Source organism: Nicotiana attenuata, unplaced genomic scaffold (assembly GCF_001879085.1).
Source record: "Nicotiana attenuata strain UT unplaced genomic scaffold, NIATTr2, whole genome shotgun sequence".
NCBI classification, from domain to species: domain Eukaryota; kingdom Viridiplantae; phylum Streptophyta; class Magnoliopsida; order Solanales; family Solanaceae; genus Nicotiana; species Nicotiana attenuata.
Window position 1 is genome coordinate 350,604 of NW_017670505.1, and position 72,089 is coordinate 422,692.

The following is a 72,089-nucleotide window of genomic DNA, read 5'->3' on the forward strand; positions in this document are numbered from 1 at the left end:
GGCAGTGATTTCCCCAATTGCTAGTTTAGGTCTTGACTCCTTCGCTATAATCTCGCCGTAATACTCTATGAGGATTAAGAGCTATGGGTTATTATAATTATCTCTCGATCAACTACGATAATTTACTAGAGCATTCTCTCTAACTACTCTAGCTAACAATATGTGTAGCTCTAATTTATCCCACCAAAGCTTCGTTATCTCTAAACCCACTTTTAAGTTCAAGTAATGAATCTCTTCAATTACCCAAAAGTGATGTTGTTCAACAGCATTCTAACCTAATATCCTTTCTCAAGCAATAAAAGGTAATTAGACACGATTAATCAAGGGCCCATTCAATCAATCACTATACAAAACGTAGTTGAACAATCATATAATAAATCTGGCTCGATTATAACAAGTTGAGTTAAAACTTCAACCAACAATTGGTTCCATCAACCCTACGATAATTGTTTAGTCTACTCATAACAAAGTAAGATAAAACTAACAAAGTTAGTTCGTAATGTATAATTGCAAGAACTAAAAGGAAATAGAAAAACTACTAATGTTTGCTTGATCTTCTCACACTTGTTCTTGCCTCCAAAGTAGTCTAAAAACAAGCTTTAATTCTGTCTTGAGCGAGCTTCTAAAGTTTATAAGGGTTTGGTAACAAGTTTTCCCCGAATTACACTTCGGTCCCCAATTTTTCTGGCAATTGAACAGTTCACCGCGGTCGCGGCAAGACCGCGGCGCGACCGCGGTGAAGGCTGAACATTCTGCCTCGCGTAATTGTCTGCCGCGGTCACGGTGGATTTTACCTCAGTCCATTTTTTGCTTCTTTATGCTCGGGTGCTTCTTGATTGGGCGTTTTCTTCACATTATTGACTCCAAAACACTCCGTAGTGCTTCCTCACTTAGATTATTCCCTGCAAAGCAAAAGAACACCAATTAGAGCATTTTGTTATCAATTCGCCTATAAAACAACAATAAAGCATGGTAATATTAAGGTGTAAATATTATCTATATAGCCTAATATGAACACCCCACACATAAATCATTGCTAGTCCTCGAGCAATCCACCACACTCTATCAAAGTTCCTTCCCTAAGCTTTTCCCTTAACGAATCACACCTTGAACAATTTACCAAAGTTGCACCTAGTAGTGAACAACCTTTGCCTCAGAAGTCGAATCTCTCGTACCATGCAATATTCGCACTTACTCAAACTACTCTATACAGAAGTCAAGACTTATCTTTCCTTTGTGAATCACATGCCCTCACATCACACAAGAGAGTAGTTCCACAATTAATATGATTAAAAACAATTAGGAACTCATATGGACAAAATTCGCTCACTCTCCAAAAGAGCATTCACATGCCATAAAGATGCACCATAGGCTTGTCCGTAGTGTAATACTCTACTAATCGAGCCTATCCAGTCTAAGATCAATTAGGACTTTATTTGGTTGTAATGTAGGCTAAGGGATGGGTAGGATATATTTGGATATAGTGACTAACCTCCCTAAGCACTTTTAATACAAACACATTAACCTTCCATATCATTCTATGTCAACCAGACATTCCCCACATTTATTTNTAAATATATAATCACCTTTAAGATTTATACAACTAAAATTAGAACAGGGAGAGATAAGTTGTCACGCCCCAAACCTGAAGAGGCGTGGCCGGCACCCGGTGCCATACTCGGCCCTGTAACTGTGAACTCTAGAGGGGTAACCCTCAACTTAGGCCGCTGAGGCCAGATTCTGAATCATCTGAAAATATCATCTCTCATCTGAGGGGTAAACATACCCAAAAGCTCATTTATATATAACTGTGCAGGTTGGCGAGCCCGCCATGAACATCTACTGATATACAAACTATACAGGATGCGTCTACAAGCCTCTAGAGATAACTGAACTGTAACATGATCGGGACAGGGCCACGACCTACCCATCAAACCTGTATATATATAAAATGGACTCCAAGGTTTAGACCTGGTAACTCCGAGGAAGTGGAGCTTACCAACCAAGCTGATGTTTGACTCTGTATGCTGGGAAGGTCTATCCAACTGTCTATCAGGACCTGCAGGCATGAAATGCAGCGTCCCCAGCAAAAGCGACGTTAGTATGAAATAATGTACCGAGTATGTAAGGCAACAGAATAACTGAAAGCTGAAACTGAACTGATAATATAATACCTGAAAGTAAACTAGGAGTCAAAGATGATCTGAAGATATGCTTACCTGTTGATACTGACTCAACTCTCTCAATATAGTAAGTAAAATAGCTGTCTGGCCATATAAGGCTCGGTACATATAACTGCTCTGTCGTACTAGGCTCGCTCATAGGAGCTCGACCATACTAGGCTCTGTATCTCGGCCATTCTGGGCTCGCTCATAAGCGTCCGGCCACAGTAGGCTCGGTATATAACTTACCATCTGATCAGAGGTTGCCCAATAGGGGCTTGCCCACCGATTATAGCTCGATGATAGTGAAAATACTGTAATACTCTGTGTGTGTGTGTGTGTGTGTGTGTGTATATATATATATACCCCCTACTCTTTTGCCTCGAAGAAGACAATACTCAATTGAATATAAAGTCCCGATAAGGGAGAATACTCGTAACTTATGATACTAAGATAATGTACATAAATTCGGGAGTATGAAGTTCTCTTTATGCCTTGTTATCAAACACATGCAGTTACGAGATTATGCCAAAATAAAGGAAGGGTTTAGCCTTAACATACCTTAACCTCGTTAAGTCCTTAATAGCTTCCAAGTACCTCTTCAAACAACTCAACTCAATCTACCATAGCATAAGGAGACTCAAAATCAGTGCTGAGTAAAGACTAAGTTTGTAACTTAAGCTAGTAGCTCGTTTTATGTAAATTTGGGCAAAATCTCTCTTGTAAAAAGGGCCTCCTCCAATACCATAAACCAACAATAAAAACAACATCAACAATAAGGTACAAAATATTTTATTAACAAGTCCATCAACATATCACGACGAGCGGCAAGCTCGGATTGAATTCCTTTAGCACCCTTCAACCCCATTATCATTCATTCTTGAACTTAGTGATATATTCAGTATAATAACCAATACCGTTTAAAGGATTTCCAAGTTTGTACTCATTTTTAAAGTTACACGAAATAGCGCAACACAAGATAATATCACTGTCGACAACTTCCAAGTGCTTTATAGCCATTTCCTTTTCTAGTTACCAATTTCCTCAACAAGATTGACATGTAAACCAACATAATAATACTAACAATATCATAGCCAACTTATTTTCCATAGTTTCCAGCCACTTAAAGTTCATAAGAGCAACTTTCAAATCAATCCATCAAGAACTACAACATCTCAAGCTAATCCAAGTATTATCTTGTTGTTTATCATCCAAACAACTTAACCAACATACACGAAGGCTTAAGTACAATTAGTTGGCTGTTATACTCACCTTAGACAATAGCAAAAACTTTAAATTTCAGCCAAACACAGCCCACAATTATCCTCAATGACACCACAACGCTATATGTGTTGTATTCTCTTCTTGAATAAACTTTAGGTGTTCAAGTTGGTGTGTAAACACTTGTAGTTTTCCTTGAATATCTAATATATATGAAGGAGGGACTTATTATTACCTTAATCAAAAAAAAAAACGAGACCTGAGGTTGCTTCACTTCGAAGAACCCTCCAAAACGGCCACAAGATGAAGAACTACGATGTAGCAAGCACCACGAGGTTTCTAGCATTGGATTCATATTTTTTTCTTAGTTTTTCACCCTAGAATCATGGAGGAATCCTTGGAGAGAATTTAGGAGGGTTTAGGAACTGTTTTGTACGAGAAAAATGAGTGAAAACGATTTAGAATGAACTTAAGTACAAGCTGGAGTTTTACACCGACTTTATGGGTCCCATGGGAGCTGCTTGCGCAGTCTCGTATAAATGCGAATATCTCTCAAGTCCGATGTCGTATCGACAAACGGTTAAATGCATTAGAAACTAGACTCATAGGTATTCAATTTGGTAGGTTGATCATCTCCTAATTTCAAGTATATTGGGAGAAAAGCTCAGCTATATTTGACCTAAGTTTCAATACCTTTATGAATGGAACTTGTGATGACCTTTTCCAACTTTTGTTCCACAACTCGCTTGACTTCAAAACGTAACACATGACTATCATAATACTAAAATAACTCATAACATAACCTCTTTATCATGTTAAGCACCCTAGTCTTACCCCAAAAGTATATGTTATAACATTCCAAACTTGTCGACTTTCGACAAAACTTATTTTCTTCAATTCGTTTAGTGTCTAAGCTTTCCAACCCTCTTGGTACTTGTTATTCATGATCATAAAGATTTTGAGCCTCCAAGGTAACATGATTAACTTACTTTATGTACTTTCAAAGACGATTTCATTTCTGAGCTTACATCCGTTGACTTACGATGTACTTTTTCGTACGAAAACACGGGGTGTAACATCATTCCCCCTTTAGAACATTCGTCCTCGAATGTTGACTGATGCGCTTATTAGTCTCATAACTTATAGCTCTTACGAATACTTTAATATTGCCCTTGACATCTAGGCAACTGTTATGTGAATAAATCCACAGGCCAGGGTATTCCCCCTTTTAGGCCTCTTTCTCATACCTGGACCTGTGGTCGGAATTCTTCCAATCTCGTGAATGTTGCTACCTTCTGTCATGCAGCCTCTACAATTTTGTCCTTGTTTGTGCGCCCATGCGACTCTTCTATCCTTTTCCTCCATCCTTTATCCAATCTCTAGGCCTCACCTTAGGAACATATACAGAACAATGACAAGCTATCTCTCGGGGCATCTGTAGGTGTACTAAAGTTGTTCGCTCGGTACTTTGTACGGCTATTGCTATATTTTGTTTCATAGCCTCGGTTAGCTATGCTTATGGATTTACTATATCTAGGTAGCTTATACTATACCACAACACTTACTTTGACTTATTATGACCAAGGTCTGCTACCCAACTCTAGGTTACTCTCTCACGGCTTATCCTATGTGTATAAATTTAAGCCCCTTAATGCTTCCTCATTACTATTCATCTTAAGAATGACAGCCTAATCCCATCTCACACTTGTAACATTCATCCATCTATTGTTGATTCACCTTAATGTTGATCTATAATCTACCACTGATCACTTGAAATCTCTTATGTAATAAATTGTCACTAGGGCTCACGTCTCATCGGGGAACATCTAGAGTTATATGCCTGATCCACTTAGGGACGATACAATACTACATTGACTGTATTTCATAGCATCCCAACGTGGTTCATCTTATGGGGGTATTCTCAATTCATGAAATCCCTTTTTCTCTAAATCATTACTCAATCGAAGGCCTAAATGTCATCCACTTATCATTTATCACAATTACACCTTATTCTACTACGAGGGCAGCATTCCCTCTTTTTTAAATACTCATAGTCTTAAACTCCTCCGAGTTTATTCAGGCTGTACTGAGTTTTTTTTTATAACTTACGGAAACCATCAGCTCTATTGTTTAGATGGGTTTAATTCCGAGGACTTACCTATTCTCGTCACCTTCTCACTTACATTTTCTTATCCTTACTCTCGTCTACCTAAAACATTATCGCTCTACAATACTTTAGCTTGCGACCTACACATATCTATTTATACTGCTCACAACCTTCCTTTGACTTGATAGCTCCACATATTTCCTTATGTTATTCTGGAACCTCAAGCGAGACATCACGTCGTATCTAACTCTTCTTTACTCTCTTAACTAGACCTCTCGGTACCTAGAAACCATAGGGTGGAAGATATGCTACTGATGACACCACTATCATTTTTGGATACTGAATCATAGCGCTTCTATCCCTCTATCTGAGGTATGGACTATTCATAACCTTCTGCACTTGAGTACCTCGTACCTTGTTCACCTTTACCTTACTTACCTTTAAATCTAGCATCGTATTTTTTGTCTCTTTCATAACTACCCTTCCACATAGGTGGAATTCACATCCACAACTTGAAGCTCTACTATAGTACTTTCACCTCTAGAGCATATATAATCCAGTGGGAGCTTCATACTTACTCTTTATGAGGCTGGTACTTTTTAACTGGCTTTATCGTAGAGCCGTTATAGAATATGACGAATGTACTATCTCTCATGTACCTCTGATATTAAGAGTGATTTTGTAGTGTTTTGAATCATGATTTCTATATTTAGTTGGGTCTAATAATAAGATCCTGATTCACTTAGCTGATGTAACTCTTTATTTCCTCTTCTCTCTCATCCTTTAAGTAGGCTTACGCTATCTTCCGATCTGCGGCTCAGGGTATTAGTTATTACTTTCGCCTTTGGTGAACAATATGGAACATCCACAATATAATCTTCTAACAATTCGAGCCTTTGTCTGTGAGGTGGACTCAATTCTTCCTTTTAACTTATAACAGAGTCTCTTATAGCTGTAGGAATGTCAACATATATGTTGCATGGATAATACTCCAAAATCTTACGTGTGTTCATAACGTAACTAACTCTGGGTCATAGATCAAATAATTCCTCTCATGCCTTCTCAGCTTTCGTTAAAAGTGAGTGATCACGCCCAACTATGCCTTCTAAAAGACAAAGCGATCGTTGCAAATATAATCCGGTTTTAAGTCCGGAGTCGAATCCACAGGGAACTAACCTATCTATTACAGCTCTTTAGCAATGCTATTATCAACTCAACCAATTTCTAGATGCAAGAGTTTTATCAATCAATCTTGGGTTTTTATGTTTAACTACTTCAAATAATATTAGAAATAACAATATGCTAGATTAAAGATAATTCAATGGTAAAAAGGTCTAGGGCAGTGATTTCCCCAATTGCTAGTTTAGGTCTTGACTCCTTCGCTATAATCTCGCCGTAATACTCTATGAGGATTAAGANGTCCAACCTCCCCTTTGCAAAAAAAAAAAGCCAAAAAATAGCCAGAATTTTTGTATTTCGTCATGAATAAGTCGGGTGACGACATTCTTGTTAAGACTAAGCCAAATGCCCCCAAAACGGGCGCCGGAAGGCCGTTTTTGCAAGAACGGCCACCTTGGGTCAGTTTCAACGGTTAGTGGGCACAGCCTTAAAATCTTCTTTACGAAGTGCTGAAAGGCCGTATCCACAAAACCGGTTGCTTGTTTTAAATTGGAAATTTGAACAAAATAGTGTCATTTTTTATTTTTTCCTTTTGGGTCAAAATAAGTGATTAAATCACCTTAATAAATGTGCAGGATGAGCACGATCCAAAATGAACCTTTCTCAATCATGACTAAAATCCCTCCGGAGTTGCGTTTATGGTGGAACGATCTGGGTAAAGAAGGACAGGACGAGGTCCATATCGGGTTTTGAGACAGCTGAACATTCTGCCTCATGTAATTGTCTGCCGCGGTCGCGGTGGATTTCACCTCAGTCCATTTTTTGCTTCTTTATGCTCGGGTGCTTCTTGATTGGGCGTTTTCTTCACATTATTGACTCCAAAACACTCCGTAGTGCTTCCTCACTTAGATTATTCCCTGCAAAAGCAAAAGAACACCAATTAGAGCATTTTGTTATCAATTCGNTTATTGTCCGTCCATGAGGCACTGAATTAGTATTTGGCCTTAATTCTAGTAATTAGTTTAGTTCTACATGTTCAACAGATGTTTTAGTTCAGTAGTATACAATTTTAAATCCCTTTTAAATCTGTTTTAATAAGATTTTAGTTTGTTCACATTGGCTTTTATCTGTTCTGTTTTTCTGGAATTAATTTGGGTTGATTGCAATTCATGAGTTTGTTTGTTAGCTGTTAATCCAATAATAGTGTAATTTGATATTGGTTTTGAGTTGGCTTAGTGATTGGTTATACCTGCTGAAGGATTAATGGGGATAGTAATTTCAGAGGGTTTCAGGGGTAGTTTAGGCATTGAAAAGGGTAGTTTAATCAGATTTGGTAATTGTTGAAATGAAGTAAGGATAGAATAGGAATTGTAATGGGTATAGACCCTTCTAGAGTGGGCTTTAGTATAGATTTCAATAAAATAGGTGTAGTTACTTGGGTAACAAGTTAAAAAATAAGGGACTAAAAGCTGAAAATGAGTAAGGACTAAAAAGAAAGCTGAAAATCTGATAAGGCCTCATGTGTGCCTATAAAAGGGCATGCCCTTGCCTTCATTTGCAAGTTTTTTGGGAAAAAGGTCCAGAGATCTGAAATTTGAGATTCAAAGTTTAGAGTCTAGAAATCTGAAAATTAGAAATCTAAATTTAGAAGTTCAAAAATTTCAAAATCCGAAAGCTTGAAGCCTCGAAAGCTTACTGTTCCATTGAGATATTTAGTTTGATTTTGAGGTTCCCAAATTCTAAATCAAATCTCTATCCCACCCGAGGTTGAAAAATGGCATGAGTTTCCTTGTGCTGCTAGTATTTGAGGTTCTAGAGGTCCTAGGGCTATTTCGAGTTAATTTGGGTCACTCAAGCTTGGTTTGGTGCTTGCTAGAGTTATTTGATTGAAACTAATTTCTGGATTGCTTGATACCGTTTCTGGGTTTGAAATTGGCCTTAAACTGTTGTTCGCTGCTGTGAACTGTTGCTGGCTAAGCTGACCTCGATTTTCCCTTTTGCTTTGTCCAAATTCCAGGTACAAGCTCTAAACTATGGTGATGTTCATGTGATCTGGGAAACGAAAAATGGAAATTCTATCTCTGTTGAAGTGATATCATGTTAGCTTAGTTTAATTCCAGTTTTAGTAATTAATGTTGTAATTGGACTGGACTATATTAACTTTCTAATGTGAGGTGGTGAGAGCCATGTTAGTTTTGCATTGAGATTACAATTTGTAGCCTGTTTATTGCTGATGTTAATTTCACAAGTCATTATGGTATTTTGAGGTCAATCACATGAGTGTTAATGTGCAGTATCTCACAGGTTATTTAGGTTGTTTTGTCATTTCAGAAATGTTTCATGTGTTAATGGTAATCAATCAGGATGTTAAAACAGATGAATGAACAAGCGTGAGTTTAGCTGTAATTGATTAAATACTAATTGAATTGTGAAATTAAGTCCAAGTCCATCTCCTAATTGCTTCAGGTTCGTACATATGTCGTTAATGATATAGGAATTTTATAGGAGTGATTATGTAGTTTAGGGCCAATTCACGTTTCGGTTGAGCAGGCAGTAAATTTGTAATTCAACATGTTTAATTACTTGTTTATTCAAATATTAGTAAGGCTGGACTGATCCATCACATATTTCTATTAATTGTTAATGGGCCAAACCGGACTCTACCTGGTAAATTCCCTTCAGCACAATTCGTTGATGGCTTGGGCCTTGTTGGCCCTAAAGTCTGGCCCAGTAATTCCCCTTTTGCCTCAGCTCCCCTGTACACAAGTTGGGGTCAGTACTGAAACCCAGTTGCCGGACAGTGACATTTACAAATTCTGGGCTAACGTTCAAAGCCCAAAATTGTTATAAATCCAAAACCCTTTAAACTATATTAAGAATATGGAGATTGATTTGCAAATATAAATTTAGGTTCTCGAGTTAAGTAGCGGGTTCAAATTAAGAGGGTCCTCCCTTTTGTTTGAATTCGGACTTGAACTCAAGGCCCGAATGTACAAATGCAAATTAATTAGGCCCTTTTAGAGACAAAAGAAATAGAAAATCATAGTTTCTTTAGGATGGCCTTTAAATAAAATGAGACGAGCCTCGCCTCACAAAACATATAAATTGCGGGGCCCTCATTAAATACTTTATTAAAATATTTTAGAAATTCGGGACATGCCATTTAGCGAATTTTCATGGCTTCCCGCAAAGTTAATTAGACGCTAGCCACTCTAGGCGCGCTTTTAATAATATTATTTTCCTAAATTCGGGAGTGCATTTCATGCAACCCAAATCTAAATCCCAAAATGTTGAATAAGAGGTGTTGAGGATCCGGGTGCATTTCATGTGACGTGATCCAGAAACACGCTCTTAAACGGCGTTCACTTTCGTAAAAAATAACTAAAAGCGGTAAATAATCTTTAAATTGCACTACAGGTTGGAGCATGTACCAAAAATTATATTTTAGCCATTTATGATAATTTAAGCGACCGTGCTAGAACCACGGGATCCGGGGGTGCGTAACACCTTCCCTCGGGTCAACAGAATTCCTTACACAGAATTTCTGGTTCGCAGACTACAATCGGGAAGTCGAAATTTTCCTCGATTTGGGACACCAAAAGCCAATCCTATCCCAAGTGGCGACTCTAAAAATAAATAAATAATCCCATTTCGAATAATGTCACTTTAAATGGAAAAACTCCCTTATACATTATCCTTCGGGGTAGGTGTGTAACAAAGGAGGTGTGACACAACCCACTTGGCCTTCGCCTCCTTAAGCTCTTAATGTAATTGAGCGGCTTTTTGGTTGTGGGCCTTTTTATCTTGCTCGGATTGCTCTAATCGAGCCTTGAGCTCGCACATTTGATCAACATTTGCTTCCAAAATTGGGAGGCGCTCGGCAAGCTAGTTTTGTTCGGTAGCAAGCTGGTTTCGCTCATCAGTAAGGTCCTCTTTGTCCAAGATCAACTTTTGTAGACCCTTGGAGGCAAGAATATTAGCCTATAAAATTTGAACGTTAATGTAACAAGAATAAAGTTTAGAAAGAAAGAAGGGAAGCAAAGAAGACTAAATTGATACTTGAGCCACACAGTCCATATTGTTATTGATTAGACATTCAGGAGAAAGAGAATCCATCTTTCTTTAATCTCTGTCCACGGCCAGGGGCTTCAAGTAATTGGCAACCTCCACCGGCTTGGAGACTTGGTGGCACTCATTCGAACTTGTAAGAATGATACTGCATTTTCGACTAGGGTTTTGAATGGGTGCCAGGTAAGTGTGTTACAACCATATTTTTGTACGTTGTACGTCAATTGATGTAAGCTCAAAAAATGAGATAATCTTTGAAAGTACATAAAGTAAGTTAATCATGTTAACTTGGAGGTTACAAATATTTTATATCATAAACTGCAAGTACCAAGAGGGTTGGAAAGCTTAGAAGCTAAACAAATTGAAGAAAACAAGTTTCGTTGAATGTCGACAAGTTGGGAATGTTATAACATGTACTTTTGGGGTGAGGCTAGGGTGCTCAAAATGATAAGGAGGTTATTTTATGAGTTATTTTAGTCTTATGATAGTCATGTGTTATGTTCTGAAGTCAAGCGAGTTGTGGAACAAAAGTTGGCAAAGATCATCACAAGTTATGGACTTAGCCTTTACCCAGCACTGAATTTGAATCTCCTTATGCTATGGTAGATTGAGTTGTGTTGTTTGAAGAGTTGCTTGGATGCTATTAAGAACCCAACGAGGTTAAGGTATGTTAAGGCTAAACCCTTTCTTTCTTTTGGCATGATCTCGTAACTACATGCGTTTGATAACGAGACATAAAGAGAAGTCTGTACTCCTAAATTTATGTACATTATCCTAGTCTCATAAGTTACATTACTCTCCCTTATCGGGACTTTATATTCAGTTAATTATTGTCTTCTTCCAGTCAAGAGAGCAGAAGATCTATATATATACATATATTTACAGAGTATTACAGTATTTTCACCACCACCGAGCTATAATCGATGGGCGGGCCCCTATTGGGCAACCTCTGATAAGATGGTAAGTTATATACCGAGCCTACTGTGGCTGAGCGCCTATGAGAGAGCCCAGAATGGCTAAAATACAGAGCCTAGTATGGCCGAGCGCCTATGAGCGAGCCTACTACGGCAGAGCAGTTACACATACCAAGCCTTATAGGGCCGGACACCTATTTTACTTACTATATTTAGAGAGTTGAGTCAGTATTAGCAAGTAAGCATATCTTCAGATTATCTTAGACTCCCAATTACTTTCAGTTATTATATTATTAGTTCAGTTTCAGCTTTCAGTTATTTTGTTGTCTTACATACTCGGTACATTATTCCGTACTAACGTCTCTTTTGCTGGGGACGCTGCATTTTATGCCCGCAGGTCCTGATAGACAGCTGGATAGACCTTCCTAGTAGAGAGAGTCAAACATCAACTCAGTTGGTAAGCTCCACTTCCTCAGAGTTACCAGGTCTAGACCTTGGAGTCCATTTTCTATATACGGGTTTGATGGGTAGGTCGAAGCCCTGTCCCTTCCATGATACAGTTCAGCTATCTCTAGAGGCTTGTAGACGAGTCCTGTATATTTTGTATGTTAGTATTGTGGCCTTGATAGCCCTGGGTGCATGTTCAGTTTGGTATGCTGGTTGTAGACGTTCATGGCGGCCTCGTCGGCCTGCACAGTTATGTATATGAACTTTTGGGTATGTTTACCCCTCAGATGAGAGAGACGTTATTTTCAGATGATTCAGAATATGGCCTCATTGGCCTAAGTTGAGGGTTACCCTTCCAGAGTTCACAATTGCAGAGTGGTACGCTCGGGCCAAGTATTGCATCGGGTTCCGGCCACGCCTCTTCAGGTTTGGGGCATGACAAAGTGTTCCCTATATACGCATGGTCAGGTGACCGCGGGGAAGGAACATCTTTTGTCTGTTCGGTTGGGGCTAGTGGAGAGGTAGCAGTTAGTGTAGAAGGTGTTGCGATTGCGGTTGGTGTAGAAGTATATGGGGGAGGAATGTTTGTGGTAGAACTCCTCTGACCGGAAGCGACAATAGGGATTCGAAAACGAGATTCAGTGTTTTCAACTGTATCTATTTCCGTAAGGAGCGCTTGAAGTTCTCCCAGGTGAGGTGCCTGAAGTTCTCCTAGATGAACATCCGGTTAAGCTGATGAAGATCTTTTTCTTCTTTGAAGAGGAATCGCTTCATCATCAGTTCCTTCTTCATCAAGTACCACTGTGTTTAATCCAGTTGGAGATTCTTTTGTTAAGGTCTTATCCCGAGTCCCAGCAGTATAGGTATGTCTTCTCTTTGGTTTCTTGTCCTTGGGCTAGGGAATCAGGGAGGAGGCACCTTCATCGGAAGCAAGAGCGGCTTCATGAGCCCTCATCCAGTTAAGGACATCTTGAAATTGTCGTTGATCGTCCTCTGGGTCATTAGAGATGTCAATAATAAGTAAGCAACAGATCCCTTCGGAAGACCTTTGTATTGCGAAAGGGGAGTCACAAATTGATTCCAAAATATTTTAAAGGTTGAAACAGAAAAAGGAAAACTTTTACCATGGTTTTTGGATTTCTAATTAAATCTGGGAGAAATTTCCTACCACCTTCAAGAATCCGATGTGGAAACGTCTAAGATTTTATGTACCCAGTAGGCCAGGTTCTTAACCGATGATGGTTCCCAATTAGTAGCTGGAATATAAAAAACAAAAGTTAGCAAAGAAAGAAATTCTCTTTAAACACGGTAAGGAAAGGATGTTCGAATACTCACGAGAATTCCAAGATTCAGGAACGGAAGGGGATGTTGCCAGGAGAATGTCCCTGGTGGCAATGACAACAAACCATTCCATCCAGCCACGGTCGTTATAATCATCGACGGTAGTAACAACGGCATGGTAGCCGCGCTTGCTGCATTAAGCACACCCACACAGAAGTTCTTCGGGGAGTAGAGATTGAATAAATTTGCGAGTGTGAGGGTTCCCCAGCCTCGGAATACATTTTTGGAAGGCAAGCCACAGTACGCCATATTAATTGACTCACCTGAGCCAAGCAGATTTGGGAGCGGTGGGCAAATTATAAATTATAGGATCAATTTCTTTGCCCAATTTTAGAGTACAAGAGTATTTATAAATATACATGAACCCTGGCTTGCTAAAGGTGATCCTTTCCACTTCGTTGGGGGAATATATTTCGATGTTATTCCAGTCGCAATTCTTCTTTACGACGGGAATGCTAACAGGGCAAATGAAAGAGGGATACCTGCAGACAGGCCAATTTCGGTCATTTCTGGGGTTGATAGTTTCCTTTTGAACTTGAAGGTCCAACTGGGAGTTAAGTTGAAGAGGTATGATGGTGTTAACGGAGAAGGCTCGAATTCAATATCGACTTCTTTCGTTTTGTTCTTTTTAGGGCTACTACCGCTGAGAAGGCCAGAGTTTCTGTCAGTAGTGAAAAACCTGGTAAAAAGTTTGAGTAATAAGATTTTACTGAGAAAGAGGGGTTTTGCAGTAGGGTTCTAAGGAAATTCAGAGAAGAAGAGGAGTTTGTAAAAATGAAAGATAAAAAGTGATGAATAGTGGAGAAGTTTATAGACGGCAAAATTCATCATCATGATTACCTTGAAATCTAGCGAAAATACTTGTCGAATCAAAGGGTAACATGTGTTCGATTCATTAAATGGAAGGAGACATGCGTCCTTTCAAGTTTAGAAACTGTTTCAAAACTTTTCCGCCAGGAAAAGGGGTCTTATATACTTCTCGGTAACACAGAGTTTTGTCACCGAAAAGTAGGAGGGCTATCTGTATGGGGTAAAATTGATTTGCGACAGGTGGACGAATGACAATATGACACATGGAGCTGGAGCCAAGTAAGATATGAGCCGGGAAATAGTTGACACTGGATACAAACATGTGATCGGTGCTGAATAAATTCTGAAGGCATGGGAACCAAGAACGAAGATTTGAAAGGGAGATATTGGTTGGAAAAGATAACATCCAATGAGCAACTGTTACGAAGAATCTTTGTATTAATGGTCAACCGTTATACAGTCATCAAGAGGGGTTTTATTCTCATTAAAGAATAGCTTGATTTGGAGATCTTATCTCTCTGAATAGAGCTATAAATAGGAGAATTTGTATTCATAGTTGGACACAAAAAATTATTTGTACCGAAAGACTAAAATTTTCTCTTACTATATCAGATTACTCTCTTTCTTTTTTATCTTAGCAGTACTTTTATTACCGCTTCCGAAAAAGCTAAGCCCACAGCCAGACTTGTAATTCTTCAAGTTATTATAATAATCTTATTTCTGTTCTCATGCTTTTTATATTTGATCAAATTAATTCACATACCTATAAACCATGTTATAAATTCAATTGTACCATTTTACGGGTACAATTTTACGGGTATCTATAAACCATGTTATCAATTTCGATTGATAGTTTTATTTTTTAACAAAATCGACCGAAATCGATCAGTTATTTTGCACGAAAATGCGATTAGAGAGAATAAATAAAATAAAATAAAGTATTAAACTAAAAAACACCAACGATCTAGTTGCGGAGTAAGTGATTTTGCTGGAACTTGGTTAAAAAGGAAGAAATGACTTGCCTTATTCGTGGGCAGAGATCATTTTTCTTTGCAACTCTTAACCTCATGATCATACCACTAACTCTAACCAACGATTAGATATTATTATCAATCTTTAATGCTAAAATATCTTATCAAACACCATCTGGTTTGCCAAAAAGATATTTTTTACTGGACAATCAAACACCGGAAACCAATTGTTTTAAAATAAAACAAAAAACATATTTTACAGAAAATTACTTATTTTCCTGAAATTGTTTTCCAGATCATACCAAATACACAACCAAAGGAGATGCTTGAACGAACAAAGTTGCCAGACTGGTGAACACGAAAATAGCCAGGAAAACCAAGGTCCCAAGTTCTAAAAAACTTGATATAGATTCATATATCAGATCTCAGCAGCGTGCCAATTACCCCAATACAGTACTCGTCAAATCATCATATGTTATCTCCGCATGTAACTCATCACATTCAAAATCACAGGCAGACATTAATTTCATAATGCAAGTTTCAAATGAACATCAATGTTGGCTGTCGAGGGAAGGAGAAAAAATTTAATTTGGTGATGTGCTACATAACAGGATCAACAATCATTTCAAAGAAGCAAACCAGGTAGCCAGAAAAGAGAAGTGATCATAAAATTGTCCACAGAACGACAAGTAGAGCCAACGCCATCCTTGTATAGCCAAGTTGTCGGTCTGCACCTCCGTAGTATTGCTCTATCATGAGCCCAAACCGGCAAGTACCAGTTGATGGATCTGACTTTGTGACAGTTCCAAGCCCTTGGAACTTGCAAGCATCGTCAAGCTGATTGTTTATCTGGTAGTAGCTGTTGAACGCATATGAAATATTTCCACGTGCATCCAAACCTCCACAAGATGTTCCATACCCGAGACTCGTGCAGTCAGCAAGTCCACAAGCATAGCTCATGCTAGGCGCAATCTGGGGGTCATCCACCTTAGCATTGGGTTTAAACACACACCACTTCCTCTCCAAATACTTCACATTTTTAGCTTGAACTAAAGCCCCTGAATTTGTAGTGCCAAGATTTAGGGAGTATTTGGGTAGGCCATCATATGTAAATATTCCCCAGTGACGTTCAAAATTTCCAGGTTGAATGCTCTTAGCATCCTCATCAATTAAACTAAACAGATAGGCATCAATAGGCCCAGGCCTCATAGGGGTGCCTTTTCCTTCTGATATATGCTGCATGAATCCTTGGTTGAATCGTTGTGCAAGTTGTGCATTAGCATTGCGGTCACCATCAGTGGGCCAACCAATTTCTCCGATTATTATAGGGACGTTCCCAAAACCATTCTTCTGTAAAGCCCACACAAGAGTATCGTGATTTGCATCAAACATGTTGGTGTAGGTTGTCCCACCATCATTTAGAGGTGTTGCATTTCCATCAAAGAAAGCATATTCAACTGGGAAGTTGGGGTCAATATAAAGGCTTATGAATGGATAGATATTGATTGTAAAGGGACAACCGTTGTCGCTTAAGAACTTGACAAGTTGGCTCACAAAGCCATGGATTTCAGCTCGAAAATCACCACCTGATGGCAAGCCACTGGAGCTCTCATAAACATCAGCATTGAGGGGGCAAGTAACCTTTACTTTATTACCGAGGCCAGCTTTCACGAGTGCAGTTTGGACATTTTGCATAGCAGGAAGAGTTGTTCGAAGGTAAGTTCCATTGTAGGTTGTCAAGTAAGGTTCATTTCCAACTGCAACATACCTACAACAAAGTCAAAAGCTATGTGTAAACATTCAAGCCTAGTTTACTAAATGAACCAAATTTAACATTTATTCTATATCAAGCTCCTGATAACAGACATCACATACAAGAAGAATATAGAGCAAAAAGGCAGAGAAAGAAAATGAAGACAGAAAAATAATCAATTCCGCTAAAATAAGTTCAATGCAATCGTAGTAACAAACTCAGCTCAGATGATTCAAACAAGGTAAGACTACTTTGGACATGAAACGATGCATAACGCGCAAAAAAATGAATGCAGGGAACACTCAAATTGACAAAGATAGTTGTAGCTGCACATCTGATGTTTTCGCTGATGGGTAATACTGCCCCATCAAACAAATACAAAAGAATGACATTGCAGAAATGACAAAAGACGAATCACATTATAGATCTGACAGATCACTAGGTCATGTTAGAGCAGCAAAATCAAGCTGGATTATTCTTTCAACTACCAACTAGAAAATCTGATAGGGAATGCTGATTCGCTTCACAGTGGTGGATAACTGGTAAAAACTAGAGCTATGGACCATTGTTACTCGTGCACATTGCGAATAGCACATCATGAAGTGATGTACAGACCCCTCCTTATAGCTAAAGTTTTACACTGCCATTTGATCATGGACTGAACAAGAGTGTTTATAAGATTGCATAAACTGAAAATGATTAGAACCTTAGCGACAACACTCAATGCAGTGTGGTAGAAAACTGAGTAAGAGGGTCAACTCCTGCTGGCAATAGAAAACCTTAAGTTTTCTCATTGTGAGTTGAGGTCAACCCTGCTGGGTACAAAAGCTTCATGTATTCTCATTCTGAGAAAAGTCACGTCTACAGCAAGCGGATCAGGCATTGACACTTCCCATCATGTTTGAACCCCAAAAGCAACGCTTGATTGACATTTCATTCTTCATTACAAACAAACGTATTAATGTCTTAACAAATTTCAAGCATCTTCTCCACTTTGAATATGTAAACAATGTTTACTCATGATGTTAAATAAATGAAGATTTGTGTAGCTTCTTTAATGAGTTTTAGATGAAGCGGAACCAATCATTCAATTTAACAGTAGAAATCTAAAGATGGTTCTATAGGCTATTCCAGCAATGATGGTTATTGACCTTGTAAATTTCACAAAGCTTTTAGTTTGGTAGTTGTCGTTTTCCAAATTTGTCTTGTTGAAGACATCATCAACAACAAATAACCAAGTGTATTCCCACAGGTGGTGGGGTCTAGGGAGGGTAGTGTGTACGCAGACCTTACCTCTACCTAGTGAAGGTAGAGACGCTGTTGAAGATATAATTAAGTAAATAAAATGTACTCCACCTAACAACTTTAATTTCAAGATGAGATGGTCACACACTTCTATCAGACAGGCATAAAGGGCCATGTTGAACACATAATTAAGTAAATAGAATTGTGCTTTCTCACAGATTAAACTTGTAGATGATGTGGTCACTATAACATCCCATACATACATACATATACATATATATATATATATATATATATATATATATATATATATATATATGTATATATATATATATACCCCCTTCTCCCTTGATTGGAAGAAGATAATAATCAATTGAATATAAAGTCTCGATAAGGGAGAATAGTGGTAACTTATGAAACTAGGATAATGTACATAAATTCGGGAGTATGAACTTCTCTTTATGCCTCGTTATCAAACACATGTAGTTACGAGATCATGCATAAATGAAGGAAGGGTTAGACTTAACATACCTTAACCTCGTTGAGTCCTTAATAGCTTCCAAGCAACTCTTCAAACAACTCAACCCAATCTACCATAGCATAAGGAGATTCAAAATCAGTGTTGAGTAAAGGCTAAGTTTGTAACTTAAGCTAGTAGCTCGTTTTATGTAAATTTGGGCAGCATCTCCCTTGTAAAAAGGGCCTCCTCCAATACCATATACCAACAATAACAACTAGAGCAATACAATAGGAAACAAAATTAACAATAGGGTACAAAATATTTCATTTACAAGTCATCAACATATCACGACGAGCGGCAAGCTCGAATTGAATCTCTTTAGCACTCTTCAACCCCATTATCATTCATTCTTGAACTTAGTAATATGTTCAGTATAATAACCAATACCTTTTAAAGGATTTCCAATCTTGTACTCAATTTTTAAGTTACACGAAATAGCCCAACACCAGATTATATCACTGTCGATAACTTCCAAGTGCTTTATAGCCATTTCCTTTTCTAGTTACCAATTTCCTCAAGAAGATTGACATGTAAACCAACATAATTATACTAACAATATCATAGACAACTTATTTTCCATAATTCAGCCACTTAAAGTTCATAACAGCAACTTTCAAATCAATCCATCAAGAACTACAATATCTCAAGCTAATGCAAGCATTATCTTGTTGTTTATCATCCTAACAACTTAACCAACATACAAGAAAGCTTAAGCACAATTAGTAGGATGTTATACTCACCTTATACAGTAGAAACAACTTGAAATGTCAGCCAAACACAGCCCACAATTATCCTCAATGACACCACAACACTATAGGTGTTGTATTCTCTTCTTGAATCAACTTTAAGTGTTCAAGTTGGTGTGTAAACACTTGTAGTTTGACTTGAAAATCTAATATATATGAAGGAGTGACTGATTATTACCTTAATCAACAAGAAAAACATGAAACTTGAGGTTACTTTACTTTGAAGAACCCTCCAAAACGGCCACAAGATGAAGAACTACGATGTAGCAAGCACCACGAGGTTTCTAACATTGGATTCATATTTTTATCTTAGGTTTTTACCCTAGAATCATGGAGGAATACTTGGAGAGCACTTAGGAGTGTTTAGGAACTATTTTCGACGAGAAAAATGAGTGAAAACGATTTAGAATGAATTTAAATACAAGCTGGAGTTTTACACCAACTTTGTGGGTCCCATGGGAGCTGCTTGCGCAGTCTCGTAAATATGCGAATATCTCTCTACTCCGATGTATTATCGACGAACAGTTAAATGCGTTAGAAATGAGACTCGTAGATCTTCAATTTGGTAGGTAGATCATCCCCTAATTCCAAGTATATTGGGAGAAAAGCTCAGCTACATTTGTCCTAAGTTTCAACACATTTATGAATGGAACTTGTGATGACCTTTTTCAACTTTTGTTCCACAACTCGCTTGACTTCAAAACATAACACTTGACTATCATAAGACTAAAATAACTCATAACATAAACTCTTTATCATGTTAAGCACCCTAGTCTCACCCCAAAAGTACATGTTATAACATTCCAAACTTGTCGTCTTTCGACGAAACTTATTTTCTTCAATTCGTTTAGTGTCTAAGCTTTCCAACCCTCTTGGTATTTGTTATTCATGATCATGAAGATTTGGAGATTCCAAGGTAACATGATTAACTTATTTTATGTACTTTCAAAGACGATTTCATTTCTGAGCTTACATCAGTTGACTTACGACGTACTTACGACGTACTTTTTCGTACGAAAACATGGGGTGTAACATAAGTTTGGCTATGAAATAACATTAAAATCCAAGGAGTGGTGAAGTAGTTCGAGAACAGACCTCTTTTCTTATCCTCCCGTTGTGATTCTCTTTGAACATTATTAACGTGAATGTTAAATCATTGTAATCTGTCTTAAAATGGCCAATATTCGAATCACATTTTCGTTACTACTTATTTGGAAATCCTTACTCCTTACTAACTATGCGAGGAATGAAAACAAAGTTACAAAACTTAATATGATTCGTTTAAAGATAATATTTCATATATAATCCACAAATTATTTTTTTTACTTAACTATGTATTTAACGAATCGCTGCTTGTTCCATCATGCAGCAATATTAACTACATTAGTAATGTCTTATATATGAATGTAAATAATATATAATCACCTTTAAGATTTATACAATTGAAAATAGAACAGGGAGAGATAAGTTTGGCAACGCAATAACATTAATAACGAAGAAGTGGTGAGATAGCATGAGAACGAACCTCCTCTTTTCTTATCTTCTCACCATATTTCTCTTTGAACATTATTGACTTGAATGTTACATTTTATTATGACGTAATCTGCCTTGAAATGGTCAATATTATTTGTCTTGTAATTAATTATAATCAGATAAGTATTATATGTCTTGACTTTTGAAGATTCCAATATTCGAATCACATTTCCGCTACTACTTATTTGGACAATCCTTACTCCTTACCAACTATACAAGAAAAGAAAACATAGTTAATGAAACTTAGATATGATTCATTTAAAGATAATATTTCATATATAATCCATAATTATTTTTTTTACTTAACTATGTGTTTAACGAACCGCCATTTGTTCGATCATGCAGCAATATTAGTTACATTAGTAATGTCTTATATATCAATGCAAATATATAATCACCTTAAAGATTTATACAATTGAAAATAGAACATGGATAGATAAGTTTGGCTATGCAATAATACTAAAATCCAAAGAGTGGTAAAGTAGTTCGAGAACTGACCTCGTCTTTTCTTATCCTCCCATTGTGATTCTCTTTGAACATTATTGACATGAATGATAAATCATCGTAATCTAAAGTAATCTGCTTTGAAATGGCCAATATCAAGAATCAATTTGTGAGTTTGAAATTTAATGATTATTTATTTCGTCGTTCACTACTAGCTTCTTGTCATGCCAGGAGAAGAAGTTAGTTAAAGAAATTTCAAATAACTCTCTTATATATATATATATATATCCCGTTTAGCCAAGCTGCAAAAATCAACTTATTTTGAGAAGTACTTTTTTTCAAAAGTACTTTTGGTGAGAAGCAGTTTGTGTTTGGTTAATTAGTTTGAAAAACACTTCTGAGTGCTTCTGCTTCTCCTCAAAAGTATTTTTTTTCCTTCCAAAAGCTTGACCAAACACCTCAATTTTTGACCAAAAGTACTTTTGGCAAAAAGAAAAGCACTTTTGGCCAAAAAGAAACTTGAACAAACAGGCTAATAATCAAGTTTAATTAGGTAAAAAAGTAGTATGTATTAATAACGAAAATCTCAATTTTGACATTTTTTGGCAGGGTGCTAGGTGGCCCCACCTACCCACGGACTTCCCACCCCAACTCTCCATCGTAAAAGCCTCCATAGACGCCTTCTAAATAAATACCAAACGTAAACCTCTCCTCCAAACCCCAAAATCTCTCTCTCTATCTAACGCCTTGTTTGTTTGTGCTCATTTTCATCTTTCTCTAGAAAACCCCGTAAATTTTCAACCGAAATATAGGCCGACACATACTGAGAGCTATATGATTATTGTTAGCAGCCATTTAGACTATTCAAACAACTAGACTTTCAACTGGCCCAAAAAATTTGGAATCTTTAATTTCACCTGATCGAACCTTTTGGGTTAAATTTTCACACTGCCTGTTTCAATATGCCGCCGGCAGCCGGCGTTGTTGCGAATTCCGATCGAGTTCACTTTATGCCTACCGCTGGTGGTGCTCCGGCGGTCCAACCACCTCCCATGATGTCTGAGACATTTGCTAAGGATGCCATTTTAGCGTGGTTCAGGGGCGAATTCGCCGCTGCGAATGCGATTATTGATGCACTCTGTAACCATATCACTCAGCTGGAAGGCGGCCGATCGGAATATGAATCCGTTTTCGCCGCCATACATCGCCGGAGACTGAATTGGATCCCAATTCTTCAGATGCAGAAGTATTATTCCATTGCTGATGTCACGCTTGAGCTAAAAAATGTCGCCGCCAGAAAGGTGACGGACGTGAAACAGAGTGATGTAAAAGAAGAAGAAAAACAGAGTGAAGTGAAAGAATCGTTTAATGAAAAGGCTAAATGTCATGACGAAGAGTCCGAAAATGGAGGCGGTGAGGTGGTAGATGAAGATTCAATCAGAGAAGATTCAAATGGATCGCCGGAAAGTGAGATCACGGATACAGGTAAGTATTTTTTTAATGAAAAAATTTACTTTTATATTATTTGTTTTAAATATTTCGGTCATTTAATTAATTCAGGTGCATAAAATAATTGGAAGGTGTTTCAATAATCGGAATTAAAATATAGAGAATATTCCTTCATTTCCAAATCTTGTACTATGTCATTTTTGCTCTGTTTTTTTAAAAATCTCTTAGAATTTAGAATTGACCGGCGGTCCGGAATTCTGTGACTCTGTTTATCTCCTTGAAAGAGACTTGTGTGTGCTTTCAAGAGTTTTAATGCTTAATTATCTAGAAATTTATCTTAAGTCCAAAAAAGAACGCTATTACTATTATTGGGAAAGTCAAAGTTTTACTATGGCTTTTTCAGAACGTGTTTTAAAAGTTTGTTACATTAGAAAAGATTTTGATTTTATTGTATCTTTTATGTAGTTTCTAAAAAAGTTAACTTTATTTTTTTTTTTAAAACAAGAAATTTAAACAGAAAATTATTAAATGTGTTGATCCTTTCACTTTGAATCTGACTATTGTTATTGGGATGAATGATCTCAATCTAATTCTAGAATTTGAAATGATGAAATTTCTCTTTTTTCTTTTATTTGGTTATTTTTTTATTTTATAAAAATATCCCTTACTAAGAGATTCTTTATTCTCATGACTCGAACTCGAAGCTCTAATTAAAACCGAAAGAATCTTACCTATGCCGTCGCGTTCCTTAGTGACATGAAATTTCTCTATATTTCTCTTTTTGTTTCCATAAAAGGTTGAAAAGTCCTTTCAATTTTATTTTTTCATTTTTTCAAAAACAAAAAATTCAGTTAAAAACACCAAAGAGGGGATATTCTTTCTCTCTCTCGAGCGCCCAGAGGAAGAAGAGAATCAAGTCATGCAGTCGAAAATTCAATTCTTACTCCGACTTTCAGTCCTTGGTATTTCAGCTTGTGGAAAAATTGAAATGCGCCAAAATTTGGTTTGGGAGAAATTTTGTTTTTCGATTTTGTTTTTTTGTTTTTTCGGAATCAGTGTTAGGCCATAAAAATTTCAAATTTCACTTTAAGTTGAATTTCAAAATATTCTGGAAATTTTAAAAACTTCAGAAAGATCTTTTTCAAAATTTTAACTTCAAATCACTCAAAAAAATTCAAAGAATGCTCCAAATTTTATTCATGTCCAAACACAACTCTAATTTTCAAATTGTATTTTTTTTTTTTTTTTACGATTCTTACGTCCAAACGCCCACTAAAATTTTCGTCACACTATTCGATCCAAAATCACATTGTTTTGGTGTATTGAATTCAAAGTGAAAGTTGTCATCCTTGTGGACTAGTTTACTTTGAAAAAGAAGACAGATTTGTTAAAGTAAAACTGGAAAAATCTCAGCTTTACAATTGGAAATGAAAATGGTTAGTTAAATGGTGTTGACTTCCCGAGGTTGGAGAAGGAGGAGGGTGATAAAAAGAAGAAAAAGTGTGTTGCGTGTTGGGTGCAGCAGCAGAGAATCAGAATTCAGAAGAGACAGTGAGTTGCGGTGCGGTGTATGAAATGAAACACGCTTATGTTAGTTAGTTGGATGCCTCGATATGGGTATCATTGGCTCATTTAATTCTTTATTTAGTAGGTGGTCTCAAACGTATGATGATTTGACGAACGTCATGGCTCTGTCTTGTTGGCTTCATCTTAGCAGCTCTGCTAAGGTTTGGCTAGTTTTAGGTGTATTTATTAATTTGACTAGACACTACTAAATTAAGAAGAAAGAGAATTTTAATTTCTCTGTGTACAAAACATATTTTTAAAAATAAAATTGAATATAATTAAATTAGTTCTATATATGAAAACTTTCAATCAATGTATTTATATGGTCTGGTACACACTATCTATAGAATCATACTGGATAATTTAAAACACAACTAATTTAATACAGTATAAAATGAAATGGGCGAGTACGTCAATCGTTAGACTATGGCGAGTTCACCCCGTTGTCCTGGGTGGCTGGTTCACTTTTTGTGTGATCCAATACTTTTGGGGCATTGGGCCAAGCGGACTCGAAGTAATTCCGTATTCATCTGGTAGCTTTATAGTGTGGGCCCACCCATCGCTATTTCTCTTTCCTCCCCAAATGTTAGTGCAGGCTGATTTCGTTTTTGTCGCAATGCTTTTTATTTGAGTACCGAATTTGTAGCGCAAGATGAGATATATATATTTTATATTTTATGTGATTATAAATTTTTGTATAAATGTAAATTATTTTTAAATAAGGAAAATGATTATTCTTTTTAGCACGGATTAAAAGGAAACAAGAGGGAAAACTATTATATAATAGATTTATACTAGTAATATGCTTTTAATAAAGTATATGCTTATTATGCTTACATATGATACCTTTTAAATAACTTAATAGCATAAACATTTTTAATGTATAGATGTTTAAAAATATTTTATTTAAACTATATATACCAATTGTATAAAGAATATTTATAGTAGCAATGTAGTTTAACCAATTTCAGGTTGGGGTCTGGGAGGATCAGGTTGTCCATCTAGTCTCCATAAAAAGTTAACTCTAGTTCACATTTAAAAACTATACCCTATTTTTTTTATATGTGAATAATAATGGAATTGGACTCCATCAGTACCACTCGTTTGGTATCATTATGTAGGGACTAGTCATTTTGCCCCGTTAATGTTATGGTGTCATTTCCATCAACTATAACGTCGTCAACTAGAAACGCTGTGCCATTGTCCTTTTTTTTTCCTTGTTTAGTACGAGCCGTACTTTTGTCGGTTGGCCAAGTTAGTCAGAAACTAACACTCTTAACAACATTGTTATTATTGTGTCTGCAAAACAACACTGTTGTTGTCTCATAACCAAAGTAAGGTCATGTCAATGGTATAACCTTACTCGCGTGTTAACGTCAAACTATATTAAGTTATCATGGTTAAGTGATTTAACGAAGTAAAAATATACAATAATTAACCATGATTTAGTGAAAATTTTCGAAAGTATGCACCATAAGGTTGTCTTATTATTGCCAAGACTTATGGTCAAGCTCAATAATTCATATCTATAATGCTCTTTTAACTTGACTAGTTGATTTTTGTTTCACTTGTATCATCTTGGATAGTGAATACACATACTCAAATGCTTTCTTTCATTTTATAGGATCCCAAGAAGCACACGATTCGGTGGAATTCTGCTCAAACCATGAAAATTGTGAGACAAGGCATGACCAGATCAAGATGACTAAGGGGTTTGTATCAAAGGAACCAGTCAAAGGACATATGGTAAGTCCTCCATTTCCTAGTTATTTTACATCCAAGGATTTCACATATTAAACCTATTGTTGATCCACATTTCCCTATATTGCAATTCCAGGTGAATGTTGTAAGAGGTCTGAAGTTATTCGAAGACATATTTACTCCGAATGAACTCTCTAAGTTAGATGATCTTGTGAATGAACTTCGAGTTGCTGGTCAAAATGGTGAACTCTCAGGTGGATCCTGTGATTCGTGACGCTTTTATAGTTATTGTTGTTTCCTTTTTGGGGCGAAGTTATGAGATAGTAAAGGACACCTTCTATAGGTTTGCTGGAGCAGGTTTGGCGATTCGTTTTTTTTTTATGAGTAATTGCAGATGTCTTAAATTACTATAATAGCCTTTCTTAAAAAAGGTTTAAGTTATATACACTAACTTTACACTGTCTTACCTAAAAGATAACTACATCTAATTGTCCATGATAAGTGTAGATTGTGACTTTTTTATAATCCTGGCAAGTTTTGCGATGCCTGCAATGTCATAAATCTGATTTACAAGTACTTCATCAATGTGTGATCTTGGATATTTCCTGATTTATGTGCGATCTTGTTTCAGGTGAAACTTTTATTTTGTACAACCAGCAGGTGAAGGGCAGCAAAAGAGAGCTGATTCAGCTCGGTGCACCAATTTTTGGGCATGTAAAAGAGGATACCACATATCAAAAGAGTAAGAAAAGCTGGGTCTTAAAACATAAGTATCTGTTGTTGCTATATTGGGGTTCATAAGATTTGACCCCAATTCTCAACTTTAATCTTCAAGTCTAATTTCTACTATATTTGTCATAATTTGGAAATATCAACTTTCAGATAACAATGAGCCCATTCCAGCTCTTCTGGAATGTGTCATAGACCACCTGATTCAGTGGCATCTAATATCAGAGAGTAGAAGACCTAACAGCTGCATTATCAACTTCTTTGATGAGGTACATGATCTTATCTCTAGATTGCCTGCAATATTTTCAGCAGTATAAAAACGATGTCTAAATGCTTCTCTGCTGCTTATTTAGGGGGAGTATTCGCAACCTTTCCTGAAACCACCTCACTTGGAACAGCCCGTCTCCACCCTTCTCCTGGCTGAATCAATGATGGCATTTGGGAGAAGTCTTGTGAGCGACAGTGAAGGGAACTACAAAGGATCGCTCATGCTTTCTCTAAAAGAGGGGTATGTACTTCATTTTTCAAGGTTTTTTACACTAATGAAGCTTTTGCTCTGTAGTTTGATTTGCTCATCATTAAGCTTGTACAAGTTACTTGAGGAAAATGCTGATAGGAATTCTAACCTGTTAACGAGCTTCTTTTGATATGAAGTTGCACTTGTTCCTCTCTCTCTTCCCCTCCCCCTTTTTTTTTTCTTCCCCATATGACTATTCTTACTTATGGTTGGTTTTCTCCCTTTTGTTCAACATTTGCAGGTCTCTTTTGGTCATGAGGGGAAATAGTGCTGATATGGCCAGGCATGCCATGTGCTCATCTCCTAACAAAAGAGTTACAATTACATTCTTCAAAGTCAGAACAGAGATTGGAAACAACTTCCCAGAAGTTGCTCCTCTGACTAGAGCCATGACCTTATGGCAACCTGGTGTTCCAACACAGTATGCAACTGCAAATGGAGGTCACAATGGTTATGAGCCAATGGATGTGATCCCCAAATGGGGTGTCCTTCGAGCTCCGATGGTTATGCTAGCACCAGTGGCGCGTCCACTAGTTATGAGCCCCCGAAAGGCTCCTCGCGGTGGTACTGGGGTCTTTCTGCCATGGAATGGTGGATCCAGAAAACCTGCAAAGCATCTTCCACCGCGTGCTCAAAGAGGACGGTTCCTTGCACTACCTCCCCCAGGCGACTCGCCTAAATCGGAGACCACTTCAGAACCAAGTTTGGATCTTGATGGGAAATCACCATAGATTCTCCAGTTTGAAGTCTTTAAACACCCTTTGTAGCTGAAGGGGCTTTCTCCTACTGTGTACAATGAGTGAGAATGAATTTGCTTTCTTTTTTCTTATGGTTTTTACAAGGATTTTCCTTCTTTTTTACTTAGACATTAGGCGTTGGCTGCTATACCTGTCCACCTATGCCAGCCATGGCTTCAGAGATAACTACTGAGCTTAGGTAAATGGAGTGTGTATTAGCCAAGCAATCCAGGCTGAATTTTGTATTTAAAGTTTTCGTTTTCAACATCCATCTCATTATGATCAGCAGGGGATCATTTTAGGTAAATTACATTTGTTTTTTGTGCTTCCTGAACTGGAATTTGTCCTCATTGACTGGTTCATCCTTAACATGCCAACATGCTTAGAACTCCTCAACAAAGGGTTTTTCAGTAAATGCCAGGGGAAATTTGGTTTTAGACTTAATCTCAAGCCCAGTATTTTTTAAATTACTTTTTGACTGGAATTGGAGCTAACCAACATACAGTGAGATCAAAATATGATAGCCGATTATTATTACTTCCTTTAGCTAAATGTTAATGAACTTTTTCATCTAATCTCACGTTCAACATTGCAAGATGTAAAGAGGTCGCCATAGGTGTACATGTGGACTGTGGATTTTTTTAAAACCAAGCAAATCAAGTGACAGATGTGACTTATTAAATTTTGTAAACTAGCAGGAGATAACGACCCTCTTGCTTTAAAATCAGTGGCAAACGAACTGTTGACAAATAGACACCGCCTCCAGTAACATCCCATCAGTAGTACTATTCAGTGCAGTAGTTGACACTAGTCATACGAGTCCGGAACCAAAATGATGTATTTTTGGATTCAAGACACAAAAATAGGTGAAAAAACTATTAATGACTTTTTTTTATATATATAACGCATGTTTTTAATGCGCTATAGTTTAACGATCAGTTACCCCGTTAAGGTATAGCGCATGAAATACATGCGATATGCTTACTATTTGTTGACCCATAATAATTGATGTGTATAGCGCATGTATCACATGGGCGCTATATGTACAACGCATATATCACATACGCTATACATGCCAATTGACATCCCCTCGTATTGGATATTTGCTTACTTAAGGTCCAACATTCGTTATTCCAAAAATCATTCTGAAAATGTCATTCTTCAGCATCCTTTGTATCACTTCATATTCAACAATATTTTTTGAATTTTGCTACGATGTCTGAAGAGCGAAAAACTAATGTTGTATTATATTGGGGCGGTGAGGTTGTGGTGGAGAATAACTCGGTGCACTATAGTTATTCTCCATAGAGTATTGTTAAGTTACCACTCACATTGGAGTACGACATATTGGTATCTTTGATTTGTAAAAGAATGAGTGTGAGTAAACATATGGTTAATATTAAGGTAACCGGAAGATATTCTTATTCGCTTACTCCGAAAGGGTTGCTTGTTATGTCGAGTTTAACATCGAAGACGATGGAACTCTGCAAGATTTTTTGTAGACTTAGGATGAACACCGGGATGTTCTTGTGTTAAAAATACTGAAAATGTCCGTCAAGTCTAAAGACGTCAACAATATTGATGTTCCTACAAAATCTGCATAACACTCAATTATTTGGTGGTGTTTTTGGAGTTATTTTATCCGAACAGGTTCTGTATGAAAGAGTCTGGCCAGATCTAAACTTATCTCCACGGGCTAATGAGGATCTAGGACATAATTTCTCCCCAATGCAGTAGTATGGGGTGTCGCTAAGTTTACATAATTCACACGCCAAGTGTTAATTTTAATTTTTCTTGTTGTAGTATAATTGTTTCTTTTATATATCATATTCGTACTAACACTTATATCTTTCAAAGGGATTACAGGCCAGATATAAATTATACAAGTTACGAACCAAGCAACAGCTGAAATAAACCTAATTTTGAAGGTTTAAATCATGCTAGTCCATCCGCAAGTCATCAACAACAAGTAATGTGCATCATGGGCTATCTCTAGATTATGAATTGTAAGTTAAGAGATAAAGTTAATATATTATGTTGGGATTACTCTGAGAAGCTCATTATTTTATTGGTTGTGCAGTTAAAACGAGCACCTTGACGGTCATGTCCTAACTCAGTTACGCAATGATGACATATTGAATCAGGATATGGCAGATGCACAAAGTGAGGAAGATGCCAGTGATTATGACAACAACGCTGATGAGTCTGGAGATGATATACCCTTCCCTAATGAGAGCGATGATGAGGAACCACACTTCGCAGATGAGAGTGAGAATGAGCAACCCAATTTGACGAGGGAGCATGATGCCACAACTGAGCATGCTCCGTATATGCAGACTCCACGTACCGTTAGACCCACAGTGTACGAGTCCCGTGTGCCCTTTCATTCAAGGGAGATTCCCTACCTTGATCACTTGCCCAGTATGACAGATGTGGATGCCCTCGCAAGGGATCTTGACGACATTCGTACATCAATGTTGGATGAATCTAGACCAACAGAGCTCTGTAAGAATATGCTTTTTGGTGACTAGTCTCACCTTAGCAGGGCGGTGCGAATTTACAACAAAAAACTATCGTGAGATCGAGGTTGTTGATTCATCTAAGCAAAGATATAAGGTTGTTTTTCGTAGATGGGACCAAGGTTGTAAGTGGATGCTGTGTGCAAGAAAGTTGAAAACTAATATGTGGATCATGGGGAAATACATTAGCAAGCACACTTGTGATATGGACACGTTCAATGGCAATCATTTTAACTTGAATGTTGATTTGATTTTCCTTGTCTTGATTCCACATACTGAATCGTCCAAAAGGTACAAGGTGAAAGAGTGTATAACATCAGTTGCGCAGGTATATGGGTGTACCTTTACAAAAAAAGGCATATATCGGGCATAAACATGCGTTTGAGATTGTTTATGGCAATTGGGATAAGTCATTTGCGGCTCTACCGAGGTACACGGCTTCTTTGAAACACTTTAACCCCGGGACAATTGTTCAATGGAAGCACGATCGAAGTCCTAACTTACCAGAATACATATTCAGATATGTGTTTTGGGCATTTAAACCATCCATAGATGGTTTTGTTCATTGTCGGTCGGTAATCTCCATAGATGGCACACACATGTATATGGAAAGTATGATATAAAGATGTTGATTGCCATTGCAATAGATGCTAATGGAAGCATATTCCCTTGCATTTGCTATTTTTTTTTTGGTCAAAATAATTTTATTTAACCAAGAAACAATTATACAGTGCCTCTAACCCGTTAGGACTCAAGAGTTAGACTCATTACATCAATATAACTACTTTAACTACTTTTTGGAAACTACTTTTGACTCATTCAGCATACAATAGCAACCAAATACAGACTCCTATGGGAAACTATTCAGTTGCTCAAGTCTCTTCTTCCACTTCGCATTTTGCTGTCCTTTTATATGAAGTTGGAGGACAATGTCTCTAACCTTTCGCTCTGCTTCCTTCTCCTTCCCTTGAAATCTTCTCATATTCCTTTCTGTCCATACTTGATAGATTACTGCTGCAAGCAAGAAGACCAGCATGTTGTTTTGGGCTCGACCACTTCTTGCTCTTTTAATCATCCAGGTAACTTCTTCAAGCCATGTGCCTATCTGGTGATTTTCTCCCATCCAAACCAGCAGCTTGCTCCAAATATACTTTGTATATTGACATTCAAAGTATATGTGTTCCATATTTTCAGTCTGTCTCCTCTTACATAATACACAATCTTGATCAACTTGAATCCCCCATTTTGCAAGTCGATCCACAGTAGTCAGTCTGTGGTTTAAGGCTAACCACAGGATAAAGTTGTGCCTAGGAATACCATTTCCCAGTGACAATGCTTTCCATTCAACCTTAGGGTACTTAGGTCGTGATAGAGTATACATCTTGTGAATGCTGAATTTGCCTTTCACACAGAATTTATCTATGTTTGCAACTGTTTCTATCTTCTTGTACCAATCCCTAATATCAAAGATCTTCTTGACTAACCAACTAGCTTGCCTTGGTGTCTGCATCTCCGTAAAGTCTTCCTTCTTTATGTACATAGCATGTATCCATTTGATCCAAAGTGCATCTTTTTTCATGTGTGTTGCCCACATCATTTTGCATATAGCAGCCTTGTTCCACCATTCAAAACTAATTACATTTAATCCCCCTGCAGAAGTAGGCATACATACTCTCTCCCATGCAATTAGAGCTCTTTTTGAGGGGCTGTAGTAGCCTGTCCATAGAAAGATTCGACACACAGCATTGACTAACTGTATAATCTTCTTTGGAATAATGAATACTTGTCCCCAGTATGTTTGCATTTCAAAAAGTACACTTTTTATCAGCTGCACTCTACCACTGTATGACAGCAACTTTGAAGTCCAGCACTTTATTCTATTTGTGATCTTTTCCACCAGAGGTAAACACTGATGTATTGACAGTTTCCTGGAAGACAGAGGTACCCCCAAGTACTTAAAGGGCAGAGTCTCCATTTTAAACTGAAACTCTGAGCATATCATTTCCTTGAAGTCCAGGCTCACTCCAGCCACATATATAGAACTTTTCTCTAGGTTGGCCTTAAGACCTGTCACCTTAGAGAAATGGTTGAATTTTTCTAGTAGTAGTTGGATTGAAATCTTGTCAGCTCTGCAACACATTATAAGGTCATCAGCAAAACATATATGAGTGAGATTAAGCCTTGCACACCTTGGGTGAAAATTGAAGTCTGGAACATCTTTAAGAGTCTTCAAGGTTCTGCTGAGATACTCCATTACTAGGACAAAGAGGTATGGGGACATAGGATCCCCTTGCCTCAATCCCTTTTCTGCTTTAAATCTTTTAGTCAAACCTCCATTAATCAGAATAGAGTAACTAGAATTTGTTACACATTCCATGATCAATTGAACTATCTTGCTAGGGAACCCATACTCCAATAGCACCATCTGTAAGAAACGCCATTCAACAGAATCATAAGCTTTCCTTATATCTACTTTAATAATGCACCTTGGGGACACTCCATTTTTGTTGTATCCTTTCACCAGTTCATGAGCAATGATCACATTATCCAGTATGTTTCTTCCCCCAATAAATGCTGATTGAGCTGGTCCAACTATATGATACCACTGACTTTAGTCTTGTTGTGAGAATCCTAGCTATGAGTTTATACACAGTAGTACAGCAAGTTATAGGCCTAAACTCTTTTACATAGGTTGGACTAGCTACCTTTGGCACCAATGTGAGTGTAGCACTACATATTTCCCTCAGTAATTTCCCTGTGTTGAAGAACTCTATCACTGCCTTGATCACCTCTGCACCAACTATATGCCAGTACTCTCTGAAGAATTCCACTGGGAAGCCATCAATACCAGGTGCCTTGTCTCTAGGCAGTTGTTTCAACCCCTGAAGTATCTCTGCCTCTGTTACTGCTTTAATCAATTCCAGCTGATGTTCCCTCTCCAAGCATGGACCATTTCTAGCTATATTCACATCAAGGCAAGGTAGTTCAGCTGCCTTTGTTCCCAGTAACTTCTCAAAGAAACTAGTGAATTCTTTCTCTACCAGTACAGGATCAGTCAACTTCAGCCCATCTTCTTTGTAAATGGTTGATATTCTGTTTTTAGCCTGTCTTGCTTTCAAGTGTCCATGAAAGAATTTTGTATTTGAATCACCTGCTGTGATCCATATTGCCCTTGACTTCTGTCTATACACTTTTTCCTGCATATTTTGCCATTTCTCCAACTGTAACAGTACTTCTTTTTCTGCTCTTATCAAGGATTCATTGAATAAATCCTTATCTAGCTTCTGTTGGATATCTGATAGTCTTTCCTCCAATTTATTCACCTTGTCACCTACAGAGATATATGTTTTGTTCAGTTCTTTCACCTTGTTTCCCAGCATTTTCAATTTTCTCCAGATTGAATACATTGTGTATCCATCTACCCTGTGACCCCACACTATCTGCACTATCTTCTTAAACTCTTTCTCCTGTAGGAGTACATTTAGCAATCTGAATGGTTTTGGTTGGTAGTTCCTTGCTGCATCAGTGCATAGAACTATGGGAGAGTGGTCTGAAACCCCATAATTATCATATACTGCCTCAATATATCCATATTGAAGGAACCAAGAGTAGTTCCCTAGTGCCCAGTCAATGTTGCTATATATTCTATCATTAGCCTCTCTCTTATTACACCAAGACCACTGACACCCTTTCTTGTTTAACAGCCCCAACCCTATATCAGTGACACATTCTTGGAAATCAATCACCTCATTCAAATGGACAGGAGTACCATTCAGTCTATCACTTGTAGATAGCATAGTGTTAAAATCTCCCAGTATCACCCAAGCTTCCACCATATTATTACTAATCTGCTTTAGTTGAGACCAAACTTCTTTCCTTTCATTTATTGTATTGAATCCATACACAAAGTTAATCCAACACTTGAATGTTGAATTTCTATATTTCAGCTCACAGTGTGCAATTTGAGCCCCAGCTTGCACAATATTCACTTCCACCTGTTGATTCTTCCACAAGATCCATATTCTCCCATTAGGAGCATAAGAATAGTTAGTATAAACTTCCCATTCACTTCCCATCTTCTTTTTTACCTTTTTCTCATTCCATTGCTTTACTCTAGTTTCAAGACACCCTATTATTATAACTTTATTCTTAAACAGATAAGATTTTAACTCTTTCTGCTTATAGGGCTTATTCAACCCTCTTATATTCCATGCACAGATGATCATGGGGGTTGAACTACAGGTACTCTTTCCCCATTTGATGCTGAGCTAGCATCCTCATGTTCCTGAATCCTTAATGCAGTGAATCTGTTCTGTTGTAGTCTAATTTGTATTGCTTCCTCCATTGCATTCTTTCTCACTGTGTTCCTTTCTTTTTGCACCTGCTTTCCTTTTGATTTTGCTATCTGAAAATCAGCCTCCTGTCTTTGTTCATCTTCATTATTTGAATTCACATTGTTTTCTTCAGCAATGGTCACCTTGTTCTGTGTTTCCTCTCTAGCTTTGGCAATCCATTTTGTAATAACTTTCTTCCCTTGTTTCTTTCCTTCCTGCTGTCCCTTTCCTTCCTTTTTTTCTCCTTTCTGATTTTTGCATTCTCCTGTGTTAAATCGTATACTGAGGCAATCCTGGCAAAAGGATGGATGCCAGTCATACTTCAATTGTTGTTGTCTCAGTTCTCCATTTGAGGTCTCAATCAATACATCCTCAGGCAATGCTTGAGATATGTCCATTTCTATCAACATTCGAGCATATGAAATTCGAGCTTCCTGTGCTGTTAGCTTATCTGTGCATATTGGTTTTCCTATTGAACTTGCAATTCTTCCCAAATTTTCTCCTGTCCAATACTGTATAGGTAGCCTAGGAAACGTTACCCACACTGGTACATTTGTCATCAATTCCTTACTCATTTTGAAATCAGCCTCCCAATTTTTCAGAATCATAGGCCTGTTATTAAATGTATAAGGTCCATTTTGCATAACCAGGTCTCTGTCTTCATCACAATCGAACTTAAAAACGAAGTAGCCCTCTTCATGCAGTAGGACTTGAGGAGTTGATACAAATTGCCATGCACCATACACAAAATTGAGCATCTCCTTAAATTGAGGTGTTCCTCCTAATACATACCCAATCAAGCTGGTTTGCTATTTCCTCGTTTGTTCCTCTACCTCTATCATGTTCAATCGTACAATTTTCCTCCCATCCTTCACAGTAGGAGGATAGTAATTCAATTTCAATCCTTGCTGAATTGATCTATTACCTTGTATCACCGCTGCTAGGGTTGGTTTTGTATTCTCAAGTCCAGTCGAGAATGTCAGTTTCCTAGCTGCCATCGCCATTTCTGTTTCATTTTCTGCTAGATCTGTCGGAGTTATTGCAATTGAAACAACTGTTGGAGCTTGGATTGTTGTTTTCTCCACAGATTCCTTCTGCTCATGTCCATGCATAATCGTTGGTGCACTCCCCATACCTTTCATCCAATGGAACAGTTGCGCTGGTTCTAAATTCTGTTGAATTCCTGTTTCTGGTGTGACTATCCTCTGATCTTCCTCATCTAGTTTCTCTGATTGCTCTGTGTTTGTTGCCTTTGCTATATTCTTCTTCCTCTGCCTCGCCATTGCTGACCGTGCAGTTTAGCGATCCTTGCTTAAACTGCGCCGAGAGCTAGAGACTTGGAAGTTAAGAGACTTGGACATGGTTTTTAAGTCACTTGAAGGAGCACGTTGTGAGACAGCGTTAAGGTATTTGTCTAATATCTGATCGACATGGTGGGATTTTAAGTTTTGTGCGTACTTTGGATGCATGGAAGGAGCCTCACGCCTACCACCATTAATGTGTTAGGCGCTTGAAGGCCAACTTCTAGGTGGCTTAACGGAACAAGAGCTTACATAATTTAATGTGGATGGCTGCAACAGATCATCAAGAGTGTAAATACAAGATGCGAATGGAATTGATTAGACAAGAAGATGAAGGAGCTTATCGTTGGTTGATGCAACATGAGCTTGATAAGTGGGCTTTGTATAAGGATGGTGGCAGAAGATGGGAAATTTTGACTACAAATATGTCAGAGTCTTTCAACAGGTTGTTGAAGTCTGCCCGTGGATTGCATGTCCCTATCATGGTGCGGATGTCATTCAAGCAGCTGTCAGAGAGGTTTGTTGATAGATTCCGCAGTGCATTGTCCTTGTTGGAAAGGGGTGTTCAATTTATGCCACAACTGATGAAACGGTTTGAGCATTATAAGAAGTGGCCACAGTGGCATACACATTTGCAATATTGCAGCGATCAAAATATTTTTGGAATTCGCACTGGTTTGCATTAAAATCGTGGTGATAATACCCACACCATTAATGAATCCACGCGATTATGTTCATGTGGAAATGATTGATTTATCACTTTCCATGAAGTGCTTTCAACATATTGGGTTTGCACTGATGAGGTAAGTTGATAGAGAATATAGTGTGGCTACATACGCAAACACCTATAGCGGCCACTTCCAACCAGTGGGTTCTGAGCATTATTAGCCGCCAGAACTTTTTAAAATGGTTTGTAACAAGGATTTCTTGCGTCCTAGGCAAGTACAAAAAAGAACGCGGATACGGAACCAAATAGATGTTAGTTATATCGTATATGCGCGCAAATGTGGTCTATGTTCTCAAACAGAACGAGATCACCGTAAATGTCTACAGTTGGTTTGGAAAGCGGTGGCAATTTAGCTCCTGGTGGCAGTTCATCCAATATTAGCAATTTTCAGGCATAAAATTAGCTTTTTGTAGCAGTATATTTAGTAGGAATAAGGGTTTGTAATGGTGTGTGCTGGCAATATTAATGAAATAAAATTATATTTCCAATAGTGTTAACTCTAATTGACACTTAGCATTGAAGATTCAATAGAATACTTATAAGAAAAAAATAATGGTTTTCATTCATTATTATCGTCACTGTCGGGCACTAATTCATCATTACTTTCGTCTCTCTCTTTATTGCCATTTTCTTCGTCTTCTTCGTCGCGGTCTTGTTCGCATCCATCCGAACCGAGGGCATTATAATCTAGGCCCCAGTTTACACATATTTCTCGTATTTCATCGCTATCATCAATAAGACCACTTGCTTGATTTCTGCAACAATTTGGCACTCTTATGTCCAACGTCTACAATAGATATTTTGGTAGTCCCTCCCACTCCACAACTGTTGGAATACGGAATAATCAAGATCTCTATGAGATTTTTCATTCTCTAATGAAGACCAATGTTGATCCTCTATTCCTTGGTGATAGTTAAGATACTCCAGTGCATGATGAATGGCTAGTACCTTTTCCATCACTAAAATCTCCTTCAAATGCTGAATAACTTCTGGATCATCTTTGTGTGTGTTAGTTTGGAATGTTGAAGACAATTCTTATGGGCCCGACGTCTCTTGTAAAGAGGGAGATGATGTCGAGCCTCGACGTCGTGGGCACGACCTCGCATATCTACCCACCTCCTAGCATGTGGTAGAAATGGCGGAGGTGGTATATCTGGAGCTAGTGGTCTAGGATGGGGTTGCATCTGCAAAAATCTCTCCCAAGCCGAAACCTAATATTGATTGTGGACGTAAAATTGAGTATTTTGTACTATATCTATGATAATCATGAAAAGAACAGATAATGTTATCACCTGTAGTGGCAGAATAAATCTAGCGACATCTCTCACGCTACCCATTGACGCCCTGCACAACTCCCTATAAAGGTACGCTAGAACGATACCACCTTAACTGTACATGGGTAAGTGATCTAAACGTTGCAGATGATGCAAGAAATGTAGGCTCACAAGGTTTCCCGAAGTGTTTTGGGAAAGAATTCCACCAAATATCATCAAAATCAACAGCCTTGACTGCCGCTCAATAGCCTCAGTTGGTGACTCATCCATGATCTGCTCGTGAAGTGCCTCCAGGTGTTGCCTAACAGGCGATAACTGCAATCGACTAACGCCACTGATAGCAGTCTACTCTGTTCACTGGAATCCAGTGAGCCTCTCCAGCATCTATAGATAGTCATGCCTCCTATACTCCCTAAGAGCAGGCGGGTAGTGGATAGCAAGACCGTCAACGGGCAACCTGAATAATACCTCCACGTCCTCTAGCGTGATGGTCGCATCGCCGATAGGCAAATGAAATGTATGAGTCTCAGGTCTCCATCGCTCGATCAGAGCCGTGATCACGGGCTGATCGAACTGCAACCGGCCAACCTCAATAACCCGGTAAAAACCAGTCAGAGTGAGGCACACAACTGTACGAGGATGAAGTGGGTGGTCCTTAATAAACTCCCAAAAATCGTCAATGCGTGTCAGGTAAAAGTTCTGGTTAAGCAACTCTCCATCCCAGATATGTGAAGACATATGGACCACTTTGAGCAAAAGTAGGTCTCAAGAAACAGGTCTAGGATGCATAGACGGATGATCCATAATGATGTCTGTAAATTGAATAATATTAATTAAAATATTATTCTCTTTAATCTTTTAACGTCTCGAAATATCTTGCGGTATTTTTTATATTATTAATTAATTTAAAATTTTTTATATTATTACTTAATTTGATATAAAGTACTTATTTATATATTAGTTTTTAGGATTTTACGACTAAAATTCGGCAGATTTTTATTTATATTGTCAACTTTTTGTCATTTTTATTCGTCGTTATAAGAATGCTAAATATTTAATTTGTTTAACTTATCGAGATAATTTTAAATATTTTTAATAATTATTTTATATAAATTATTATTAAGTATATATTTCATTTGTAACAATTTATATGTTAATTTGTTACCTTTTACCAAAAAAATACGGCACGGTCTCTTTTATGTACTGTCAATTTTTTAACAATTTTATTCGTCATAAAAATAATAGTAAATACTTAATTTGTTTAACTAATCGATATAACTTTTAATGTTTTAATAATTATTTTTATATAAAGTACCTTCGTAACGATTTATATGTTAATTTGTTATATTTTACACAACAACCCTACATGGTCTCTTTTTTACTGACACTTAATTATTTTATTATTCATAGGTCAAAAAACACTAAAATTTAATTTATTAACTTATCGTGTTTTATTTGATTCATATATGATAATACATTTACTATACGATTAATAGTTGATTAATATATGATCAGTAATTGATTACTCTAACCGGTTACGTTAATGACGACACGTAGTTATTGTTCTACACCAAAGGATACTAAAGAGCACTAAAGGCACATTTTTATTTTTCAACTATTATAAAATATTAAACAACTAACATAAATTATAACGTATTTATTGTTCTACTACAATAAAAGACATCACTAAAGGACACTAAATAACACTAACGATACTATTTTTGTTGTACAATTATAAAAATAAATCAACAAGTAACATAAAATATTCAACAAGTTTATAACAATGGTATAATAAACAACTTTCAAAAAAAAATTCTAAACACTAAATTAATTCGGGTTAAAAAAATACACAAAATCATGCAGTACATAACTACGAACTAACTACCCAAATAAATATATATATATATATATATATATATATATATATATATATATATACACACACACACACACACAACTTATACTAAAAGAGTGTTTCGAAATACCTATCTTTGAATGTTTTTGAACAGAGAAAATTTGCCGCTTTTCCAACCGAATCGAGCACAAATCGCGTAATACTCCACGAGGCAGCCTTGGATTGTGTCTTTTATCGATAAAATATGAATGACAAAAGTTTTCTAGGGAACAAAGTGGGTTCCAATGGTGTTCTGTTAAAAAGGTGGGGGAATGGGGGTTCATTTTTCATGCTTCTGTCGGGGAGGAGAAGCTGTGATATATTTAAACTATGTATAGTAGCGCATGTATTACATGAGTTATACCAGGTATAGCGCATATCGGAGAAGGGGATCACTCAATGCTGCTACATGCACTTATTAGTTCAGATTGGGTAGCGTGAAGGAGATAATAGAAGGACCCTCCGAAAGTAGTTCCGTCTTTCCAGGTTTTCCGAAGACAAAATTTCCTCATCCAATAGCATTCTTAGTTAGTACCATTCAACAAAGCCTATCTTTGACGAGTGAAGCGGCTAGGCTACATGCTTAGCCTAGTATTCCCGGATTGGTATTGGATAAGAAAGATTTTGCTTTCTTCCCACTCATGAAGAACAATAAAGTGAGGGAAGTATATTGAGTCTTTCAAAATAATAAGCATAACACATGTATTTCATGCGCTATACCTTAATAGGGTAACTGGCAGTTAAGCTATACTGCATTAAAAACATGCGATATGTATAAAAGAAAGTCATCAATAATTGTTTTCACCTATTTTTATGTCTTGAGTCAAAAAATACATCTTTTTTGTTCCGGACTCCTAATCATACATGCAATGATAATTTACAGGTCTGTATTTAATTTTTTTTAAGTGGTAACAATGTGAATATTACCATTAACAAACCAAAATAATACACCTATAGAGCACTTATTCCCACAGCCACCTTCTAGGAAGGGTGCCCTGATTAATAAGTCTCCGACAAGTAGCTAATTACAAGTATGCAGCAGAACTTTGGCTCAACATGTATTCCAGGTACTAAGTATTCTATGTAAAAAATCTCTACTCTTATGTGCTTTTTTTGATGATCTAAGCAATTCCATTCTCTGTACAGTTTCTCTCCTTATCTCCATTGCTACCTCAGCTAGTTGTAGTATAGCACCCTTGAACAACTTGTAATTTCGAGCTTTCCACGTCTGGTATGTCATGGCTCCCCAAACAACTGCTATCACCTCTTTTTGGAATACTTTCCAATGCTTCCTCTTGATGTATTCCAGCACCTCCCTCAGCGCTCCTGTGTGAAGCTAAACATTGGTCCATTGAGTATATTCAAATCTCAAAGTTGTGATCCAACTACAATCCACAATTAAATGTGTACTCGTCTCCATAACCTGATAATCACATAAGCAACAATTGGAGTTTTCTAGTAGAATGTGCAATTTGACCAATCTTTCTTTTGTCAGTAGTCTACCATAGACTGCCAGCCACATGATAAATTTGTGCCTAGGTAGAGATACTGAATTTCAAATGAGGTCTGCCACTTCCATTTTGCTATGCTCTCCCTTTAGGTGCAGATAGCTTTAGTGATTGTATATTCCCCCCTCCCCCAGCTGTGAGAATATATCTTGCCTGCTCATACCAGCTTTGCATCTGGTTCTTGAGGGAATTAATCTTTATCCAGTACCAACTACTATCTTGAGGGACATTATGACTCCATATATCTGAATTTTTTTTCATATAAATACCATGTACCCACCTCACCCATAGTGAGTCCTTCCTTTCTATCAATTCCTAGAGTAGCTTACCCACTGAAGCAATGTTCCAAGTTCTGCAGTCCTTGATGCCAATCCACCTATGCTCTTAGGCAAACAGACCTTGTCCAAGAGACCAAGGATGATTTCCTGTGTTCCTCAGCTTTACCCTATAGGTACTCCCTACACTTTCTATCAACTTCTTTTAGGATGCTTCGTGGCATGATGAAGATTGAGCCCCAAAAGTTGTGTATAGAAAACAGGACCGCATTGAGTATCTGCAGCATTCCAGCATAAGATAGATGTCTTGCACATGTAGTTGTTATTCAAGATCACTCCAATTCTTAGATGATAGTGGTAAGCCGAAGTATCTAATAGGAAAAGTCCCTTGAGCAAACCCAGTTTTATCCAACAATTGAGCCTTTATGTGATCAGGCACACGAGCAACAAACATATGTGATTTATCCATATTGGCAATAAGTCCTATAGCAACACTAAAATGGTTTAAAGCCTCTAGAACTTTGTTGACTAAGTCTCCATCCCCTTTACAAAATACCATCAGGTCATCCGCAAAGATCGGGTGAGTGAGTTTTAGGGGTTTTTACATTAGGTGGTATTTGAAGTCTGGCAACAGACTCATACAGTTTAGCACTCTAGTCAAATATTACATCACCAACACAAATAATAAAGGAGATACATGATCTCTTTTCCTGAGCCCTCTCTGACCATCAAAATTGCCTTAGACTTCTTCATTTACTTTGACAGTAAGCTTTGGAGTAGATACACATGTCATAATCAAACTGATAAACTTCTCAGGGAATCTAAACCCCCTCAAAGATTCCTCCAAAAATTCCCAATTGACCATGTCATAAGCCTTCTTGAGATCTATTTTCATGAGACATCATGGAGTGGTTTTTCAATTATAGTGTCTTAGGAGATCATGGCATATTAAGATATTATGGATCATAGACCTGCCTTGAACAAATGCAGACTTATGACTCACTACTTGCTTTAGTCTACTGCACAACATCTTTGAAATGCACTTGTATAACACATTACAACAAGCTATAGGCCTATACTGATTTGCACTTTTAGGGTAATCAACTTTTGGAATAGGAGCAATATTTGTAGGATTGATTTGTCGAAGCATCTTCCCATTATGGAAAAACTCAAGAACAGCTTCAGTAGTATCTTTCCCCACAATACACCAAGATGCTTTATAGAATCCATTACCAAATTCATCTGGCCCAGGACTTTTGTTTTTGTCAATACTAAACATGGCTGCTTGACATCTTCCTCTGTGAACTCCTATATAAGCTGGACTTGTTGTACTGTAGACAAGGTATTCCCCCTCTTAAGGATTGCTGGATGGGCTGGTACCCTGATTGTTGCCTTCCTTCCTAGCATTTCTTGATAGTAATCTACAAATATCTTAGCTATGCTATCTTGATCAGTTTTTAGCTCACCCTGATCATTCTTGATTTGAGTTATTGCTTGCTTTAGTTTCCCGTGCTTTATGACATAATGAAAATAGTTGGTATTATCATCTCCCAATTTCAGCCAAGTTGTTTTACTCCTCTGTTGCAAATACATTTCTGCTAGGTAGGAAGATATCTTGAATTTCAAATACTTTTCCTTCTCAATTGCTTGCAGTTCAGTGTCTAAAGGTCTGTTCAGTAATAGGGTCTGAGGTTGGTACAGAGCCTTTCGATCCTCTTCTGCCTCTACTACAATGTTTCTTGATTGAACCTTGTTTAGTTTCTTTAACTTTCTCTTTAGCAATTTTAGCCTTTTAACTATCTGGAATATTTTGTAACCTGGAACTTCCACTGCTCATCCTTCTTCTACCAGTCTTGTAAATGAGGATGTTGACTCCAATTGTTGCAATATAGAAATGATTTAACAGGGTTAGCCCTTTCTTCAGCCATGATCACCTTAGCAGGAGTGATCACTAACCCCTTCCGACAAGAATATAGTCTTACTTGAGGGCAAGACATCCAACCATGCTCCATTGATAGATGCCTAATCCATTTTTGATAGAATTCTGTGCTCATGCTTGTCACTCCAAGTAAATCTGCTCCCCTGTTAAGGTAGTTCAATCAACCCACACTCTTTTACAATTAGCATAATCCACAACTTCTGCCCATGATATAAGGTTACCACCTACTCTGTCTTCAGCTTTCAGAATTGAATTAAAATCTCTAAGTAACAACCAAGGTTTCTGAATCTCTACATTCAGACTAAGCAAGGCTATTCCATAATCCTCTTGTCTCTTCTCTTGTATTAAATGCATACGCAAAAGTCACTACAAATGAAACTTGTAAAGGTATGTGCAATACCTCGCATGTGATCATTTGTGAACTCATAGTCATAGGAAACACCTGAAAATAATCTGGCCTCTAGGTAACCAAAATTTAAGCCTGTAATTTAAGCCTGCTATTAGCCTAGGGAAGCATGTTTAATTGACTTGATTGCTTTACTTTCTCAAATTGTCTTATGTGGATTATGTGCAGCATGCTAGGTAGAATTACCTGTTTTACTTTGGAATGGAAATTCGAATTTGATTGAGTATTCTTCGTGTTACTGCTGTGTGTTTACTTTGGGACTACGGGACGGTATCCCGGGAGATCCCCCCATAATGTTTACTTTGGGACAACGGATTTGTATTCCAGGAGATCCCCCCTGTACTTTTACATTTGAACTACGGGACTGCACCCGGTAGATTCCCCCAGTACTGAGTATTTATATTTGGGACTACGGATCGGGATTTCAGTAGATCCCCACGCATTATGAGTTGGACTACGGGACTGCACCCGGGAGATCCACTGGATATTTATATTTGGGGACTACAGGACGGTATCCTGGGAGATCCCCGGTTGTTATCTCTATGAGAGTTGTATTCCTTTCCGTGATTATTTTGTCTCTGTTATAGCTGTTGTTGTTCTTTCTATCCTGTGTTACTCCTTACTGTTGTACTTAACTATACTGTTTTATTCTATACTGTTATACCTTTTGTTTCATCTAACCTTAGTAGGGCCCTGACTTTCCTCTTCACTACCCGACCGGGGTTAGGCTTGGCACTAATGAGTACCGCTGTGGTGTACTCATGCCCTTTCTGTGCATGTTTTTCATGCCAGGTACTCTCACTCAGTCCTATCACCCTTGAGGCGAGGCGCTTTTGTAGAGACTTCGAGGTATATTTGCCGCTTCTGCAGACCGAGGAGTCCCTTTCTATTCTCTGTACTAGTTTAGCCCTTCTGTATTTTTCCTTGTTGATAGACATTTCTGGAGTTAGAGCTTTTTATGTATCTCTTAGCTTGTGATTCATGGGGTTCCGGATTTTGGGAGTGTTAGATTGAGATTCTTGTACTGTTATATGCCAGACGCCATCTTAAACATTGTTTAACATTGTTATCTTGGTTTTTAATTACTTTCTTTCCGCAATTGTTTCTTTCTCCGTATTTATTAGGCTTACCTAGTCGTAGAGACTAGGTGTCATCACGATAGTTCATGGGGGGCGAACTGGGGTCGTGACAAGTTGGTATCAGAGCTCTAGGTTCATAGAAGTCATGAATCACAAGCCGGTTTATTAGAGTCTCGTGGATCGGTACGGAGACGTCTGTACTTATCTACGAGAGGCTATGTAACTGTTAGAAAAGTTCCACTTCATTTGATTTCCTTGTCGTGCGAGATTTTTGATATCACAATTCTAAACTTCTGTCTTCTATTCTCTCAAAGATGGTGAGGACCAGAGCTACCCGAGATGATCAAGCACCCGCGCCCCCTACTGGAGTTGTCAGAGGCCGGGGCCGGGGTAGAGGCCGAGGACGCGCACGTGGTGCAGCCAGAGAACCCGCACGAGCTGCCACCGAGGTGCCACCAGTATTTCCAATCGGAGTCCAGACACCTGATACGTCTGCTACTACTACTCCAGCACTCTAGGAGACTCTGGTGCAGTTTATGACTATGTACACCACTCTAGCTCTGGCAGGGTTGCTTCCCCTTGCTGCAGCTACATCCCAGGCCGGGGAAGGAGCACAGACTCCCGCCGCCTGCACTCCTGAGCAGCGAGTGCATGTTGATCAGGTCCCAGAGATTGTTCCTGCACAACCGGTAGCCCCAGTCCAGCCCGAGGAGAGGGCAGTAGCTTCAGAGGAGGAGCAGAAGAGGCTTGAGAGGTTCAAGAAGTATCAGCCTCCTACATTCAGTGGACTAGCCTCAGAGGATGCTCTTGGATTTCTAGAGGAGTGCTACCGCATCCTTCGTACCATGGGTATATCAGGATCGAGCGGCCTTCACTATATTTCAGCTTCGAGGGGCCGCCTATCAGTGGTGGCGTGCTTATGAGTTAGACAGTCCGGATGAGGCAGCTTCCCAGACTTGGGCCCAGTTTTCAGATATGTTCACGAGAGAGTATGTTCCCGAGAGTCTCAGGGACGCTTGGTGCGCAGAGTTTGAGCGTTTGCGCCAAGGTACTATGACTGTCTCGGAGTATGTTATCCATTTCACCGACTTGGCTAGACATGCACCAGCTTTGGTTTCTACTGTTCGCGAGAGGGTTCGCCGGTTTATTGAGGGGCTTATTCCCAGCATCAGGTCTAGCATGGCTCATGAGTTGGAGATGGATATTTCTTATCAGCAGGTGGTGAGAATTGCTAGGAAGATTGAGGGTATGCATGCAAGGGATAGACAGGAGAGGGAGGCCAAGAGGTCTCGAGAGTCAGGCCATTATTCTGGTCACGAGCGCAGCTCAGCTCAAAATTACAACTGATGACCTAAAAATGGGAAAAGGAACTATTTATACTAGCCAAAAATTCTGGACAAAAATACCCCTGCGGGGCTAGTCAGACAGCACAAAATCGAGTGCGGACGTACTAAGGCTCTTCGCTGAAACTTCTGCTCTCTAAACTTGGCCACCGCGGGCCGCACAAAATGCACTGCGGCCACGGTGGCTTCTGTTGCAGTCCGCACAAAATGGATCGCGGACCGCATTGGCAATGTTCCTCCAACTTGGCAACTCTCTGAACTTGAGCTTTACGGACCGCACAAAATCGAGTGCGGCCGCAATGAAATCAATGCGGTCTGCATGAAATGTTTTGCGGCCGCAATGCTTGGCTGCCTGAAATGAGCACTCTCTGAACCTCCTCTTTGCTGACCGCACATAATGGAGTGCGGCTGCATTGGTCCTGTTATACTGAGCTTGGACTTGTTCTTGGTACTTGTGTATGTTTCACTCCTTTTTAAGCTTGTTTTGACGAATTTTCACCTCGTTGACCAAACCCTGCAATCAAGTACAACATGTGAGCCTTTGGGACTATTTTGTACACCTTTCTAATCAAAACTCAAGTAAGAAGGAGTGTAAAATGCATCATAATCTTTAGTTATCAACTCCCCCAAACTTAAGCTTTTGTTTGTCCTCAAGTAAACAAAATCAGACCCACCCCTTAAGAGTACATCCAAGAAAATTCAGCTGAACTAAAGTGACCTTATCTAGCATCAATTGGGACTAACAATTGCCCTCAATTCAAATGAATCATTAACAACATTACTCTTTTAAACACCATTTATTTAGTGCGACACAAGAGCATCAAGAGTTGACTCGACACATCAAAGAAACTCTTTCTATTACTTTGGTCATTGTGGAACCCAAACTCACATATCCTCGACTCTCCCTAAGCAGACCTCACCTTTAGGATAGTAGCACTCAGAACGAGGTTAATGGAAATACACTCATCTCTCTCAAGGAAAAGTCACAAGTCCGGCACAAGGTACCATATGCTTGCCCCTTATGTGAGTCACCACTAATGTAAGCTTCATTCAACTCAAGATCATATAGGCTTTTGTGGAGACATAGTGAAGGCTTTTGGTTTAGGTAGGAAATGTTTGGTCTAAGTAGGTTCCATCATCCCTTTAGAACTTCTTTTGCTTCATTTTGGCACACATTCACTTGACTTTTTAAGTCATTTCACTTCTTTCTAAGGGGTTAGAGAGACACACTGTCACTCTTTCTTGTTCATTTCAAATATTTTCTCCTTTCTAAACTTTCCACAGCTTTCATTCTTTGCTTTTATTGAATCCCTTTATTCTTTTCTATATTGAACATTCTTTTTGTCTTTTTGATTTTCTTTCTTTTTCATTGCCTTTCCTTTTCTTCATTTTGTACCTTTTTCCACTTTGTTGCAATCCTCGTCTCTCCCCCCAAACTTATACTTGTGCCATGTGCTATGAAAAGATCGGGTGCCAAGAGAAGGTATCTTCAGAACGGGTTAAAGGCTTGTATCGTGGTCTTGAAGNTTTTGTTCTTCAAGTCAAGTGCACCAAACGGAGTCACAAATACCACTTCAAAAGGTCCACTCCATTTTGACTTAAGCTTTCCCGGAAACAGACGTAACCGAGAGTTGAACAAGAGAACCAAATCACCCACTTTGAACTCCTTGCCACGAGCATATTTATCATGAAGGTACTTCATTTTGTCCTTGTACAAGGATGAACTGGAGTAGGCATGGAATCGGAATTCATCAAGTTCATTAAGCTGCTCCACACGAAGATTTGCTGCCACATCCCATGCAAAATTCAGTTTCCTCAAAGCCACATGGACTTGTGCTCTAACTCAATCGGTAGATGGCAAGCTTCCCCAAACACCAACCGGTACGGAGACATACCAATGTGAGTCTTGCAAGCAGTCCTATATGCCCATAGAGCATCATCCAATTTCTTAGACCAATCGGTCCTATTTGCATTGACCGTTTTGGACAGTATACTCTTGATTTACCTGTTTGAGACTTCAACTTGGCCACTCACCTGAGGATGATAAGGAGTAGAAACTTTGTGATTGACACCATACTTTGCAAGCAAGGTGTCAAAAGCTCTATTGCAAAAGTGCGACCCCCCATCACTTATGATTGCACGAGGAGTGCCAAACCTTGTAAAAATGCTCTTTTTGAGAAACGCAACCACACTCCAAGCTTCATTGTTGGGCAAAGCCACAACCTCGACCCATTTTGAAACATAGTCAACCGCCACTAGAATGTAGGTGTTCCCACATGAGCTTACAAATGGGCCCATGAAATCAATACCCCACACATAAAAAATATCCACTTCTAGAATGGTGTTGAGAGGCATCTCATCTTTCTTCGAAATACCACCCGCTCTTTGACATTCGTCACACCTCTTTACAAGATCACTTGCATCTTTATACAAAGTTGGCCAGTAAAACCCACAACTAAGAACTTTCGAAGATGTCCTCGCCCCGCCATGATGGCCACCATGGGAGAGGAATTACAAGCCTCTAAGATACTCAACTGCTCTTCCTCAGGGACACACCTCCGGATCACTCCGTCGGTGAAAATCTTGAATAAGTACGGCTCATCCCAATAGAAATCCAAACTATCCCCTTTGAGCTTCTTCCTTTGGTTAGAAGAGAGCTCACACGGGATTATACCAGTCACAAGGTAGTTAGCAACATCTGCAAACCATGGCATATCATTCATTGACACAGAAAGTAGTTGATCATCAGGAAATACATCATTGATCTGTAGGCCATCACACGGCCTCCCTTCCTCCTCCAAGCGGGACAAGTGGTCCGCCACTTGGTTTTCACTACCTTTCCGGTCCATAATTTCCAAATCAAACTCTTGAAGCAACAAGACCCATCGCATCAGCCTAGCTTTGGAGTCTTTCTTCGTCATCAAATACCTAAGAGTTGCATGATCGGTGTGCACTATGACCTTGGCTCCCATGAGATACGGCCGGAATTTTTCCATTACGAAAACAATAGCCAACAACTCTTTCTCGGTTACCGTGTAGTTCCTTTGAGCATCATTCATTGTCTTGCTCGCGTAGTACACCAGATGAAACATTTTGCTCACTTTTTGACCCAAAACTGCCCCAACCGCAATATCACTCGCGTCGCACATGAGCTCGAAAGGCAAGCTCCAGTTGGGTGCGGTAATGATAGGGGTGGTGTTCAACTTATGCTTGAGAAGTTCAAATGCTTGCATACATCCCTCATCAAACACGAACTTGGCATCCTTTTCTAGTAGCTTGCACAAAGGATTCACTACCTTCGAAAAGTCCTTGATAAATCTCCGGTAGAACCCGGCATGCCCAAGAAAACTTCTAACCCCCTTGATAGAAGTGGGGGGAGGAAGCCTTGAAATCACCTCTATTTTAGCTTTGTCCACCTCTATGCCATGCTTTGAAATTTCATGACCGAGTACTATGCCCTCCTCAACCATGAAGTGGCATTTTTTTCAATTGAGCACAGGATTGGTGTCTTCACAACGGGCCAACACTATATCCAGATTTTTCAACATTCATCAAATGAATCACCCACCACACTAAAGTCGTCCATGAACACCTCCAAAATATCTTCCACCATATCGGTGAAAATGGCCATCATACACCGTTGGAATGTCGCTGGTGCATTACACAACCCAAAAGGCATCCGAGAAAAGGCAAAAGTGCCATATGGACAACTAAAAGTGATCTTCTCCTGATCTTCCGGAGCAATCAAGATTTGGTTGTACCCAGAATATCCATCCAAGAAACAGTAGTAGGCACGCCTAGAAAGTCGATCAAGCATCTGGTCAAGGAAAGGCAGTGGAAAGTGATCCTTGCGGGTCACTTTGTTTAGCTTGCGGTAGTCCATGCACACCCTACATCCAGTGACTGTCCGGGTAGGAATTAGTTCATTTTGAGCATTGGTCACCACGGTCATCCCACCCTTCTTCGGCACACATTGCACCGGCGAAGTCCAAGAGCTGTCAGAGATGGGGTACACAACCCCGGCATCTAACCACTTGATCACCTCCTTTTTCACAACTTCTTGCATTGCCTCGTTCAACCTCCTTTGATGTTCCTAGGAGGGTTTTGCATCATCTTCAAGAATAATCCTGTGCATACAGAATGCGGGGCTTATTCCCCGAATATCAGCTAAAGTCCATTGGGCTGCTTCATTGACTTGCACACATGAAAGACCACTTTTTCATCACCCACCCGAAAGGTGAGTTCCCCTGCTTCCACATCAACTAAGGCCTTCCCCGTAGCAAGGAAAGGTATCCCTAAAATTATAGGTACCTCAAAATCAACCTCACAATTGAGAATCACAAAACCAGCTGGCAAGATAAATTTGTCCACCCGAACGAGAACATCATGTATTATACCCAAAGGCCTCTTCATCGATCTATCTGCCATTTGCAACCTCATAGAAGTCGGCCTCGGTTGTCTAATCCCCAAAGTCTTGAAAACTGAGTAGGGCATCAAGTTGATACTCGCCCCCAAATCACATAGAGCTTTAGCAAAGTCTGCACTTCCAATAGTACAAGGAATGGTGAAAGCACCGGGATCCTCCAACTTCGGAGCCATTGAATGCACTATAGCACTAACTTGGTGGGTCATCTTAATAGTTTCACAGTCCATGGAACTTTTCTTCGTCACCAAATCTTTCATGAATTTAGCATAGCCAGGCATTTGCTCCAAAGCCTCCACCAAATGCACATTAATGGATAAGCTTTTCCTCATGTCAATGAACTTTTTGAACTGATTCTCATTTTCCTACTTTGCTAGCCTCTGAGGATAAGGTGGAGGTGGCCTAGGCAATGGTGCCTTGGCTTTTGGCAAAACCGGCTCCGGTATGTCTATTACGTGTTCCCTAGACGGGTTCAAGTCATTTTGTTTTTCCACCTCGGTATCTTGAATATCAATCCTCACTTCTTCATTCACATTTTCATCAATCACATTTTCAACCACCAAAGGAACTTCATCTTCTTGCAACTCAACTTCATCACTCAAAATTTGATTTTGTTTGGAGGCATTCACTTCACCGCCTCGTCCACTCCTTGTAGTTACCGCCATAACATGATTGTTCCCACCCTTTGGGTTAACTACCGTATCACTCGGTAGAGCCCCCTTAGGGCGAGTATTCAAGGACTGTGAGATTTGGCCTAGCTGAACCTCCAAATTTCTAATTGAAGTGTTGTGAGATGCCAACTGCGCATCGGAGTCAGCATTCTTCTTCATCATCTGTTCAAACATCAATTCAATTCTCCCCATGTCATTGTTGGATGAACTAGGTCCTTTCGATGGAAAAGGCGGTGGATTGCTTGGTTGTTGATATATTGGGGGCCTTTGAAAGCCTTGCCCCTGATTTGCCTGGTTGTTGTTATTCCATCCACCCTGGTTGTTGTTTCCACCCTAATTGTTGTTGTTGCCCCAGTTTCCTTGATTGTTCCGATTGTTGTTTTGATTGCCCCAATTTGGATTTTAATTATTGTTGCCCCAATTGTTGTTCCCTTGTTGTTGCTTATTCCAATTGTTGTTGCCTTGTTGTTGGTTACCCCAATTGCCTTGGGATCTCCATTGTTGTTGTTGGTTAGAAGAATTGTCCCTTTGGCCTTGATAATTATTCACGTATTGTACCTCTTCATTCTGTCCATCATAACCATCATCTTGGAATCCACCACAATCATTGTCAAATTGATCCGAACTCCCTTGGTTCTGTTGACCTCTTTGTCTTCTATTGTTCACTAGCATGTTGACACTCTCCATGGCATTCACTTGGCGAGGATTTTGAACTTGTTGCAATTGTGCCTTTGCTAGTTGGTTCATTGTTGTTGTCAGTTCTGCTATAGCCTGCCCATGATCATGTAGTTCTTTGTACAAGTGAGTGACCGTAGGGTCACCCTGTGGCACATTGGCTCTACTTTGCCAAGCGGAGGACGTGTCAGCCATCTCGTCAGGAATGGCACAAGCTTCATCATAAGGCAGCTTCATGAAATTACCCCCATCAAGTTGGTTCTCTATGCATTGATTTGTTGTGTTGATGCCCCGGTAGAAGGTCTGTTGAATCATTGCCTCAGTCATACCATTGTTGGGGCATTCCTTCACCATGGTTCTATATCTCTCCCAAATCTCGTGTTATGGTTCGGTGGGCTCCTACTTGAAAGCTAAGATCTCATCCCTCAATGCTGTCATGTGCCCCTGTGAGAAAAATTTTGCAATGAACTTATCCGCCAACTCATCCCAAGTACTGATGGAATGGTTGGGAAGACGCTCAAGCCAATCCAATGCCTTCCCTCTAAGTGAAAATGGGAAGAGTCTCAATCGAAGTGCATCCTCGGACACATTGGTTTGCTTGCTCCCCCAACAGGTATCCACGAACCCCTTGAGATGTTTATAAACATTCTGAGTGGGAGCACCCGTGAAATACCCTCGCTGCTCCAACAATGTCAACATCACATTTTTTGAAAATTGCCCACCCGGATCCGGGGCGGGATAATTGCACTAGCATAGCCTTGGTTGGGAAGTACTCGAGGAGCCACTCTTGGAGGTGGCGGAGGAAGGTCTGGAATATTTTCATTTGCATTGGCCTGGCGGCCTCTACGTTGTCCTTGAGGCACAAGAGGCACCTCATCATCTCCGACATCATCTACCTCCTCCCCCGCAATCACATTTCCAAGAGGGTCATTGTTGTTTGCTGCCATTTATACCTGAAGTTGTGACACACACAAATTAGTTACACAGAAGGAAAAAAGAACAATACACAAAACTATTTAGATAGGTAGCCAAAATCGTTAGCTCCCTGGCAACGGCGCCAAAAAAGTGATCGAGGCCAACCCTGTACTACTATAGAGTAGCAAGAGTGGTCGAAGCAGCTTTTACCCTTGAAGGTCGGGATCGATTTCCACAGGGAGCTAGAGATGGGAATTGAGTTTCTATCTAAATTGGAGTTGCATAATTGTTCCTAATTGCACTTCTAAACATATTTGGTTTTGATATTACTTCTAAATTATACTACTAAGATGCTAAATTAAGCTAAGTTAAGCTAAGAGGAGACTATTGAAGGTTGTCTAATTAGTTAAAAGGCACTAGGGGAGTGACTTTCTCCTAGGTGGATACTTGACGGGTTCTCGTGTCTAAGGCTAGGTTGTCATATTTGGGGATTACGATATAACCATTACACGATTCTACTCACTCAATACCTCTCGGTAGTTCGAGTGATTTTGCCCTAATTGACTTTCTCAAGATCAATTGGGTATGATCATTTGTGCAAGCAACTGAGGTTCAAGTCGGGTATTACTATCTCTAGGTTTAACCCTTTAATTGGGGCTATCAATCTCTTCAGTACACCCCAATTCCTTGTTGGACTAATTTTTATAGACTTAGGCTCTCTTTCTCAAGAAGAGCCCAAGTCAACTAGGCATAAACAAGTGTTTGCAACCACTAATTCAACATTAAAACCATAAATTAGTCGAAATATCAAACACTCATAGACATTCAAGCCTTAAAACACAAGACCCATCAATTACCTACACTAGGGTTGAGCCACAACCCTAGCTGATGGGTCTAGCTACTCATGATAATGGAGGAAAACAAAAATAGATAAAAAAAAAACCCATAATATTTAATTACTAACTAAAACCTGAAGATTCAATGATAAAACTATTGTAAAATTACTCAAAATGGTACAAGGACACTGTTCACGAGCGCAGCTCAGCTCAAAATTACAACTGATGACCTAAAATGGGAAAAGAAACTATTTATACTAGCCGAAAATTCTGGACAAAAATACCCCTGCGGGGCTAGTGCGGACCGCACAAAATCGAGTGCGGCCGCACTAAGGTTCTTGGCTGAAATTTCTGCTCTCTGAACTTGGCCACCGTGGGCCGTACAAAATGCACCGCGGCTGCGGTGGCTTCTGTTGTGGTCCGCACAAAATGGAGCGCGAACCGCATTCGCAATGTTCCTCCAACTTGGCAACTCTCTAAACTTGAGCTTTGTGGACCGCACAAAATCGAGCGTGGCCGCAATAAAATCAATGCGGTCCGCATGAAATGTTTTGCGACCGCATTTCTTGGCTGCCTGAAATGAGCACTCTCTGAACCTCCTCTTTGCGGACCGCACAGATGGAGTGCGGCCGCATTGGTCTTGTTATACTGAGCTTGGACTTGTTCTTGGTACTTGTGCATGTTTCACTCCTTTTTGAGCTGGTTTTGACGAATTGTCACCTCGTTGACCAAACCCTGCAATCAAGTACAACATGTGAGCCTTTGGGACTATTTTGTACACCTTTCTAATCAAAAATCAAGTAAGAAGGAGTGTAAAATGCATCATAATCCCTAGTTATCAATCCCCCTCGAGAGGGAGGCCAGGCCAGCTACTATGCCCTTCCTGCCCGTACTAAGGTTGTCGCCTCCGATTCTGTCATCACAGGTACTATCCTGGTCTGTCATAGAGATGCATCGGTTCTATTCGATCCAGGCTCCACTTATTCTTATGTGTCCTCTAATTTTGCCCCGTATTTGGGCGTATCTCGGGATTCTTTGAGTTCTCCTGTTTATGTTTCTCCCCTGTTAGAGATTCTCTTGTTGTGGACCACATTTATCGGTCGTGTTTGATTGCTCTTAGTGGTTTTGAGACCAGAGCCGATTTGTTATTGCTTAGCATGGTAGACTTTGATGTTATTCTGGGCATGGACTGGTTGTCGCCCCATTATGCTATTCTTGATTGTCACGCGAAAATCGTGACGCTGGCTATGTCAGGTATACCACAAGTAGAGTTGAGGGGTACCTTAGATCATGCTTCCAATAGAGTTATTTCATTCCTTAAGGCTCAGCGTATGGTTGAGAAGGGGCGTGACGTGTATCTAACTTATGTGAGAGATGTCAGTATTGATACCCCTACAGTTGATTCAGTCTTAGTAGTACAGGATTTCTCTTATGTGTTTCCAGCTGACCTTCCGGACATGCCGCCCGATAGAGATATTGATTTTGGCATTGATTTGTTGTCGGGCACTCAGCCCATTTCTATTCCTCCGTATCATATAGCTCCTCCTGTGTTGAAGAGGCAGTTACAAAAATTGCTTGATAAGGGTTTCATTCGGCCCAGTGTATCACCTTGGGGTGCTCCTGTCTTATTTGTGAAGAAGAAGGATGGTTCTATGCGTATGTGTATTGATTATCGCCAGTTGAACAAGGTTACAGTGAAGAACTGTTATCCTTTGCCCCGTATTGATGACCTGTTTGATCAGTTACAGGGTGCTCATGTGTTTTCTAAGATTGACTTGCGTTCAGGCTATCATTAGTTGAAGATTCGAGAGACAGATAACCCGAAGGACTCGGTATGGTCATTACGAGTTCCTTGTTATGTCATTTGGGCTGACCAATGCCCCAGCAGCCTTCATGCATTTGATGCACTGTGTATTCAAGCTATATCTTAATTCATTCGTCATTGTCTTTATTGACGACATTCTGGTATATTCCCGGAGTTGGGAAGATCATGAGCAGCACCTGAGGACAGTTCTCCAGACTTTGAGAGAGAAGAAACTATATGCCAAGTTCTTGAAATGGAGTTTTGGTTGGATTCCGTGGCATTCTTGGGACACGTGGTTTCGAGTGAGGGTATTCAGGTGGATCCGAAGAAAGTAGAAGCAGTGCAGAGTTGGCCCAGACCATCCTCAGCCACAGAGATCCGCACTTTTCTAGGCTTGGCGGGTTATTACCGTCGATTTGTTCAGGGGTTTTCATCTATTGCAGCACCTATGACCAGATTGACCTATAAGGTTGCTCCGTTCCAGTGGACGGAAGAGTATGGGGAGAGCTTTCAGAATCTCAAGACAGCTTTGACTACAGCCCCAGTTTTGATATTGCCTACCGGTTCAGGGTCTTATACTGTCTATTGTGATTCCTAGATGGTTGGCCTTGGAGCGGTATTGATGCAGAACGGTAGGGTGATTGCCTACGCATCCAGACAGTTGAAGGTACATGACAAGAATTACCTTGTCCATGATCTCGAGTTAGCTGCTATTTTTCACCCCTTAAAGATCTGGCATCATTATTTGTATGGTGTGCCTTGTGAGATTTATACTGATCCCCGGAGTCTGCAGCATCTGTTCAAGCAGAAGGACCTTAATTTGCGACATAGGAGGTGGTTAGAGCTGTTGAAGGACTATGATATCACTATTTTGTATCACCCGGGCAAGGCCAATGTGGTGGACGATGCTTTGAGCCGCTGGGCAGAGAGTTTGGGGAGTTTGGCTTATTTACCAGCAGCAGAGAGGCCCATGGCGATGGATGTTCAGGCCTTAGCCAGCCAGTTTATAAGACTGGATCTTTCGGAGCCCAGTCGGGTTCTAGCTTGCGTGGTCTCTCGGTCTTCCTTGTTTGATCGTATCCGGGAGCGTCAATTTGATGACCCTGATTTGCTTGTCCTCAAGGACAAGGTCTTGCATGGCGATTCCATAGATGTGACTATTGGTGATGACGGGGTATTGAGGATGCAGGGTCGAGTTTGTGTAGCCAATGTTGATGGGATTCGAGAGTTGATTCTAGAGGAGGCCCATAGTTCGCGGTATTCCATTCAGCCGGGTGCCGCGAAAATGTACCAGGATTTGAGACAGCACTATTGGTGGAGGCGGATGAACAAAGATATAGTTGGGTTTGTAGCTCGGTGCCTTAATTGTCAGCAGGTGAAGTATGAGCACCAGAGACCGAGTTGATTGCTTCAGCAGATAGAGATTTTGGAGTGGAAGTGGGAGCGGATCGCTATGGACTCCGTAGTTGGGCTCCCACTGACTTCGAGGAAGTTCGATGCCATTTGGGTGATTGTGGATCGACTGACCAAGTCCGCGCATTTCATTCCTGTGAGTACTACCTATTCTTCGGAGCGGTTGGCGGAGATTTATATCCGGAAGATTATCCATCTGCATGGTATTCCGGTTTCCATCATATCAGATAGAGGTACTCCGTTCACATTGCGGTTCTGGAGGGCCGTACAGCATGAGTTAGGTACTCAGGTGGAGTTGAGCACAGTATTTCACCCTCAGACAGATGGGCAGTCCGAGCGCACTATTCAGATTCTTGAGGATATGCTCCGTACGTGTGTGATTGAGTTTGGAGGGTCTTGGGATCAGTTCTTGCCACTGGCGGAGTTTGCTTAAAACAACAGTTATCAGTCTAGCACTCAGATGGCATTGTATGAGGCTTTATATGGTAGGCGGTGTAGATCCCCGGTGGGTTTGTTTGAGCCAGGTGAGGCTAGATTATTGGGCACAGACTTGGTACAGGATGCTTTGGAAAAAGTCAAGGTAATTTAGGATAGACTTCGCACATCCCAATCCAGACAGAAGAGTTACGCGGACTGGAAGGTTCGTGACGTTTCCTACATGGTTGGAGAGGGGTCCTGCTTCGGGTTTTGCCTATGAAGGGCGTTATGAGGTTTGGGAAGAAAGGGAAGTTGAGTCCGAGGTTTATTGGCCCTTTTGACATATTGAGGCGTGTTGGGGAGGTTGCTTATGAGCTTGCCTTACCTCCCAGCTTGGCAGGAGTCCATCCGGTATTTCATGTTTCGATGCTCCGGAGGTATCACAGTGATCCATCGCACGTGTTGGATTTCAGTTCAGTCCAGTTGGACAAGGATCTATCTTATGTTGAGGAGCCGGTGGCAATTTTGGAAAGGCGGATTCGAAAGCTGAGGTCAAAGAACATTGCATCAGTGAAGGTTCAGTGGTGGGGTCAGCCGGTCGAGGAGGCGACCTGGGAGACCGAGCAGGATATGCGTAGCCGTTACCCTCATCTTTTCACTACTTCAGGTATGTCTCTATGCTCGTTCGAGGACGAACGAATGTTTAAGTGTGGGAGGATGTAATGACCCCGCCGGTCGTTTTAAGATTTAATGCCCCGATCCCCTATTAACTGCATTCCCATGTTTGTTTCTATTGCTATGAGTTGCCGGGAGGATTTATTTGGAGTTTCGGAGAGTTTTGGGACACTTAGTCCCCTAAATGAGAGTTTCAGTTTTAGAATTTGGACCGTAGTCGGAACAGTGTGAAGACGGCCTCGGAATGGAATTCTGTTGGTTCCGTTAGCTCCGTTGGGTGATTTCGGGTTTAGGAGCGTATTTGGATTGTGTTTTGGAGGTCTGTAGCTTAATTAGGCTTGAAATGCCGAAATTTGAATTTTTGAAGTTTCCGGTTCGATAGTGAGATTTTGATATCGGGGCCGGAATGGAATTCCGGAAGTTGGAGTAGCTCCATAGTGTTGAATGTGACGTGTGTGCAAAATTTCAGGTCATTCGGACAAGGTTTGATAGACTTTTTTATCGAAAGCGTATTCTGAGAGTTTTGAAGTTCTTAGGTTGAATTCGATGCTAAGTGGTTGATTCGATGTTGTTTGAGGTATTTTGAAGATTCGTATAAGTTTGATCAGTGGTATTAGACTTGTTTGTGCTTTTGGTTGAGGTCCCAAGGGCCTCGGAATGAATTCAGATGGTTGACGGAGAGTTAGGCATTGGGAGTTGGCAGTTGAAGCTGAGTTTTCTGTCACAACCGCACCTGCGGCTAGGGGACCGCAGGTGCGGGCTCGCCAGAAGCGCCCAGTAGGTCGCAGATGCGGAATTTGGCAATGGGAGCTGGAACCTCAGAAGCGGCTGCTTGAACACCTGCGGTATCGTAGGTGCGGATGTTCGATCGCGGGTGCGGTCCCAGACGGTTAAGTGAAAACCGCAGGTGCGGTGGTTTAGACCGCAGAAGCGGTGCCGCAGAACCGGAGAATGGGCCGCAGGTGCGGAATCCCGGGGTCAGAGAGTATATATTTCGCCCTTCGCGATTTTCAGACCTTCTTCACATTTTAAAACGATTTTTGGAGCTTTTGAGGGGATTTTGAAGAAGGAAACAGAGGGAACTTCATTGAGGTAAGATTTTTGAACATAAAACACATTCCTATGGTGTTATGTCATTGATTAGGCTCGAAATTTATGGAAATTTGTGGGTAGATGTTGAATAAACTAGGGCTTGGAATTGGAAACCTAGAACTTGGGATTTGAGGGGCCATTTGTGGTTGGATTTTGGTAAATTTGATATGCATGAACTAGTGGGAAAATAAGGATTCCATTGATGTTAATTTCACCCGATTCCGAGATGTGGGCCCGGAGGGCGTTTTGGTCATTTTACCTAATTTCGCGTATTAGCTTAGAATTTATTTGTAGAATCAGTTACTTGAAGTGTTATTTACATTATGCAATTGAATTGAATAGATTTGGGCCATTTGGAGTCGAGTACTCGTGGCAAGAACGTGGTTTCGGATTGATTTTGAGCCGGTTCGAGGTAAGTGGCTTGTCTAACCCTGTGGAGGGGAAACTCCCCTTAGAATTTGGTTTGTTGGTAATTGAAATGCCTTGTACGTGAGGTGACGAGTGCGTACTTGTGCTAATTGTTGAAAATCCGTTTTTCTTTAAGTAACTATAATGTGATTTTTTTTCCTGTTCATACTGCGTGTAATTTAAGCCTGCTATTAGCCTAGGGAAACATGTTTAATTGACTTAATTGCTTTACTTGCTTAAATTGTCTTATGTGGATTATGTGCAGCATGCTAGGTAGAATTACCTGTTTTACTTTGGTATGGAAATTCGAATTTGATTGAGTATTCTTTGTGTTACTGTTGTGTGTTTACTTTGGGACTACGGGACGGTATCCCGGGAGATCCCCCCATGTATGTTTACTTTGGGACTACGGATTTGTATTCCGGGAGATCCTCCCTGCACTTTTACATTGGAACTACGGGACTACACCCGGTAGATTCCCCCAGTGCTGGGTATTTATATTTGGGACTACGGATCGGGATTCCGGTAGATCCCCGTGCATTATGAGTTGGACTACAGGACTTCACCCGAGAGATCCACTGGATATTTATATTTGGGGACTACAGGACGGTATCCTAGGAGATCCCCGGTTGTTATCTCTGTGAGAGTTGTATTCCTTTCCGTGATTATTTTGTCTCTATTATAGTTGTTGTTGTTCTTTCTATCCTGTAATACTCCTTACTGTTGTACTTAACTATACTGTTTTATTCTATAATGTTATACCTTGTATTTCGTCTAACCTCAATAGGGCCCTGACTTTCCTCGTCACTACCCGATCGAGGTTAGGCTTGGCACTTACTGAGTACCGCTGTGGTGTACTCATGCCCTTTCTGCGCATGTTTTTCATGTGCAGATCCAGGTACTCTTGCTCAATCCTATCAACCTTGAGGCGAGGCGCTTTTGTAGAGACTTCGAGGTATATCTGCCGCGTCCGCAGACCGAGGAGTCCCTTTCTATTCTCTGTACTAGTTTAGCCCTTCTGTGTTTTTCCTTGTTGATAGACATTTCTGGAGTTAGAGCTTTTTATGTATCTCTTAGCTTGTGATTCATGGGGTTCCGGATTTTGGGAGTGTTAGATTGAGATTCTTGTACTGTTATATGCCAGACGCCATCTTAAACATTGTTTAACATTGTTATCTTGGTTTTTAATTACTTTCTTTCCGCAATTATTTCTTTCTCCGTATTTTTTAGGCTTACCTAGTCGTAGAGACTAGGTTCCGCCACGATAGTTCACGGAGGGCAAACTGGGGTCGTGACAGTTCAATTCTACTTCATCACTATTTTTAACCACAGAGGCTCTCTCAAATATTTGCAAAAAAAATGTGCTAGTTGAGGTTTGAACCTTTGACCTCTTAGAGCAAACTCAAGTACATAACCAACAAACCAAGAGACAATTTATATCAAGTGGTGTCACTTTTTCCTACTTATCCCTTTTCTCACAATATTAATAGATATTATTAGTAAAAAATTTCGACGAAGCGGTGTCGCATGACACCGCTTCGCTAAGTGTGGATCCGCCCTGGTCAAGGGGATTCAAACTACAATATATAGAGGCACAAAATAAATTTTGCATCATATGTACATGTAAATTTCGGCGAAGGGAGTTCGGGTTAAGGCTGGCGTGTGGGCCGGTTAGGCCCGGCCCAAGCCCGCGAGCCCATATGGGCAGTGGGCCTAAACGGGCCTAACCATTTAAACGCGGGACCAGGTAGGGTGGGTTGCTAAAGTGGGCTGGTTCCCTAAAAAAGCCCATGAGACCGGGACTGTTTGGGCCCGGGACCGGCTACTAAGTGGGCCGGTTCAACCGGTCCTAAACAGGCCCAACGGCTATTTTTTTTAGAAAAAGTTTTTTATTCCAAAAATTTTTTAGTTGTTAGAAAAGTTTAAAAACAAAAATAGCCGTTTGCTATTTCTAAAATAGCCATTTAACCCCCCAACTTTGTTTTAATCCCAAACTTTTTATAAATACACTTTTTTCCTATTTTTAACTATAAATACCCCCTCATTCTTTCATTTTTCTCACAAAATCATCAATCTCTCTCTCTAATTTTCTTCTATACTTGCTTACTTTATTGTTGCAATTTGTGAAAAATTGTGAAGTTGGTGAATTGAAATATTCAAGTCTTCAACGATATATAATTTTCAACAAGTTGTTCGTCAATTCGGTAAACTCGTTCCGACTCTTAAGTTTTAATATTATAGTTTTGTTTTGTTTTATTTACTTTTGTATTGTTTGATTAATTAAGATGGATTTTTCGTTAAAAAAAATATTTAGTAAAAATAAGGGAAAATCCAAGAATGGTGAATCTAGTGGCCAATCTATTCCTCCCCAATTCCCCGGGCTCCCATACCTCACCCCCATACCCGCCCTCCACCTGCTCCTATTCTTGATAGTGATAATACTTTATTGCAATTTACTGAGAGTCAATATTTGCATAATGTTGGAGGTGGTGAACACTTAGACCATGAATATATGAATGTCTTTATGGTAATCTAACTATTGATGAAGATAATGAGCAGGAAATAGATTTGGATGAAATGCAACTGGATAACGATACACCCACTAGTCATGTTGTTGAAGTTAACCCAACTATCCAATTAATGCCCCGTCTGACTCCCCTGTTACTACCCCTACTTTTTCTAGACAGCCTTCTAAACGGGCCGAAACATCTCTTATTTGACCAATTTTTATTCAAATAAAAGAAAAAAATAAAGCTAAGTGTAAAACTTGTGGAAAAGAGTTAGCTTTTAACTATGTTGATCGGGGGGAGTTTGAGGAGACACATAATGCTACACCCTCATGATAAAGTTAAATATCTTCATATGAAAGCTTCGACCGCGGGGACAAGTGTACCTAGTCAGCCTGACCCTAGTACCGGGTCATATCAATTTTAACCGGGAATTAACACTGTTACCGGTGGTATTTTATATTATGATCCAAGAAAAGATAGGGAAGAATTGGCAAAAATGGTTACTGTTATGTGCTTACCTTACAGGTTTCCTTCTAACCCTCACTTTGTGCATTATATTAGAAAAGTTTTTAATCCTACTTATAAAGGATGGCCTCGCACAACCGTAAAGAGCGATATTTGTAAATATAAACATGAATATGAACAATATTTGCGTTATTTATTTACTCATATTAATTGTCGTGTTGTTATTACTACTGATGTTAGTAGAAGTAGTAATGACTGTGATTATCTTACTGTTACCAATCATTGGATTGATGAGGATTGGATAATGCAAAAGCGCATAATCGCTTATAGAATAACTAATTCATGTCACACAAGGCAGTTTATTTCTAGCACGCTTACAGATATTTGTAGATATTTTTGCATTAGTGATAAAATAATATCAATTTCAATGGATAATGCTACTAGTAACACTAATGTTGTAGCCTTGCTTACCACTACACTAAATCCTGCATTTAGTAACATTTTTCATGTTAGATATATTTGTCATATTTACCATTTAATTGCGGGTGATGGTATGAGAATTTTAAATGTTGAAATTGAAAAGGTTAAAATGGCTCTTCACTGGCTTTTTTATTCAAACCGTATGTAACGACCCGACTGGTCGTTTTGCCTTATAGAACCCGGTCCCTCCTAAATAAGACTTTCCGTACTTGCTTTAACTAATTTATGACTTGCAGGGATAGTTGGTTCGGGATTTGGAAGAGTTTGGATTGAAATCGAAACACTTAGTTCCTTAAGGTTGGCTTAAAAGGTCAAGTTTGACTTTGGTCAACATTTTTAGTAAACGGACCCGGACTTGCGTTTTGACGGTCCCGGAGGGTCCGTAGGAAAATATGGGACCTGGACGTACGCCCGGAATCGAATTCCGAGGTCCCTAGCCCGAGTAATGAATTTTTTGTTAAAATTTGTTAAACAGAAATTCTAAGGATTTAAAGAATTAATAATGTTTGATCATGTTGGTATCGGGCCTGTATGTTGGTTCCGGAGCCCGGTACAGGTCCAATATAATATTTAAGTCTTGTCTGTGAAATTTGGTGAGAAACGGGACTAATTTGACGTGATTCCGACGTCCAATTGTAAAGATAGGAATTTGAGTGTTCTTAAGGATTTCATGCGTTTTGGAGTTGAATTCGTAATTTTAGATGTTATTTCGGCGATTTGATCGCTCGAGCAAGTTTGCACAATGATGTTGGACTTGTGTGGGTATTTAGAGTGGAGCCCCGAGGGCTCGGGTGAGTTTCGGGCATGGGTTGGGGTGAAAAGCACCCCAGTTTTCTGGTGTTTCTGGGCAGTGTTGCAGGTCTCACAAATGCGAGGAAATGTTCGCAATTGCGAACCTCGCATTTGTGAGGAAAGCATCGCATTTGCGATGAAGCCAAGCTGGGGCATGTTGTCGCATTTGCGACATTATCTTCGCATTTGCGAGCCCAGCAGGGTCCGCATTTGCGACCCCATTATTGCATTTGCGATCAAGGCAGGGGGAGGCCCAGTTCGCAATTGCGACTTCACATTTGCAAACCTGATGTCGCAAATGCGACATCAGAGCCTGGACACAGCTTTTAAAAACGGGACTTAGGTCATTTATTTCATTTCATCTCTACACTTGGGCGATTTGGAAGCTTTCAAAGATCAACCTAGCATTGTGAGGTAAGTTATTTCTACTTAATGTGAGTTTAATACTTGGGTTTTGGGTAGATTAACACACAAAAATTAGTAAAAATTATGGGATTTGAGTAAATCCTAGGGTTTTGATAAAAACAAGATTTAACCACGAAATTTGTTATGGAATGAAGTAGAAATTAGATATTATTGATCCTTAGGGTATGGATAACAACTTTCTTCAAAATTTTCTGGAATCCGGGCACGTGGGCCCGGGGTCGAATTTTAGTAATCTTGTAATTTGGATTGGGGAATCACCCTAGTGGTTGGGATATGAACTTTTAAGCCTACATTGATTGGTTCCTACTCTATTGGGATAGTTTTGGAGTGTTTGGCACCAAATTGAGGGGTTGGGCTTAAGCTTGGACCGGAAAGTACGCTTTGGAGTGAGGTGAGTCTCCTTTCTAACCCTGTAAGAGGGAAATGTCCCCATATGTGAGTTAATTAATCATGTGTTGCTAATTGTGGGGTCTACGTACGCACGAGATGACGAGAGTCCGTGCGTAGCTACTATTATGTTAATTGTCCAGGTAGTTTAAGACCCGTATCATGCTAATATATGCAAATGTATATATCCTTTTATGTTAATGAGATCGCTTAGGACATGTTAGGGGTTGGAAACAAATGTACGAGAATGTATGCACTTACTTGAAAACTTGTATGAATTTATGTGACTATGAATACGCCTTATGTGCCGTCTTGATGATAATTGATATTCCTCGGTAGAAATAGATGCATCTATGGTTCGCACCATTCGACCACCTGACAGTGCACATTTCCTTTTTATGTTGGACCGGACCGTACGACCTCGGCATGATGTGCGCATGACATTTATGTGAAATCTTATTCATGACTTACTCTGATAAATGCCTTGAATTGAAATCATATAAGACATGACTAGAATTGATATATATTGATCTCTGTAAACTCTAAGCTTGTTATTTGGCCTATATTATCCATGCTTAGTGAAATCTTAAATCATTATTGGTATTGACCTTAGTAAGTATCATGTCGACCCCTCGTCACTACTTCTTCGATGTTAGACTGGATACTTACTGGGTACATGTTGTTTATGTACTCATACTACGCTTTTGTACTTAATTGTACAGGACCTGAGGCAGGTACATCTGGCTATCGGTCTGGTGCGCATTCTTGATAGAGTCTCGAGATTCCACGGTGAGCTGCCCTTCTCCCACATCGTTCAGCAGCGTGATGGAGTCTCTCTATACTTTTGGGTTGTCTATTCTAGTTCAGACAGTAGGATAGATTTACTCTTTTGTGTATTCTACTAGATGCCCATATACTTGTGACACCAGGTCTTGGCACACACATTAGTAGACTATTCTTTTGGTTTGTATAATCATTATCTTACATTGCTGATTATCACTTATTTATGATTTGAATGAACAAATTGTCAGAACTGTTTCGGAAAAGTAAAACGAGAATTCACTAATATGTAGAGTTGGCTTGCCTGACAACGATGTTGGGCGTCATCACGACCTATAGCTAAATTGGGTCGTGACAGAAGTAGACTTAGAGAATATTTTAAAAGATGCGATGAATTTGGCCTAAGAGAAAGAAAGGTTCCTAAACCTTGTCCAACTAGATGGAATTATATGTATGAAAGTTTAGTTGTTGCATATGAATATAGAAACCCCATAAACTCAACGTTTAATGCTCATGTAAGTGATAATGATAAATGCGGATTGGGCTAATGTTAAAATGCTTGTAGATTTTTTAGAAAAAATTCATTCTACGAATAAATTTTCTTGGCAATATTATCCTACTATTTCTAACTATTTAGTTTATCTTGTAGAACTTCCAAATTTTGTTTGCTTATTTTTCAGAGGGTGGGGAAATTTATGAACAAGCTATTGATTCTATGAGAAAGAAATTTAAAAAATATTTTTTCTCTATTCCCCCTATTTATGGTGTTGCTGCCTTGTTAAATCCTACTATGAAATTAGTAGGTCCTCAGTATTGGTATCAATCTATTTATAATGGTTTAGCACTTGAAGATGAGGAGTTGTCTACACTTCCGGACGCACAAGCCTTAATTAAAATAAATGCTCAAACTATTTATAGTGCTTATCAAATTGCAATAGATAATGCTAGACCAAATGTTCCAACTCCTTCTTCTAGTTCTCAATCATCTAAAAGAATTGTGGGAGTAAGAGCACTTACTGTTTGGGCCGGATTCAGGGGTTCTCAAGGTTCTAGTACTAGTGATTCTTCACAACTAAATGAGCTTGAAGTTTATTTGTCACAGGGAATTGAGGAAGTGAATCCCGACGGCTCATTTAATCTTTTGGAGTGGTGGAAGGACAAAGGAAAACAATTTCCGATTCTTTCAAGGATGACCCGAGATATTTTAACCATTCAAGCTTCAGCAGTGGCATCGGAGAGCGCTTTCGGTCAAGCAAGACTTCAACTCGGTGATTATAGAGTGTCTATGAGGGAGAGCTTAGAAAAATCAGTACTTTTCAGAGATTGGATCCGTTTGGAACGAAGAAATTTTGGACTCGCTGAATCACAACCAGAGGTAGACGAAGTTTACGAAGAAATGCTAGCTGAACTTGCGGAGGATGCAGCTTCGCCCGGAAGCGGTGGTGAACAAGCTTCTTTTCCGCCACCACCAACGAAAATTCCTCCGAACCTTGAAGGATTTATGAAATTTGTAAAAGATACCATGCAAAATAAATATGTAACTTGTATTTTGGCACATCTTGATTAGTTTCTTTTTCTTCTCAATGGTGGTATTAGCACCTTGTTGTGCTCATTCCATGGGGGGAGGAAGACTAAGAAAGATATTGCCATATTTTGTTGATGCTAAAATAAAAATTATAATGCATTGCTTTGAATATCTCTTCACAATATTTTTGTGTTTAAATTTGAATTCACAATTCTATAATGTAGTTTTTACAAGGAATTGCCTGAGATAACAAATTTTTGAACCGTTGGGCCCACTTAGGCCCAGGACCGGCCCACTTAGCCCGGGACCATTAGTTCGTGGTCTCGGTCCGATTCCTACCAAAAGCCCACGAAGCCTGGGACCGTTTAAGCCCGGCCCACGAAGCCCGGGCCCACGGGGCCCGTTTAGGCCCCGGCCCGGCCCACATTACACCCTTAGTTCGGGTGAACCCCCTTCTACTCCCCTGAATCCGCCCCCGGTATGCCGAATTAGTTGTCTCTGTATGACCTATAGGTCACACGTTCGAGCCATGGAATTGCATCAGGATAGGCTGCCTACATCATACCCCTTAGGGTGCGGCCCTTGCCCGGACCTTGCTTGAATGCTGGATGCTTCGTGTATTCCTTTTGGTGTGCGGAATTAGTATGCTATGTTTAAACTGTTTGGGGACTTTTTTTTTCCCTGGTCCTTTTCTTTGTCAACATGGCTACATCAAGTACTCCATTGAATAGGAAAGTAACTGGAGATGAGCCCCTCCAATGAATAGACCAGTAAGTGCAAAACAAACCGTTTGATAAATTGATGCAGCCGCAGACTATATAAGAGAACAAAGAACAAACAACTTGAATATGCTTATCCTTATTGACAGTCTTCAAAGAAGGATCCTGGGTTGAGGGGGCCCTAAAATTCATCAGCTACGTACAGGTGACCCTTTCCTACTTAACCCTTCTATACTAGAAATAGAAATAGAAATAGCAGCAGTAGAAAGAACTCCAGGTTATTCAGCTTATCAAGTTACAGGAGTTTCGCCCTCATGAAGTAAGACTAGGATCCTCTATTTAGTTGCAGCAGCCACTTAACCACCAATAAAAAGATTTTAAAAAAGAATGGGGGTTGGGGGGGTTTAAGGTACCCCAATAATCCCGTGGTATGGCGAGCTGTGCAGCAAATGGACTCCATGCAGCTAAAGTATTTCCTATGTGTCTAAAAACAATGACATTAGTGAATTAGGAAATTGTCTGTGTAGAAATAGGGAGGTGAGAACATGAAAGGTTCAGTTCCCCCTTTTTGTTGGATAATTGTAACATGAAAGGTACAGTTCCCTTTAGTATCTAGATTCTATTCAACTGTCCACCTTCTTTTACCTTTCTTTGGTTCGAGGAGACTTTTTGTGATTACAAATAATACAACAAATGGAAGCACATTTACAAGGTCTAAATGGATGGCTCTTGTTCAAAAGCATAACTGCAGAAGTGCATAAGAGAACTGAGGAATAGAGGTTACCACAAGAAAATTTGGCCCCTATAATTTCACATGAATGTTACCATGATACACAACACTGATTACTTGGGAAAAAGAGACTACCTAATGTTTATAAAGGCAGAGAAAATTTTTATATCATCCTCCCAGTTAGATGTTTAAGACATCTTTTTCTTATATGACCAGGAAATCCATCTTGGGCCAACCCTTAGGACCAACAACAACAAAACTCTGGGATAATGGGCCCACCCCTCTACCTTTCTCCACTTAAATGCCAGGCTTAGTTCGCACGTATTCCTCGGGTTTCAAACCTTTGCCACTTGAACTAAAGCCCTGAAGCAGATGACATCTTATTCTTATGGTTGATGGAAATGGTTACCTGAAAGACACAGATAAGCTTTATCCAACTGAAGACTCTCTGTAGATTTGCCTTATTTAATGCGGTCGTGCTTATATAAGTGGCTGAACTGTTCGACCAATGATAATTTAAACTACCATGTGACGCGAGTATATGACCACCTGAGGAAGTGCTAACAAAACATCTGATTTGAGCAAGGAAATTGTAGAATTCAGAGAAACTCAATTGACAGTTGACTCATGAAATAGGGAGGTGAGAACATGAAAGCGAACAGTCAGCGTTTATCTAATAGCAATCTGCCTCCTTTCCCAAGACACATAATCACATTGCAAGCATTGTTCTTTTTTGATAAAGTAATAAATTTTATGTATTAATATTTGGGCAAACCAAACGTCAGTACAAAAGAAGTATACCAAAAAAAGTAGAAAACCTAACAAAAAGATACTATTTTCTACTAACGATCGCAAGCCTTCACAACATCACTCCAAAGAACTGAACACACTTCACCGGGGAGTTCATAAATGCATTAAAATAATAGATAGCAATTTGTCTATGAACATCATTGTTTCCATTCAAATTTTCCAAGTATACAAAGTGCAGAAAGACATGTTCACTTTTTATAAATGAACAGCTGGACATAACAAACTTCACTATTAAACTAAAACTTCAATATAAAGAATGAAAATCATGAATCATGATTAAACAAACTGCATGATACGATAAACATTATCTTACTTTTACTAGGTACCAAGCGTTAATGTTCAACTCTTGAGTTATGTTGCATGCTGACAGCTTTGGCATCCGGCTTCCTGCATATCTTAAGTTTGTCTGAGAATCAAGCTTTCACAGGCTAATCATCATCTTCAATGTCCCAAGTCAAATCCTCATCATCCTCTTCAACACTAAGCCTCTTCCTCAAATCAGCTCTATTGGAACTTGCAGCATGAGAAGTTGCCTTTTTGTCGTCATTACCCTCAATGTCTTCAATCTCAGCCCAATCCAAGTCCTCCTCATCAGCCCCCGTCTTTTGACTTGACACTATAGAGACATCACCACCTTTACCAGATTCATCCTTATCACCTTTCCCCTCTGAACCTATTGCCGCCCTCTCCTCCTTCTTATCCAGAGAAGTAACTTCAGGGTCTTCTTTCTTACTATCTTCGCTATTCCCCTCCTTCTTACTCAAAGAAGTAACTTCAGAGTCCTCTTTCTTACGATCTTCGCTATTCCCCTCCTTCTTACTCAAAGAAGCAACTTCAGAGTCCTCTTTCTTACTTTCTTCGCTATTCCCACTCGATTCTATGACATGTCTCTTGCCAGCACCATCTGCATTAGACTGATTCTCTTCTTTCCTACCAACAGTAGCTGAACTTAAAGTTTTTGATTCACCACTATGAGCAACATGTTTAAAAACATTGGTTGAATCCTCTTTGCTTGGTTCACTTTTATCCGGAAGCACTTCCTTTGCAACCTTAGCCGAGTCTTTATTAGCAGATTCATTCTCAGCCGAAGCCAATTTCTTTACATCATCAACGGATCTTTCAATAACAGATGAACCCTCTTTTCCCTGCTCATCAACTTTCGATTTGGCATTGCTCTCTTGTTCATTATCATCATCATCATCAACATCCCAAGACAATTCTTCATCATCATCATCTATAGATATTGCTCTCTTCACAAGCTTAGCTCTAACACTCTCTTGCTGCTCAAGCTTGTACACTCTATAAAAATAACGATACCAAAACGTCTCATGATCAACTTCATTAGGCACAACCCTTTTGTAGATACCTTCTAAAGATCCAATTTTTCCAATCAAGTTCTCAACTTCCTCACTTTTCTCCTTCAAATCAAACCCTAATTTCCACTTCTTGTACTCCTCTAAATCCTCAGGCTCCAAACAGAACGTATTTGGGTCATTTTGGATATTAATCAATTGAGATTCGAACCGACTGTACCGGGCCGAGTTCAAGACCCGATTTTGGTCAGGGGTTTCGGGTTCAACATCATCAGAGGATGCTAAAAGGGAATCTTTACCTTGTGAAATAATCTCAGCCGTAGATTTGATGACGCCGTCAATAACCTCGATAGAATTAGGAAGATCCTTAACGGCCCGACTAGCTACTTCACGGAACAATTCGGTTTCTTTTTTCAACCCGGATCCGAATTCCTGCAGATCCTTGCGGTATGTCTCGAGCACTGATTCGGATCGAGTTGACAACGTCTTGAACAGACCTCCGAAGCTCCAAACACCGCCGTCACTACCGTCGGCAGCTGGACCGGATCCTGAATAGGGTTTGTGATCCGGGTCATCGTCGACGTCATTGTCAGGGGTTTCGTGTGATTGTTCAGTTGTAGATTCTTGAGGCTTTTTGGGTATTGGGGAGTCCGGATCCGGATCATCAGATAAGATAGATTTGAAGAAATTCATAGCTCAGTGTATCGATTTGGAGGGAAGAGTTTCGGTGGAGGTGATATTCACTTTGCTTTTTCTTTCAGTCGAAGTGTCAATTTCTTGAAGATGATGTTTTCCGCCAGTTGGCAGTTCCCAACTCTCTGACGAAACTTCATTGCTGGGCCTACTTTGCTTTGGACTCGCTCTTTTGTGATTTAGTAGAAAAATTCAAAAATAGTCAGATTTACAAGTGGTAATTGAAAAATAGTCACAATTCTAAAAGTAATTAAAATTTTGCCATTTTATATGTAAAGATAAATCTGACCAAAAATACTGTTCAAAATCCGGAAAATACTCTATCATAATATACTGGAATTTCTCTACAATATACCGGTCCAGCATAATATGCTGGAAGTTCATACATAGGTGCTCCAATCTCTAGTATATTATGCTGGAACTTTTCGCAT

At 39.5% G+C, this 72,089-nt stretch overlaps 5 protein-coding genes across 5 annotated transcripts; 1 reads left to right on the forward strand and 4 right to left on the reverse strand.

Annotated features, from left to right (window-relative positions):
* Window positions 1-15,658: 15,658 nt before the first annotated feature.
* LOC109240328 (glucan endo-1,3-beta-glucosidase 6-like) lies at window positions 15,659-16,949 on the reverse strand. The gene has a single exon (XM_019406954.1). It carries the CDS (start codon window positions 16,853-16,855, stop codon window positions 15,824-15,826), a length of 1,032 nt encoding a protein of 343 aa, XP_019262499.1. The 5' UTR covers window positions 16,856-16,949; the 3' UTR covers window positions 15,659-15,823.
* A 5,137-nt stretch (window positions 16,950-22,086) lies between these two features.
* On the forward strand, window positions 22,087-28,410 carry LOC109240329. The gene is made up of 7 exons (XM_019406955.1): window positions 22,087-22,886; window positions 26,041-26,162; window positions 26,254-26,371; window positions 26,749-26,859; window positions 27,000-27,115; window positions 27,200-27,354; window positions 27,605-28,410. Exons 1-7 carry the CDS (start codon window positions 22,364-22,366, stop codon window positions 28,092-28,094), a joined length of 1,635 nt encoding a protein of 544 aa, XP_019262500.1. The 5' UTR covers window positions 22,087-22,363; the 3' UTR covers window positions 28,095-28,410.
* A 6,431-nt stretch (window positions 28,411-34,841) lies between these two features.
* On the reverse strand, window positions 34,842-35,711 carry LOC109240323. The gene has a single exon (XM_019406950.1). It carries the CDS (start codon window positions 35,709-35,711, stop codon window positions 34,842-34,844), a length of 870 nt encoding a protein of 289 aa, XP_019262495.1.
* Window positions 35,712-37,540: 1,829 nt separating this feature from the next.
* On the reverse strand, window positions 37,541-38,993 carry LOC109240324. The gene is made up of 4 exons (XM_019406951.1): window positions 38,724-38,993; window positions 38,427-38,570; window positions 38,098-38,192; window positions 37,541-37,736 (listed from the first exon to the last, which is right to left on the reverse strand). The coding sequence occupies exons 1-4, from the start codon at window positions 38,991-38,993 to the stop codon at window positions 37,541-37,543; spliced, it is 705 nt and encodes a 234-aa protein (XP_019262496.1).
* A 30,746-nt stretch (window positions 38,994-69,739) lies between these two features.
* On the reverse strand, window positions 69,740-71,798 carry LOC109240330 (BSD domain-containing protein 1-like). Its single transcript, XM_019406957.1, has one exon. The coding sequence runs from the start codon at window positions 71,656-71,658 to the stop codon at window positions 70,081-70,083; it is 1,578 nt and encodes a 525-aa protein (XP_019262502.1). The 5' UTR covers window positions 71,659-71,798; the 3' UTR covers window positions 69,740-70,080.
* Window positions 71,799-72,089: the final 291 nt, after the last annotated feature.

Bases quoted from the DNA above. Each gene is read 5' to 3' on its own strand.
- LOC109240328 (XM_019406954.1), bottom strand. From the start codon at position 16,855: ATGCAAAATGTCCAAACTGCACTCGTGAAAGCTGGCCTCGGTAATAAA.
- LOC109240329 (XM_019406955.1), top strand. From the start codon at position 22,364: ATGCCGCCGGCAGCCGGCGTTGTTGCGAATTCCGATCGAGTTCACTTT. The intron at 22,887-26,040 runs GTAAGTATTTTT...TTCATTTTATAG, and splicing joins AAGTGAGATCACGGATACAG to GATCCCAAGAAGCACACGAT. The intron at 26,372-26,748 runs GTGGATCCTGTG...ATCTTGTTTCAG, and splicing joins TCAAAATGGTGAACTCTCAG to GTGAAACTTTTATTTTGTAC.
- LOC109240323 (XM_019406950.1), bottom strand. From the start codon at position 35,711: ATGCTCAATTTTGTGTATGGTGCATGGCAATTTGTATCAACTCCTCAA.
- LOC109240324 (XM_019406951.1), bottom strand. From the start codon at position 38,993: ATGTCTTCACATATCTGGGATGGAGAGTTGCTTAACCAGAACTTTTAC. The intron at 38,571-38,723 runs GTATTATTCAGG...AGTCGATTGCAG, and splicing joins TCACGCTAGAGGACGTGGAG to TTATCGCCTGTTAGGCAACA. The intron at 37,737-38,097 runs GTGGGTAGATAT...AAATTGTTGCAG, and splicing joins TTTCTACCACATGCTAGGAG to AAATCAAGCAAGTGGTCTTA.
- LOC109240330 (XM_019406957.1), bottom strand. From the start codon at position 71,658: ATGAATTTCTTCAAATCTATCTTATCTGATGATCCGGATCCGGACTCC.